The sequence below is a fragment of the Lactuca virosa genome, chromosome 3 (genome assembly GCF_052849685.1).
Source record: "Lactuca virosa cultivar CGN04683 chromosome 3, Lactuca_virosa_CGN04683_v6, whole genome shotgun sequence".
Lineage (NCBI taxonomy): Eukaryota > Viridiplantae > Streptophyta > Magnoliopsida > Asterales > Asteraceae > Lactuca > Lactuca virosa.
In genome coordinates, this window is record NC_136428.1 from 259,512,538 (window position 1) to 259,584,626 (window position 72,089).

General features: G+C 37.5%; 4 protein-coding genes and 1 long non-coding RNA gene across 5 annotated transcripts in view; 4 read left to right on the plus strand and 1 right to left on the minus strand.

Annotated features, from left to right (window-relative positions):
• Positions 1 to 1,652: 1,652 nt before the first annotated feature.
• On the minus strand, positions 1,653 to 6,811 carry LOC145167158 (putative LRR receptor-like serine/threonine-protein kinase At1g51880). Its single transcript, XM_079086257.1, has 8 exons — positions 6,190 to 6,811; positions 5,309 to 5,347; positions 4,735 to 4,842; positions 4,212 to 4,325; positions 3,604 to 3,822; positions 3,415 to 3,530; positions 2,679 to 2,939; positions 1,653 to 1,938 (listed from the first exon to the last, which is right to left on the minus strand). Exons 1-8 carry the CDS (start codon positions 6,809 to 6,811, stop codon positions 1,720 to 1,722), a joined length of 1,698 nt encoding a protein of 565 aa, XP_078942383.1. The 3' UTR covers positions 1,653 to 1,719.
• Positions 6,426 to 7,279, plus strand: LOC145167159 (uncharacterized). The gene is made up of 2 exons (XR_013740968.1): positions 6,426 to 6,509; positions 6,610 to 7,279. It is a non-coding gene; the product is annotated as an uncharacterized LOC145167159 (long non-coding RNA).
• A 55,596-nt stretch (positions 7,280 to 62,875) lies between these two features.
• Positions 62,876 to 66,010, plus strand: LOC145167160 (uncharacterized). Its single transcript, XM_079086258.1, has 3 exons — positions 62,876 to 63,004; positions 63,652 to 65,566; positions 65,664 to 66,010. The coding sequence occupies exons 1-3, from the start codon at positions 62,954 to 62,956 to the stop codon at positions 65,846 to 65,848; spliced, it is 2,151 nt and encodes a 716-aa protein (XP_078942384.1). The 5' UTR covers positions 62,876 to 62,953; the 3' UTR covers positions 65,849 to 66,010.
• Positions 66,011 to 67,534: 1,524 nt separating this feature from the next.
• CYP38 (cyclophilin 38) lies at positions 67,535 to 70,553 on the plus strand. The gene is made up of 7 exons (XM_079086259.1): positions 67,535 to 67,855; positions 67,980 to 68,270; positions 68,374 to 68,573; positions 68,861 to 69,096; positions 69,207 to 69,349; positions 69,996 to 70,067; positions 70,150 to 70,553. The coding sequence occupies exons 1-7, from the start codon at positions 67,664 to 67,666 to the stop codon at positions 70,375 to 70,377; spliced, it is 1,362 nt and encodes a 453-aa protein (XP_078942385.1). The 5' UTR covers positions 67,535 to 67,663; the 3' UTR covers positions 70,378 to 70,553.
• Positions 70,554 to 71,610: 1,057 nt separating this feature from the next.
• PDE329 (calcium homeostasis regulator) overlaps positions 71,611 to 72,089 on the plus strand; it is a 1,218-nt gene continuing 739 nt past the window's right edge. The window contains exon 1 of the mRNA XM_079086260.1: positions 71,611 to 72,064. Coding sequence (XP_078942386.1) covers positions 71,687 to 72,064 — 378 coding nt within the window. The 5' untranslated portion in view covers positions 71,611 to 71,686. The remainder of the gene's footprint in view (positions 72,065 to 72,089) is intronic.

A 72,089-nucleotide genomic window follows, 5' to 3' on the forward strand; every position in this document is an offset into this window, starting at 1 on the left:
TTTTACTTGATCCATTTACTATCCACAATCCCGAAATATGAAACTTCTCGAAACAGGATGTTACAAAAATATATTGTCAAAACCATGCAAATTTTCTCGGTTTGTCCTCAAATTATGGTGAATGGCTTTTCAGATTAGGAAATTGTTGATGCTTGTCACATGGATGGTTGGTAGGTGGGGAGGATTGTCAAGAGAATAAGTGAATATTTGGTGTATTTCCATCATCCAATGGAAGCGCCTTTGATCACTTTGGATGAGATAATGGTTCCTCAAGATTGGATTGAAAATGTTTAGGTATATGTCAAAAAATAAAGTGGGTTGTTTTCTTAGATCTAATTGTTTGGTTAAGGTAATACTTAGACCTCTATATTGGTTGGAGTACATAATGTGCATATCATATTGTTTTGTATATTGGTTTCAATCTATTGATATGTCTACATATGTGTACTAATTTTTTCGTATATCTATGTGTATTTACATGATTGTGTATGTTCATGTATGTCTGCTTATGTATTTGTATGATTATGTATGCATTTTTTTGTTTGTATATGTATGTGTTGTATATGTCTTTATGCACAATTTCAATAGAAAAAAATAATATAAATACAATGTCTTAATAGGGAAAAATTAGATGTTATTTCGGCTCCGCAAAAACTAATGAAAATTAAATTTCCAATATTAACTATAATGCTACAATTGATTGAAATTTTAAAATACAATGTATTATGAACTTTCTTCTGGATAAATCAAATCTTCAAACTCATGTTCACACATATGTATCTACCTACGTATATTAGCATCCAATAGAATAAATAAGATGTCATGCCTATTCCACTATACTTTGGAAAGTAAACCTCTCTTAGAAAATTTCTTCTTTTTAGTTAAAATCACAAGCACCATAGTGGGGAAGTGTGGCCTTTCTCTTTTTCAGTCTCGGATAATGAATAACCTCTTCATATAGGAAGATAAATCGCATGGTGACAACACCGACATTCAATCTGCACCACTGTTTCCAGTGAGGTGGGATGATGGTCATCTCTCCTGATTGGGTAAACAACGAGATGTTATGGTATATCATATATTTTCTATTTAACTAAATATGATTGTACATGTTGTTCTTCAATTTTGTGTTATGCAAGTTTGGAATGTGTAGTCCTCTCATCCCATGCATTTTTTTATAATGATTTAAGCACCACAAGATTCTTAGTTGATGGTATAGATATAGAGATGAAATACTAAACCATCTTAAACTCTAAAATTCTATATCCATTTTACAATAAATTCCTTCTTCCAAATAACTAGATCTTAGTGTGTATTAGCAATTGTTAGCTAATGGTAGAACATTTTTCTCTCTTCTACACTTATATTAGATTTGTAAATTCAAATAGCATCCATATGAGAATATAAATAAACTTTATAATCGCAAAATACATTTAGGTCATGGATAATTATTATTTTTTTACATTATCGTTGTTGCTATTACCTTGAAATTGGATGTGAAATTGTTGATTATAACTTATAAGAGCTAATCTATTTTGTTCTTTTAATTGTTGAAGGAACCGTTTGGTGTTGCCAAAATTAATTGTTGGCCATATGTAATAAGCCACAAGTACATTAAATTCACATTATGTTTTATGTATCTTGTATGTAAATACTAAATAGTAAATACCATTAAAACGTTGAATTGAATGTTAAGGGATTGATGATAAATTTCTAGTGTTACGTCTTATGAAGGTTTAAATCCACGACACTAATTGATATCTCATGTGTCTCCTCCAATCTCTCAACCACTTGTCCCATGGATGGTCGTTCTTTTTTGTGTCCTGTACATGACAAAGCTAGCTGAAACGTAAGTTCAAATGCCTCTGCAGAGTATTTCCCGTCAAGCTTTGGGTCAGCAAATCCTACTATGCTTCCACCTTTTGTAAGTGACTTTGCCTATACCATTGCTTTAACTTTAGATTTTATATGCTTCACTCATAAATAAGGTACAAATGATAAACGTTAGGCGTCACTTTTTTTGTAGACCTTATGGTTTACCTTCCCTATATTGGTTGTGGGATCGGTAAGTGGGGACATCAAATACTTATTTCCAATTCCACCCTAGGTGTCCCCACTAACGTTAGGCGTTAGGCGTCACTTTTTTTGTAGACCTTATGGTTTACCTTCATTATGTTGGTTGTGGGATCGGTAAGTGGGGACATCAAATACTTATTTCCATTTCCACCCCTAGGTGTCCCCACTAACCGGTCCCACGGAGAAGTTAAATCACAATGTCTAGATAATAAGAATTGGAGAAATTGTTAGAAAAGTCTCAATATTTTCGAAAAACTTACACTTTAGTCTCAAGATTTTTTTTTTTTTTTTTTTTTTTGAATATGAAAGTCCCGATTATTTCATTTTGGCTCAAATTTACAAAAAACTTCGTTTTTTCTTTTAACAGGAAATGACATATTATCGTGTTTTTACAAATAATCGGCACTTTTATGTTAAAAAAAATCTTGGGAATAAAATATAACTTTTCTGAAAATATTATGACTTTTATGACAATTTTCCTAAGAATGGTGAGTCACATGTTTACATCCCATACCATTTATGGATCCTTACCTCCTTATCCTAAGACAAGTATGTGGGGACTAAAAAAGCAACAAAAAAAATGTCAGTAGTAAGATGTTTACCATCTTCTCCAATGGCATTGGTTTACTTGCGTTCATGTTTATAACTCTTCTTCCTGAAAGAATTTGTAAAAGCACGATTCCAAAACTATAGACATCACCCGCTGAATTTACTTGAGAGTCAGTTTGGTACTCTGGATCAACATAACCGAATGTTCCTCTGACCTCTGAACTCGCATATGTTTTCCCAATGGCAATAACCTTGGACAACCCAAAATCAGAAAGCTTGGCCTCATAGTTTGGGCCTAGGAGTATATTTGTCGGCTGCAAGTTTATAGGAAGTGAAAATTATGAGCCCCTTATAAGCCTTAATTTGTCATGTTTTGAAAACCGGACCGGACCGCCGGTTTGACCGGTTCAACCGGGAACCGGTCCCGGATCCGGTTCTTAAATGCCAAAAAACCAGTATTCATGTGAATCGGTGAAAACCGGTAAAAACCGGTCCGGTTGAACCGGTAAAACCGGTTAAAACCGGAAATTTTAAAAAATATTTATTTTTCTCATTTTTTGTTTTTTTTATATAACTAAATATAATTATGATATCATCCGGTTTTTCCGGTTTTTGAGACCGGTCCGACCGGTTGGACCACTTGAACCATCGAACCGGTAAGACGACCGGTTCGGTTTTCAAAACCTTGTTAATTTGTGAGCTATGAACAAGATTTTAAGTTTGACTCTGATATTATTGGGCTAGACTATAACTTTGGGCATAGCGTGTTACATACTACATAGTACATACCTTAATGTCACGATGAACAATGCAACCTTCTGAATATGTGTGGAGAAACCAAAGTCCTCGAGCACAATCTATAGCAATTTCAAGTCTTTGAATCCATGAAAGTACTTTGTTTTTTCCTGGACATATTTTAAAATTAAGGTTTAACACAAAAAGGGAAAGAAGGTGTGTAATAAAAACTACACAATTTACCAAAAAGCCACTCGGAGAGATTCCCATTTGTACATAGTTCGTAAATAAGGAAGCATTCATCTTCGTTGTCACAATACCCTAGCAACGCCACAAGATTCGGATGTCTAACAAGTGCAAGATTTCTAACTTCTCTTAGAAAAGTTTCCATAAATCCATCATCGATGATATGCTTGACTGCAACATGTTGTTTATTTGACAGTATACCCCTATATACCTTGCCTGTAATATTACATCAAATAAATATGCTCCTAAAAATGATTAGAACGAGATTAGACAATCTTTATACGACTATCGTGTATGTATAATGATGAAAAGGACATTAACGGCATTTCACATATAAGATATTTAGAACGAGTCCTTCTACCGTATTTTTTCTCGTTAACTTTAGTCTCGATCTCAATATGCATACCAAACGCGGTTTGTTACAAAAGAATGGGATTGTAGAAGCTTTCGAAAGCTATTCTTGATGATAATAGATAAAACAAAATTTTGAAAATTTTCTTTTGACATTGGTCAGAATCCGATGGATGTGTGACATATTGTTTGTTTTTTCATACTGTTGCGTAATAAACGGGTCTAAGCAAGTTATACATTAGATTAAAGCCCACCTGCTGTTCCTTCACCAATATAATTTGATTGGTCCAAGTTGTTTGTAGCATAAAGAATCTCCTTAATCGGAACTTTAAGATATCGAGACTTTTTTGGTAAATCACGCTTCATGCCTATTAAATTAAACATATAAAATTACATATGAGTTTTACCGTATAACTAAATAACCAAAATTTAGACATAATTACAAATTTGGTCCTTGTATTCTCATTTATTTTGGTTTAGCCGTTTAGGTCCAAATTTTTTGTTTTCCAATAATGGTCCTATGGTTTTCATTTTTTGGTTTAGGTATAAAAAAAAAAAAAATTTCGTTTTGGTCTTCGTTTCAAGATTACATTTCCCCTGAATAACCCAAAATAAACTCATCTACATTTTTTTGTTAAAAAATTAGACCGAAGACCATGGACCAAGGACCAAGATTGCAAAAATATTCTTTTTTAGACGTAAACGAAAAAAATTCAAACCATAGGGAGCAAACTTGTAATTTATTCCAAGTTAAATTTGGAGAATAGACAAACAAACCATCGTCTTTTGCTCCTGCATGTATTGAATGCCATCTTCTTGCCATAATATATACACAAATAACCACTAAAGCTGAAATCCCCGACAACAATCCGATTATTGTAGAATCTGTTTGAACAAAAATTAACCTTTGGTTTAGGTCATTTTTGGTTACTTAACTTTTGATTTTGTACTCATTTGGTCATTTAACTCTTTTTAAGTTTTAAAAAGTCATCAAACTTTTGGTTTTGTGCTCATTTAGTCACTTAACTTTTAATTTGGTCACATTTAGTCACCTAACTTTTAAAATTGTGCTCATTTAATCATTAAACTTTTAAAAAAAATTTAAAAGTTTAGTGACTAAATGAGCACAATTTTAAAAGTTAGGTGACTAAATAAGCACAAATCTAAAAGTTAAATGACTAAATGTGACCAAACCAAAAGTTAAATGACTAAATGAGTACAAAGTCAAAAGTTTGATTACTTTTTAAAATTTAAAAATAGTTAATTGACACAAAACCAAAAGTTAAGCGACCAATTTTTTTAACATTATGATATAGTGGATATTAAAATGAAATGCAATCGTGGGTCCTACCTGTTGAGTTCTTCTTTCTTCCTTTGTTTTGGTTAATATCTACAAAGAAGGATGAAAAGGCTAAACATCTCCAAATAAACACATTGCAGCATTATATATTAATTTTTTTATAAGGCTTAATGCCAGAAATAGCATGTGTACTTTTAATTCTTGTTACTAGTTACAATATTGTAGTTTCGATTTTGTTGTACTTTGAAAATTCACACTAGCTATAACAAGAAAATTAATTTAAATTTAGATGACATTATTATAAACATATAATTTTTCAAAATTTAATGTTGTAATAAATAAAAAAATAAAAATGTGCTTTTTCTATATGCATTTGTTTTTTTTTTCTTCTATATGCATTTGTTTATTTCTCCAATTTTAACTCGACACAAGTAATACTATAATACACTTTCATTAATTTTTATATGATAATGTTTCATTTTCAATTTTTTATTACAATATTATACGTATAATTTTTTTCACCTCTTTTTCTTATCAATTGAGTTTAATTGTACTTCAAAAATCTACTTAGTTATGTTATTATGCTTAAAAAAAATTCTTATTATTAAAGCTGAATTTTTCTTAATAGTTACATGATATTGTTATAATCAAAAAGTAATAAATTAAACAAATCAATAAAAAATACATTTATTTTATAAGAATTAATTCTTCAACTTAAAATATTTATTCATTTATAAAAATATATGATATTTTTAAAACTATAATATAAATTTCTGAAAAATATATATTTAGTATATATATATATATATATATATATATATATATATATATATATATATATATATATATATATATATATATATATATATATATATATATATATTAATGAATCAAATTTTTAATTATTTATCTTCATTTTCTTTATATCTTACCATTACTAATAACTTGTCCCCCAAGGCATTTGTAGACGTTTTCCTTCCAAATCAAGTCATCAATCCGACTCCCGGTCAACGTAGTCAACACCGCAAACCTGCACAAATCATCGTCACTATCTCCCGAAATCACCCCTTTAATGTCTTCCCAACTCTTCACACACTCTCCACACGACTGATTCCAATAACCCCCAACACCAAAAATCGACCCACAACCTTTCGATAAACCCAAAACCTCATCACGAAGCCGATTAGACACATCGTCAACGGAAAACGCCGCACAGCCATTGATTCCGGCAGTAAGCTTATCGATTCCACAGGTAAACACATCTGTCGTTACGTTTTCCTTCATCTTCTTCAAGCAACTCGTCTGTTCAGTTGAATTTAGGTAGATTTTTCCTGTTTCATTTGCACGTATAGCGAGTGCATCGAGGTAGGAGTTAAATGGCGATTTGCAGCATTTATCTCGTAAAAAATCATCCCACGTTCCTTCTTCGCAAGTTTGTGAGGTTGTTAGGTTTTTGAATTCGAGAGGGCAGTGAGTTGAAGCGGATTGAGACGACACCGTTTTGATAATGGAACCAATTAACCAAATAAACACGATTAGCTTCCGAAAATCCATTAACGATGACAGATTTTCTAGAAATCGAAGTAGGAGTTTATCTGTTTATGAGTAAATGAACAACTTTCAATGGGGTTTTAGGTTTTGTTTATATTGAAAATGGTTGGGGAATCGGGTACAACGTCAATTTATGATGTGTTTTCTTTTTTTTTTTATTGTTATTGTTGTCTTGATGCTCTTGTTGCCATCGGAGTGAGAAATCTAGCTGTCGGCGGAATTGGTGGCAAAGGGATATCCGAAGTTTTAGTTTTGTGCTTGGTTTGTTGTACGTTTTGTTGCTATTGTTGTACTTATGTGTATTTTGTGTGGGTTGGATAGAAGATTCGGCATGGACGATTTGGGGTTTAAGGATACTATTTTGTAATATTCAAGGAAATGTGTTGTTTTATTTAGTTATTAACGTTTACTTTTGTAATTTAATGAAGGAAAACTCCTAGTGTTATCTAATTTTAACGTTTACTTTTGTAATTTAATGAAGGAAAACTCCTAGTGTTATCTAATTTTTTAAGTTACCAGAAAATGTTCTTATAAAGAAACAGAAATTGCTGAAAAGTCGTTAAGTTTCAGTTTTTGTTGTTATATTTAGGTCTGACAATCGTGTGTCATGTTTGGGTTGACAGGTTGACGGGTCAAAATACATCAACCTAAACATGAACCATTTAACTATACAGGTCATGAGTTGGCTAGTTTGGAACATAAACTCATATACGACTCGTCAACCGATTTATTTATACGGGTGTACAAGTTGGTGGGTTCGTAGGTCAGATTTGGGTCCGTGGGTTTGTGGGTCAGATTTCATAAATAAAATAGATAATTAAATATGAATAAATTCTAGATGCAAATGAAAATTAAAAACATTCATGGAAACATGTTCAAACTAAAACATTAATACAAATATAGATAAATTCAAGTGTTAATGTAATAGCCAGAATTTCCATTTTTTCTCTCAAAAAACGAAGTCAATTCTCCACCACCCTTTTCTTCTTTATGATGAACTTCAACCTTCAGGTAGAAAGAATATGCAAGGTTAAAACACACATAAGTAAAAATGTATAAATGCCAATAAAAATAACACATCAAACGTCAAGGTCACGGATCAAATGGTCAATAACCTTATGAAGACAATGGTATCTTATCCTAGTTTCCTACATTCCTACGAATAATACTTAATACATTTAAAAAATATATAATTTTTTTTATTAAAATTCTAAACGGGTTGGCGGGTTAGCGAGTTGAAAAACTCAACCCAAACTCATTTATCTTGTCTCGTGTCGAGAATTGTCAAGTCTATTACATTAATGCTCAAGATGTGACCTTAACTTGTTCACTGTACACTTTCGGATGACGTGGCAACTGACCGGACACTTTTAGTCGAAATTGCATGACATGTCTGCTTCTTAAAACCAAATGAAAATTAAACACAAGTGACGGGAATCAAGCATACTAAGTTAGGTGTTGTTGGGTAGAAATTGAACCATACAATGTTAATCATTAAAAGACTGATTTCTGGTAAGTTTGTTGAACCGAGATCTTTTAAATGAAAACAAAAAAAAATTTAAAAAAAAATTATTTTAACTTTCTAACATAAACATATTCAAAGAAGGGTGTGATGCAATGCGATCAAGGCTGAGCTCTACCCCTTTCATCCGGAAGTACCTGAAACATTAACTGAAAACCGTAAGCACGGAGCTTAGTGAATTCCCAAAAATACCGCATACCATACATATTTGCCCGCTCAAGGCTGTGTCGGGTCTATTTCACTCCCGAGTCTATCCCAAGCCGTACTGGGTCTATTTCACCCCCGAGGTCTATTTCACTCCCGAGTCTATTTCAACTCATATGTCAGCATAAGGCTGTACCGGGTCTATTTCACCCTTGGTCTATTTCACCTCACATACATATAGCAAACAGACACACAAGCATATAACACTGATGATAAATAAATTCTCTAAGATCGTTTAGATTCTTAACAGATTTAGACAAACACAATAAAAGCAAAGAACACACGATGAATCAAACAAGAGTTGAATGATTAATATGCTCCACTTCAGAAGAGCTCAATAAAGAACTTCGACTGTAGAGGTGTGCTAGGGTTACAGTACAATGAAGGAATAATGATTATCAAAAGCATGCAGAGAACGATGCATGCATGCATCTTATATACTAAACCCTAATGACATAAACACGGCTGGACAGGCCCAGTACCGTGATAACTATGGACCGAGGTAACAGGCCCAATGACGCAACTCTTAGACCCAACAATCTCCCCATTTGCATCAATTGAGGCGAGAGATCATTTCGGTTGAGTGAGAGTAGATTTCTTCATAGTCTTGAATAGCTTCGGTATGATGGCAAGAAGAGTTTGACGAAAGTCAATGTACCACCAAAGCATATCTGAAAAAATTGTCTTATCAGTATCACTGTTTTGCTTACACCTGTGAATGATATCAAGAATGTGCTCCAGACAAGAAGTGGAGAACAAGTGTTTATCATCAAGAGCGAACAAGCACTTTTGGCCTTCGGCTCTGGTGAACATGACTGTGTGATACTTCGGGTTAATCCTACCCATCTGCATCTTGTTAACATCGCTTGCCTTCCCAATTGGTCTGATTGTAGGCTTCTTCCTTAAAGCAGAGGCAATTTCTTGATCCATCTTAGCAACCTCATGAATGTAAGAAACTAACATTCGCTTGATGTGATCGATGGTAGGCTCGTACTGCTGTTGATCAGTTAGCAAAATGTTGTTCAGGAGGATCCAGTCATGTGGATTTAAGTTCGGCAGATCAGCAAGGGAGATCATATGAACCAGGTTATCAGAGCCTCGGGTCACTTTGAACTTCACATTAATAAAATTCCCCGCTGAAGTTGGTTTCAATACTTTGACTGTTGTGATCTTTTGTGCGCTCCAGGTCAAGTATTGTGGTTGAGAGAATGCGAGATAGTAGTCAATTAATTCTCGGCCAACCTTCGGGTCAGGAGAAGGAACAATGGCGATTGGTTCAAAGCAATGAAACACAAATGCCTTTCGGGTAATAGGCATGTCGAATTCAGAGTCTTTCGAATTTTCACGATCAAACGAGATGACCGGTTCAAGCCAGTGAGTGCTAGGAGACTCGATTGCTTCTTTTAAGAGTTTCTCCAATGTCCACAAAGGAAATAGAGTTTTTCTACTCTCCAATGTGTCATGAGCTTCTTTTCGTTTTCTTTCTCTCTCTTCTTCTTCTCTTGCGATGCGAAGATTTTCGTCAAGCTCTCGATCACGTTGCTTTCTTTTGAGAGCATCTTCTTCAGTTTCTTCCTCATCACTATCACCAACTATATTTTTATTTTTGTCCTTCACACTAGAACCCGAAGCTTCATTATCCTTCGGTTCAGTGGTGACTTTCGGTTGTGCAGAGATTTGAACAGATTTGCTTGTTGAAGGTTGTGGGGGTTGATTCTTGCTTCTCCCCCTTGTTTCTGAGGGACAACAGGCTCCGGAACACCTTCTATACAGCTTAACATGTCAAGAGCAGGTCTTAGCTTCTCAGCTAAGTGTCGTCGGACGGTGAGAGTAAGAACCGAATCATGTGCCTCTAGGAGATTGGACAAAAGAGAATGCACATCACTAACACAGCTTTTGATGACTGCTCTCTCAGACTTGAGATCATCAATTTCCTTTGTTTCCTGATTGAGCTTCAAGGACTGAGTTTTGAGTTGAGTAGTGCGACGAGCCAGTTCATCAATGATCTTGTTTTCAACAGCTAACTCAGTTTGGAGTTGATCAAGACGAGCCTTGACTGAAGATACGAACGCTGCATTATCAGTTTGAATCCTCGTTCTAATGATTTCAAAATGCTTATGCTCCTCCTGAAGCGTAGTGGTGAGATCCTTAATCGTAGCATTCACCATATTGGCATTCTTTTGAGTAGCTGCCTAGAGAGAGTCCAAAAACACTTGAGCATCTGAAATTATTTGTGTGACATTTTCGGTTGCTTTCTGACAAGAAGAGGTAGAAGCATCCACAGCTTTAGTAGCTTTATCAATTGAGTCCTGATGCTCTTTGACCAGAGTAGAGAACTGGGCCTTGACCACTGCTTTTGAGTATTCAGTAGTAGAAGAGGAAGATGCAGAGGCAATCAGCCTGTCAAGTTTCTCGTTAAGATCCTCTAAATGTTGTTTCGTTATAGGAGCATCATCAGAATCATTACTCTGAACTCTGTAGGGGCTAAAATAGAAGGAATCAAAGTCTACATTCTCCCCACCAAGAACGGTGTCAGATTCATTTGAGTGAGGTGGAGATAGAGGTTTAGAGGTAATCGGGATTTCGGTCCCTGAAGGTGATACGTTGACACGAACTTGAGGTTCAGTTGTAGTAGTGGTAGTGGTGGTGATTTCGGTGAATAGTGGGGTTGGTATTAGTATAGAAGTTGCAGCTTGAGAAGAGATTGGAGGAGGGAATGGAGCAATTGTGATAGGAACAGAGTGAGTAAGAGAGGAAGGAGGTGTGTTTCGGTTACCATGATGAGCCGGTGAAGGTGGAGGCGAATCTCCTCGGAGTGAACTCTCCTCTTGAGAATGTTCACTTTCGTTTGACTCTCATTCGGGTTGTTGGTCAGAAGGAACATACTCTGAATCACTTGAAGACTGATCCTTTGGCTTGGGTGCCATCTTCTTGATCTTTCGATTCTTATGAACAGAAGTAGCTGCTTGTTCTGTCTTTCGCTTTTTAGGCGTAGCAGCTTTAGATGATGGCCCTTCCTTCTCACTTTTTTGTTGATCAGGCTTTTTCCTTCGTTTCGCTGGTTTATCAGCTGCATCCAGCGAGCTTTGCATCTCAGGGGTTAGCTGCCTCGGTCCCGTAGGAGGAAGCTTCTTGTATTCACGAATGAGCTTGCTTTCCCCAAAAACACACTTGTACATAGATTCAGGAACTGAACCGATGAACAGAAATTTTGTTGGATCAGAGACAATGATCTTCGTCATATGAAAAGTGGCGATTGATGATTTCAAAGAGTCTGCCATTATTGGAATGTGAAATTTCTCCATTTCCCATTGAGTAACTAAGGTCCAAAACCTGCCACATGAGATTTCAGAATAACGAGAAGTCGAGTTTAGGCTTTGTACCAGTTGAGTCCAGAGAATAGACCCATAGTCCATGTTGATCCCATGGTAAAGACCGTACAGAAGAGTCATGAATGCTTTGCTTGCCTCGTCAGACCCTGCAACCCTCTCCGATAAGCCCTTGAAAAGAAGAGTAAATAGACCATTCCATTGTGGAGGAAGGCATGACTTCTTGAATTTCGTCATTGTTGTAAGAACTTCTGTATACCCCATATCGTAAAACATGGTGAAAAGCTGAGTCATGCTGATCGATTTCTGGTTGATCATGGAGTCGTTGATGAGTAGCCCTAGCAATGAGCAAAACCTAACTTTTGAAATCGAAGTCTTCTGATCAAAAATCTCAAAGAAAATCCTTTCCTTAGCTTTGTCGTGGGAAGCCGATGAATAAATTTGAGACAAAAGAGACATCGGAACAGATTCAACCTTAGTGAGGGCAATCACGAGTGGTGAATATTTGAGACATTCAACCACTTGAAGCATGTAAGGATCATACTGATAATGAGAGAGTTCGATGATCAGGTTTTGATTTGGCTTGATGGTGAGAAGCGTGGACTATGCGCTTTGTTCTTGAACGGAGGATGAGTCAGCCATTGTTGAAGCTTGAAGTGAAGAAGATGAACAGTAGAGAATAATCGCCGTTTAATGTTTCGAGAGGATTTGTAAGTGGTAAAGAAGTAGAAGTGAGGTGAGAAAACCCTTTATACGATTACCATGAGAGAGAAAAATCTGGAGTGATGATTGCACGATTTTCTGAAGCGACGCCTGAAAAAGCGTGATTTGACAACTGTTTTCCCGAAAAGTGTGGCAATTGCGTCAGGCGGCGTAAGAAAAGGAAACGGTTCAAATTCACGTGCCTTTTTAAAGTCTTATCCATTCACCGCCTCTTGAATTTTAAAACTGTTCAAATTCCCTTTGAAATATGAACTCACCCTTTTGCTTTCATTGATATTGACCATCCTTCGCTCCCAAACATAGTCTAACATCATAACGCATTGAACCGAAACTATAGATCTGAGAAATAGCCATTAGAACCATGATTAAGACTTGTGGAAAATCATAAAGATCTTTGTGCAAGAGTGTGCCAAAGAAAAAAGAAATAAAACAAAGTATTTGTGGGATATAAGTGATGTCAATTAAGACACAAAACTGTGGATCCTGGGCACAAATCTCTTCCTTCAAAGTCAAGAGAGACTTAGAAGTGTCCGTGTGGTTTCCCGTTAAAATACGATCATATGCTTATTAAGAAGCATTGAAAGGCATCTTTTCAGTATAAGGTTATTAGGGTGGCTTTCGCTTCAATCGAACTATGGAACTTGATATAAGACCGAAAGTTGGATGAAGTACTTGTGAGACCGATGTAGCCTATAAAACAAGTAGGTTTGATCAATTTTCAGTGACTTGGTGAAATTATAGAAATCTCAAAAACAAAAATAAATTGGATCTTTTGGGCAGAAAAGTCTTGGTGTAAGACAATTTCATAAAGATCGCTCAAAAATAAAAGGAGGTTTCTTGGTACCTCCCACTAAAGTGGCGTCGTTAATACTTGGGTGAAAGTTAGAACTTGTGATTGTTCACCGTCAATTCCTTGTAGGTGTTGGATTTTGGGTTTCACTTAGATCGTGGTTGACGAAACTAAGATCACAAACACAGATGTTGTGTAACCATAAACCTCAGTGGTAAATTCTGAGAGTCTCAAGGGTTACGATTATGAACCGAAATGTAATGGAGAAAAGTGCGAAGGTGGTTAAAAAACCGAAAGTACCTCTGCTTAATAGTAAGGACTGAGCAGAAAACTCTTAACTCAATATGAGAAGAGTAAGGTAGCTCACGACTTGAGTGATTTTAGCAGCCTTATAGGGAAGAAACAATTGGTATATATTGAATCAGTAAGGCTTCACTTAGAGACGTCGAGGCTTTGGACAACATTCAGCAGCATGCTTCTAGGGACACGTAGCTAGTACTAAGATAAATAGTGTTATATCTGCCCCAGCTCCATCAGTAGAATTCTTCCAAGAGTCCTTTCAGTGTGATATTTTTGGTATTTTGATTTTATTTTGGAAAAGAAAAGAAATAAAACTAAACACAAAGTAAAATATTTTTGATCATTTTGATTTTTCTGAAAAAGAAATAAAAACAGAAAACAAAATATTTTTGGATTTTATGATTTTTCTTAAAAGAAATAAAAACAGAAAAGAAAATATTTTTTTTTGGATTTTATGAAAAGAAATGAAAAACATAAAATAAATTGAGAAAAGGTATACATAGTGTACAAAGTATACAACCGAAACTTCACCAAATGAAGCGAAATGGACCGAGCGTTTGGTTCATTTCGGTTCCCGAAAAATCTGGAACCGAAATAGACCGAGTGTTCGCTCTATTTCGCTTATCCAATTTTAATGAGGCGAAAGTGGTTTCGGTACTGATTCAGCTTCCATCATTCCCAAGCCTTGGAGTATTTTATTAAAGCTTGCTTCTGGTAAGGCCTTCGTGAAGATGTCAGCTAACTGATCAGCAGATCGAACAAAGTGGATTTCAACGTTACCATCTTCTACGTGATCCTTAATGAAGTGGTATCTCAGTGCTATATGTTTCGTTTTTGAGTGTTGCACGGGGTTGTGACATATTCGAATAGCGCTTTCTAAGTCACAATAGAGGGGAATTTTCTTCATGTTTAGGCCATAGTCTCTGAGTTGACTTTGTATCCATATGACTTATGAAGTGCAAAAGGCTGCAGCGATGTATTCAGCTTCGGCTGTAGAAAGAGACACGCATGTTTGTTTCTTGGATTGCCAGCTAACAAGTTTTCCATCAAGGAATTGACACCTGCCAGTTGTGATCTTTCGGTCTAGACCACATCCTCCAAGATCGGCATCGGAGAATGCTTGAACGAAGAAACCTGATTTCCCAGGGTACCAAAAACCGAGAGATGAGGTTCGCTTCAAATATCTGAAGATATTTTTCACAATCACCATATGAGGTTCGCGTGGATTAGCTTGGAACCTGGCACAATAACAGACAGAAAACATAATATCTGGTCTACTAGTTGTTATATACATTAGAGACCCTATCATTTGACGATAGAGGGTCATATCAGCAGCTGGTTTATCCAGAGATGGTGTTAGCTTCGTTCTGAATGCCATTGGAACCTTTACTTTAGAATCTACCATCATACCGAACTTCGCCAGTAGAGTCTTCGTGTAAGCCTCCTAATTAATGAATATGCCTTCTGGTCCCTGTCTTATGTTCAGTCCAAGGAAAAAGTTAATCGGACCCATTGAAATCATCCCAAATTTAGTCTCCATCAACTTCCGCAATTCAGCCGTTAAGCTAGGATTCATAGAACCGAAGATGATGTCATCAACATAGATTTGGATGATCATTAAATGGTTACCCTCTTTCTTGCGAAAGAAGGTTGGTTCAACCGAACCTTGTTTGAATTTTGACAATTTAAGAAAGCGAGTTAATGTTTCATACCAGGCTCTAGGAGCTTGCTTTAGACCATAAACCGCTTTGTCCAGAATATAGCAATGATCAGGATACTTCACGTTCACAAAACCCGGTGGTTGTTCCACATATACAGTCTCTTCTAGTTCTCCATTCATGAATGCACACTTGACGTCCATTTGAAAAACTTTGAAATTCTTGTGAGCAGCATATGCCAGAAAGATCCGAACTGATTCCAACCTTGCTACAGGAGCGAAGGTTTCTTCATAATCTATACCTTCTTCCTGACAATGTCCCTTAACCACTATCCTTGCCCTATTGCGTATCACATTCCCTTCTTTGTCCAATTTGTTCCGAAATACCCATTTTAATCCAACCACAAATGTATCCTTTGGTGTAGGAATCAGTCTCCAGACTCGGTTTCGCTCAAACTCATTGAGTTCGTCTTGCATAGCTTGTACCCAATCAGAGTGATCAAGTGCATTGTTAACTGTTTTCGGCTAAATCTTGGAGACAAACGAATTAAACATGCAGAATTTTACATGAGAGAGTAGAGCTGTTTGCTTCGCTTTCAGTTGAGAACGTGTAAGAACTCCCTCAGATGATTCACCAATTACTTGAGTTTTCGGATGATCTTTTGTCCATTTTATGAGAGGAGGGTAATTAGGATCATAATTAGGATCCAATTCGGCATTGACTTCTTTGTAAGTCCCCAAATGTGCTTGTGTATCAATCAGATCCGTTTGATGGTGTGGAATCCCAATCAAATGGATGATGTCAGATCAAATAGAAGAGAAGGAGAAGAAGAATAATATGAATCTTGTATGTATTGATATGAATGAAGATCCGGATACAAGATTCACACACACTAACACACACTCTCTTTTTTCTCTCTCTAGAGCACCTTCAAATTCACACACTTAAGCTCCTCTATTCTATGTGTTCATCACTCTACTCCTCACCCCTTACACCTATATTTATACATAAGAAACATGGGCTTGGTGAACATGGGCCGTAAATGGGTTTACGGCCGTAAACCTGTTTACGGCCGTAAACACAACCGTAAACACGTATACGACCGTAAACACCAAGCTGTTTACGGTCCAAGACACAAAAATACATTTTCCTAGAAAAGCAAAGTATAAACCATATTTTTGACCCAACATTCTTCTTCAAGTTCTGACTGAGTGTCGTCGTCATTCATATTACTATTCTCCCCCTCGAATGATGAAACAATTTCAACATCAGGATCAGAATTCTCCCCCTCGATTGGACTTTCATGGTTCATTGTTGGAGATAGGTTCTCCCTCTGGAAAGGCAAATCAGGTTTCTTTAATGTGGACGAACCCTCCCCCTGGAAAGTGGTGCGGTCATTTGTGGGTTCGCTTGGACCTTTGGGTTCTCTAGGAGCTTGAGGTTTGCTTGGATCTTTGGGTTCGGTAGGAGCTTAAGGTTTGCTTGCCATGGCTTTTGCAGCTTCGTTGATTATCTCCTTCAGGTTATCAACCTTTTTATCAGCCGCTTTCGCTTCAGAAAGAATTGCATTCTCCGGTTCATCAAAGAGCAACATGTACTCTTCAAACAGATTTGATATAGGAGCCGTGACTAGACCTGTTTGTGGAAAGATCTCCTCCATTGGACTTTCGCTTGGTTGAAGTTTCTTCACGTAATTGTCAACAAATGTGACATAATAGGTTTCTTCTATCTTCTTTGATCTTTTATTCAGAACCCTATATGCCTTGGAGGTAAGAGAGTAGCCAAGAAAAATCCCTTCGTCTGCCTTCACATCAAACTTGTTTCGATTTTCTTTAGAGTTAAAAATGAAGCACCTAGAACCGAAGACATGGAAGAATTTAACATTAGGCTTGTGATTATTCAGAATTTCATACGGTGTGACAGAAAATCGCTTATTGAGGAAGGTTCGGTTCTGGGTATAGCAGGCAGCAGAAATCGCATCAGCCCAGAAGTACAGAGGTAGAGAAGCGAAGCTGAGCATAGTTCGGGAGGCTTCGCACAACGAACGATTTCGACTTTCAACGACACCATTTTGTTGTGGAGTGTAGGGAGCGGAGAAGTTGTGAGTTACTCCCTTTTCGGCCATAAATTCTTCAAAGTCGTTGTTTTTGAACTCTAACCCATTGTCACTTCGGACATTTCTCACTATCTTTCTCAGCTTTACTTCTTCCTGTTTTATGACGTTTTTGAGTTGTGGAGTTGCTTCTGATTTCTGTTTAAGAAAGAAAACCCAAGTGAAACGTGAAAAATCATCGACAATAAAAAGAATGTACTTATTACCACCAATACTTTCGCTGGCCGATGGACCACACAGATCGATGTGTAGAAGCTCAAGAGGTTCGATGATCTTTACACGTGTAGGATGACTCTTCCGGCTTTTCTTTCCCATTTCGCATGCAGCACACAAATGTTCCTTGTCAAACTTTAGAAGATGCAGTCCTCTCACATGATCACCAAGAACCAGCTTGTTGATGTCTTTGAAATTAAGGTGCGAGAGTCTTCGATGCCATAGCCAGCTTTCATCGGAATGTGCTTTCGTTAGAATACATACAATGGGCTTCCCTCGTATCAGGTTTAGATTTAACGGATACATCTCACCTTTGCGCTGGGACTTCAACGGAACTGTCTTAGTTTTCTTTTCAATGATCTCGGATCCTTCATCATCAAATGAGACCTTCAGGCCAGTACCTACTACCAATTGCAAGACACTTATGAGATTGTGTTGCAATCCTTCCACGTAGGCCACCTTTCAAATGGAAAAATCTCCGTTCGTTATCATTCCATAGCCTTTTATTGTGCCATATGAGTTGTTTCCACACTTGACACAACCACCATCTTTTAGAGCCCGAAACTCCCTCAGCTCTTCCCTTCTCCCTCACATGTTACACGAGCAGCCACTATCAATATACCATTCGTCGTCGAACTACTCGTCACTGATAACCTGCAAAAATTAAGCAGATTTAGGAACCCAAATTTGCTTGGGTCCACGTGAGCTTTTTACAGAACAGGGAATAGCAATAGAAAGATCAACCATATATGTTCGTTTTATTAAAGTGGTTTCGTCTTTCCTTTTGATGGTGAAAACTTTAATTTTGTTAGCTTTTGATTTGTTTGAATCAGATTGTGGAATTTTATTTTGATTCTTAACAAACTTGTTCTCTTGTTTCCTATTGTTAGCTCTCGTCTTCTTCGTTTGCGTTTAGTATTCTGAAACGAGCTTTCCTTTTCCCTTGATATCCTTGTTAGGATTTTTCTTTGGTTGAGAATGAGGAGGTTGGGATTTAGGACCAAAACAGCTCTTTCGGTTCTTGTCACTGCTAGATTTGGGACCGAAACTGCTTCTTCGGTTCGTTTGACTGCAGGATTGACACTGAGTGCATGGATCAGAGTTAGCCTTAGAACTTTCTTTCGCCTTGTGATTGGACGCCTTTTCTATGTAAACATAATTGGGGTTTTGGGAGTGCCAAAATTGCTTCCTTTCATTGAGATTCTTTTGATATCTCCTGTTTTGCTGGCGTTTTTGCTCAGCAAGCTGCTTCTGAGACTTGTGAATGTTTACATTCGGATTTGGTCGTTCTGCACGAGTTTCGCTTGCTTCCTTTTCAGGTTCGCTTTGAATTCCTTTAGTACCACTTGTGCTTGGTACATCAAAGCTTGTTGGCTTGTTGAGTGGTTCTGCCACGTATCTGCCTTTGACCCTCCATGAGGTTCTTTCTGATAAACCGACAGTTTCGTCTGCATTGTCAATTGGAGCGGACCAAAAATAATCATCACAGCCGCCTGCATTGTCTTCGTTTACTATGGTTGTAAGTTCGGCGGTGTGTTTCTGAGTAACTCCTATTGTAGTGTATACCTGGTTTGGTACTGTTTGTACCTTTTGATATACCACAACCTTCTCTTTTAGAATTTTGACTTTGTCCTGGGATATCCGAGCGAACTCAACTGAATTTTCAGATATAATACATTTGGTGGGTTCGCTTTTGACAAATTCTGAACAGTCAACCACATCCTCTACAGATATTTCACTCATATCACTGTCCTCGTCAAATTCAGAAGTGTTTTCCACATTTATCTTGTTTTTTGAACTCAACTTGGTACTTAATGAGTCAAATTTCTGCATGGTTTCGGTCTTGATTTTTAATTTATCATTTTCGTCCAATAGGTTTTTAAGCATGTCCTTATGGTCTTTGGACTTGATAAAGGACTCGATTTTGTCCAGACCGAATCTGTAGGCGTCAGAAGTTTCTTCTGATGAGACAATTGATTCACACTTATAGCAATCTGCGTCTATTTCGTCTTCCTTTAATTCAAGGAAAGGCAAAATCTTTTTGTGAATCTTATCTCCAATCTCACAATTCAAATACAACTGAGTAATATTGAAATAAAGACGTTTAGCTATTAAGCAAAAAATGTTCCTTTGTTTCAAAATCTTCAAATTATTACGTTGTAAATAAATTATTTCGTCTTTCGCCCTAACTAACTCCACTTCCTTCTGATCTATCCATATCCTCCTTTCCTCACTCTTTGAAGACACCCTGCTGATTTGATCAGTTAGGTTAGAATTTGCCAGGCGATTTTGTTTTAGACTACCACTTAAACTAGAAAACTTGAATTTTAATTCATTTAGATCCTTTTCATAGTTAGTAACTGGTATTTTCAGTGATTTGAGTATAGATTGTACCTTCTTGATCAACTGATCACATTCGTTGATCTGCTCACCCGTTGGTTTGGCAGCGAAGCATCTGTCTTCTCTTTCCTTCGCCTCATCAGATCCGCCATCCATTGTGTAGCCTCTCATTTGTGATACTCCAGCAGTCACCATTAAGCACCTTCCAGCAAACTCAACACTATCTCCCTTCGCCACAAAAGCTCTGCCATGCGAGGGCTTGCGGACTTCTTCATCTTCGGAGTCGGTAGACTAGACCTCTACTCCTCCGAACTTATCATCAACTAAGTTCTCCTGCACAATCAAAGCATTCATAGAATTGTTAGAGGTTTTCTTCTTCTTTATTTCTTCCAGTTTGCGTAGGTGATAGGCTTCATCATCTTCTCCATCCTTCTTCTCGGACAGCTTTCTCAACATAAAATCTTTGGCAATGTGATTTTTGCCATGACAGAAATTGCAGTCATATCCGGAGTCACCTACAAGCTTGTTCTCCTGCTTTGCTTCTTCTTGCTGAGGAACGTTTTTAACCTCCTCTTTCGCCTTTTCGGAACTGTAGCTCCCTTGCCAGTTTCGGTTCTTGGAGGTGGGAAACTTTTTGCGAGCAAACTTCTTGGGATTGGAGATCATTAATGCATATTCATCATTTGTCAGATCACATTCAGAGAGATCCAACTCTTCTTCTTCTTCAGCCATGTTCTTGCCCTTTGAGAGAAGGGTCAAAGATCCCATACTAGACACCACCTTCGTTTCCTTAGTCACTACACTTTCATGTGACTTGAGTATCCCCACAAGCTTTGCCAACGAATAGGTTTTGAACTGCTCATGATCTTTCACAGTCGAAACCACAGCCATCCATTCGGGTCTTAGGCCGTTCATAAAAGTGACCTTCTGTTCGATCACTTCTCTTCCAATTCCGTGCTTGATCATCTTACTGAGAAGATGATTGAAACAATCGAATGCCTGAATGAGTTTTTCTTCTTGCTTTTGCTTGAAGTCACCAAGTTAAAAAGCAGAAGAGTTTGAATTGAATGCTCCAGATCCTCATCGGTGGAATATAGCTCCTTAAGCCTATCCCAGATTTGTTTTGTCGTCGTGCATGAACTGACCAGACGAAAAGTATCCGATTGCAAGGCAAATCTGATCATCCTCATAGCTTTAATGTTGCTCATCAGTTTGTCCTTCTCATCTTGAGGAACTTTCTCTATGTCGATCATCAGCTGATTGTACTCCTTTTGAGTTGTGATGACTTTATTAGTTCCAGAGTGAGCAAACGGACCCAAGGTGATAGCTTCCCAGATTAGATACCCATTATCCACTGAACCAAGAACATAGTCTTCAAAGTGATGCGTCCAGACTTCATAATCTTGAGTGTATAAAATCGGGATTCTCGTAGTAGATCCGATGCTGTTGGATATGTTGATGGGGTTTGTTTGTGAATCTTCGTGAGACATGATGACCTGTTTTGAATATCTGTCAAGAACCAGACTTGTAAAGGTTGAATTAGGGTTTTATCAAAAATGTGGAACAACGTCAATAAATGAGATGACGGCTCTTGCTCGGAAACCCTAAAGAGATTCTTCCAACAGAAGAGATGTGTATGAATTACACAGCCTCCTGCTCTGATACCAATTGATGAGAAATAAATTCTCTAAGATCGTTTAGATTCTTAACAGATTTAGACAAACACAATAAAAGCAAAGAACACACGATAAATCAAACAAGAGCTGAATGATTAATATGCTCCACCTCAGAAGAGCTCGATAAAGAACTTCGATTGTAGATGTGTGCTAGGGTTACAGTACAATGAAGGAATAATGATTATCAAAAGCGTGCAGAGAACGATGCATGCATGCATCTTATATACTAAACCCTAATGACATAAACACGGCTGGACAGGCCCAGTACCATGATAATTATGGACCGAGGTAACAGGCCCAATGACACAACTCTTAGACCCAACAAACACATACAACACGAGTCACAAAGACTACAAGCACATAACATATCCTAGTGTCCTACAGTATAGTAAGCAAACTTACCTCAGTCTACTGTCAGTCAAACAAATGATCGGGCTGCTGAACCGGAAAATCCCCGCGCTAAACAATCAAATAAAACCCCAATTAATAAGTGGGCCATAAACCATAACTTAGAATCTAGTTCATTTGTCCAACACCCAGGGTAAAAGACCATTTTACAATTTCCTCACTTAGCCTAATAACTGATGCCCAACCCAATGGCACTAAAATCCCAATATGGCCCAAATTCCTAAATGATACTCAAAGCCCATTATGGGCCCAAATCCAAGAAGGCCTAAAGCCTAACAATGACCCAAACTCAAAAGGACTAGTGGCTCAACAAGGCCCAAAACCCTAATAGTCCAAAATGGCCCAAATCGCAAATCCCAAGACCAGGCCTTGGTATGATGCGCGTACCAGACGTACGTCCGGCGTACTAGGTTGCGTGCCAGATCGAGGACTCGGACGCGTACACTTGCATACGCGCCCATTAAGCACTTTTTCCTTAAGTGCTTAATGCTTGCATTCCAAACGTCCATATTATAGATCCAAGCCTTGTGGAACATCTTAATTTATAAAGTCCTTAACTTAGAGCCTTTACATGGCTCAAATGATCCCAAACCCTAGATTAAGCATTCTACTTTCACTATATGGACAGAAACACATGCATGGTTGATCAACAACCATCAAGATGCTAACTTTATGGACTAGGGAGCTCAGAAACATCAAGAGAAGCAACTCCTAACTTCTGGAGTGGAAGAATTCCCACTAGATCTCATTCATGGGACCAAAATGACCAAAACTCCATAAAGACTAGATCTAATCATACAATGAGCAAGTTCCAAGATTTATACCTCAATGAAGTTGGAAATGATGAGCGGAATCTGGATCTACAAGCTCTCCTTTGATCAAAGCTCCTTCCTCTAAGCTCTTCCTCCTCAAATTTCACCAATACACACTAAAACACACACAAAGAGGGTCAAATCTTCTTAAGATGTGCTAGGGGTTTCGAAATGGGGCTCAAAGGGAAATGGATGCTGAAAAATGAGAGGATCATGGGTCATAATGTTACTTAAATAGGGTCCAAACCCTAAATATTAGGGTTTATCCCCTGGGAGCGTACGCCCAACGTACCCCCATTTTTTCGAAAATGGGAAAAATGCACCCTAAGGACCAAACTTAAAAACTATTTACACCTCAAAAATGAAAAGTACCTTGAATCGGGTGTTACACTAGGCCTAAACTGGGTTGGTTCAAGACCTGACCATCTCCTCATATACAAAGACCGGACAACCCAATTTTATGTGACATCAATGGGTCTTATGACTACTTGCACTTAACATAAATAAACCAATATTACCAAAACAGGTAAGGAACTTTGGTTTTTATCCATATTTAGGTAACCATGTTTTTTTCATACATATTTGACCAGTAAACTTGTTTGACATGCTCATAATAGGGTAGTGTTACCACTAATTACCAGTTATATTACCTTATTTTGAACACGTCAAATGAGTTCAATGGTCAAATGTGTATGAAAAAAACATTGTTACCTTAATGTGAACAGAGACCAAAGTTCGTTACCTTTCTAATTCATTAACCCTTCAAAGAATCAATCTTGTCTAACAGTTACAAAAATTGATAACAACTGTTGGTTTTCATAATTCCTTTAGGAATGAATAAAGCAGAAATTGACATTTTCATCTAAGAACTCCAAAACTATTTTACAATTCCATCAAAGATATTTGGTTCTATAACCAACATAATTTAGTATCAAATTTTATTTTAAGAAGTAAATCAATTCACTTTTTTAAATCGAAACTCGACTGTAAATTGAGATGTATGTATTAATAACCTCAAACAAAACCACAAAAATCAAAATAGTAGATAATGAAGGATTTTTGAAGAATGTTATTTTGTAGAGTAAATTACACGAATGGTCCCTATGGTTTGGGGTAATTTGCACATTTGGTCCCTAACTTATTTTTTTAACTCGGAAGGTCCCTACTGTTTGCTTTTGTTGCGCGCTTAGTCCCTGTCTTACCTAAAAAGACTATTTTGCCCTTGATTTTTTAATTTATTTAAATAAACATACCCTCAACCCCACTTCCACATCACCTTACATTGCCTTACATATCCCACCTTATTTAAATAAATTAAAAAATCAAGGGGAAAATAGTCTTTTTAGGTAAGACAGGGACCAAGTGCACAACAAAAACAAACTGTAGGGACCTTTCAAGTTAAAAAACAAGTTAGGGACCAAACGTGCAAATTACCCCAAACCATAGGGACCATTCATGTAATTTACTCTATTTTGTAATATCCAATGAAAGGTGTGATTTTATTAATTTATAAACGTTACTTTTGTAATCTGCTAGATATGAACGGGGATGGTAGCAAGGGGAGTAGGAGACATGGTTTACAAAAGGAGTTCGAAGCACTACGATTCAAATCACAATTCATTGATGGCATCAACTAAACATGCATGTCATGTCGTCTCATAGGACCAATTATCAAATGATATGATGGGTCAAGGGATGGGACCAGACAACCATGCATCTAATTTACATGTGAAATCCAAATCATACACATGGATTCGAAGTTATGGTGCATCTTATTCTAAAGAAATTTATTACTCTAAAACTTAAATTCATTCAATCAATTGGGGTGATTAAATATAAAACTAAAGATAATATATGGAAAAGATAAAAACTAATATGGAAAGGATAACAACTAACTAAAGATTAAAAATAAGAGATAATAAACGAAATCATTTACTCCCCCTCAATTTGGAGCATGTAAATTGCATATGCCCAACTTGACCAGTAAATCCTTTAGTCTGACAGTACTCAAGGCCTTTGTAAAAACACCAGCCAATTGTTCTTTTATGTTTATATAAACCGGTTGTATCTCCTGAGACTCAACTCGTTCCTTGACAAAGAAACAATCCATTTCTGCATGCTTAGTTCGTTCATGGAAAACTGGATTGTTAGCAATGTGTCTAGCTGTCTGATTGTCACAAAAGAGTGAAGTAGCTTTAGTGGGTGTCACCTTCAAGATTTTAAGTAACCAACGAAGCCACAGAACTTCACTAACTACATGTGTCATTGCTCTATACTCTGCTTCAGCAGAAGAACGGGAAACTATCGTTTGCTTCTTTATTTTCCAAGAAATTGGCGCTCCTCCCAAAAGGATCAAGTATCTAGTGCGTGACCTTCTTGTGAAAGCACACCCTAACCAATCAAAATCACAATAGGCTACAAGTTTAGTACCTCCATCTTTGGGCAAAAGAATACCCTGACCAGGTCTTGCCTTAAGATAGCGCAAGAGACACATGGCCACATCCATGTGTTTTTGTATTCGATCAGAAACAATCTAACTTAACAGATTTACAGTATATGCAATATCTGGTCTTGTAGCATGCAAATACAATAAGCGACCAACTAGCCTTTGAAACTGACGTGCTTCAATCTTTGGACTATCTACACACTAATCCAATTAAAGATTTTGGTCAATTGGAAAAGAACTTGGCTTACATCCCATCATTCCACTATCTTTTAATATGTCAAGAGTATACTTTCTCTGACTAATAACCGTCCCACTCAATGTATTAGTCACTTCAATTCCCAAAAAAAATATTTTAATGTGTAACATCCCGATTGCCAGGTATAAGATTTATGGCTTAAAAGGTAATTTTCCCTTTTGAACTCGTCGAGTTGAAGGCCTCAACTCGATGCGTTGGTAGCTTCCCAACTCGATGAGTTGGTGGCTGATTATAAAACCCTAATTTTTAGGGTGTTGCACCATATTTAAAGGTAGTATGGCCTTTGGATGGCCTCCTTATCCATCCCCTCTGTCCAGGAAACCCTAGTTCGTGCATTTTCTCTCATTTTCGTGTGTGTGTGAGCTTGAGGAGTGTTTCTTGGTGTTATTTTGGAAGGAGTTTGGAGTTTGAAGAAGCTTGATTGAGAGGAAGGCTGTAGATCCGGGATTTTCTCTATTGTTGCAACCATTTTGGGGTATAAAATTGAAACCTTGACCATTTATTGCTTAGATCTCCTCCTTGGAAGTTTATTGTCATTTTGGAGTCATTCTTAGGTTTGGTCATTTCTGGAAGTTGCCACTTCAGATCTGGGAATTTTGTGGCATCTTTGGGCTTAAAGTTTCAAGCTTTATATAGATCTAGGCTTCCTTCATGTTCTAAGTCCTTTGTTAAGTCATTTTTTAGCAGTTTAGCCTCTTGGTGTCATGCATGGATGTAAAGTTAGCAACTTTACGTGGTTTTTCAGCTCTTGGGTACCAGATCTGCATTATTGAGCGTTAGAAGGGATGAATGAGTTAAGATGGGAAAACTCGACGAGTTGTTCTGACAACTCGGTGAGTTGAATCGGGGTTTTCCCGTTTTTCTGGACAACTGTAGGAACTCGACGAGTCGTCCGGAGGACTCGGCGAGTTGGCTCGGACTTTCCCCGTTTCTCTGAGTACTGAAGAAACTCGACGATTTGACATGTGCACTTAACGAGTTGGGTCAACATGGACTGTTGACTTGACTTTGGCCATGGTTGACCAAGTTTGACTTTGAGGGCATTTTGGGTATTTGGAGGTTTTGATAGAATGGTCATATGGTGGTTGTAGGCTGTTGAGTCCGAAGCTGAATTTTGGAGTTGGATTTTTCCCGTTCAGCTCTACTTGAGAGGTGAGTTTTCCTCACTGTACTTATGGGTCGAAGGCACCAATGCCGACCCTGTTGGATTGTTATCCTGGTTTCTCGTATGCATGTTGCGATAGTAGTCTGTTAGATCGATATGATGGTAGATAGGATGATGCTATGCTTATTGATTTGTATGATCTGCGCTTGCCTGTTAGTTGATTATGTGTTTATGAATTATGTATATGTCGACATGTGTTGTGTGGTTGGGTTGAGGCGGTCCTGCTTTGTGCTGAAGGCCAACATACCCAGGGCGGTCCGGATAGACTGAAGGTCCTGCGAGGCGGTCCACTCAGGCCGAATGCCCGACGAGCGATCCGGATAGGCTGTAGGCCCTACGAGGTGGTCCAGTCATGTCGAAGGCTCGAGAGCGGTCCAGATAGGTTGTAGGCCCTGCGAGGTGGACCAGTCAGGCTGAAGGCTCATTTATGCATGTTGCATTTGTTGTATTTTGTAGTGGTATTTTGGGGGAACTCACTAAGCTTTGGGCTTACAGTTGTTGGATTATGTTTCAGGTACTTCCGAGGATCGTGGGAAGGCGAAGGCGTGATCGTGCACATCCTCATGTTTTTGTTTCACGATTTTGGGATTTCTCTGATATGAATCTTATTTTGGAAATAGCTTGTAAACAATGATGATTTTGGAATGTTTTAAAAGTTTAAATTTTTCACGAATTTTATGAGTGTTACGTAATGAACCTAAATCTTTGATACTAAATTTCTTATCAAGATAGGTATTCGTTTCTTGTATTTTTGTTGTGTCGTTTCCCGTGGTTATCTCATCATCCACGTAGATTAGGGCAACAAAAAACATACTACCCTTTTCATAAACGAATAAAGATGCATCTTCATGTGTTTATTTGAAGCCTAACCTTGATAATGACAGAGTCATTTTTTGATACCATTCGTGTGAAGCCTGGCAAAGACCATATATAGACTTCTTTAATTTACATACCCTTGTATCTACTTCGTTACCAAAACCCTCTGGAATTTTCATATAAACTTCTTCTTCAAGCTCTCCGTGTAAAAATGCATTGTTGACATCAAGTTGTTGAACAACCTAACCTTTCTTCGTGGCTATCGCTAGCAAAGTTCTGATCGTGACAAGCTTGGCCACTAGCACGAAGGTATCATGAAAATCTACCCTTTCCTGTTATGTGTATCCTTTCGCCACAAGTCGAGCCTTATACCTTTCAACTTTTCCATCGGGCTTGTATTTTATTTTATACACCCATTTGGAATCAATTGCGTGTTTCCCTTCTAGTAGATCTTCAAGTACCAATGTCTTATTTTCTTCTAAGGCCTTTATTTCATTCTTCATTGCTTCTTTCCACTGCTCACATTGTGCAGCCTGTTTAAAACACTTAAGCTCATCGCTTGTGCTGATGGCTGCTAGAAAGGCTTTGTGTTTATTAGAAAAAATTTCATATAAAACATGATTAGCAATAGAATTTACCGTGGAGTAGATTTGATTGTATATGGGCTTTGTAGGGCCTATCCACGGAGGCATGTCAACCACAAAGTCTTCAAACCTCTTTGGTTGTGTTCTAGTTCTTCTTTCCCTTGAAATATTTTTCATTTTCTGGCCTTCAAAATCTGTTTCACTTGAAAAACTTGGTTCTTCCATGGTCCGATCAGGAATTGGTTCACTATCATCAATGGTGACAGTTTCGACATTAACATTTCTAAGACTTTCTTTGTTATTGTAATTTACATCCGCGTCTTCATCAAAGAACTCGTTAAGCATGCTTTCATCTTCATAATCGTCTTTAACCTTTTATGTTTGAGCTGCCGAAAATGGATAAATTTTTTCAACAAACCTTACGTCTCTAGACATAGTTACTTTTCTATTGTTGATGTCAAACACTTTGTACCCCTTTTGCCCTTGTGGATTGCCAAAGAAAACACCATGTCTCCCCCTCGCTTCAAACTTATCTCCTTTCGTTTCTGTGTTCCTTACATAAGGAAGGCATCTAAATACTCTCATGTGTGCATATTCTGGTTTCTTGCTAAAAAATACATCAAAGGCGTCTTAAATCCTATTACCTTAGAAGGCAATCTCTTAATTATATAAGCATTTTTCATCACACATTCTCCTCATAGTTTAGTAGGAAAATCGGCTTCAAATTTCAATGGTCTAGCAGTTTCAAGTAAGTGAAGATGCTTTCTCTCGACCACACCGTTCTGTTATGGTGTGTGAGGGCAAGAACTTTCAAGCATTATCCCTAGTTGAGCAAAAAATTCAATCATAGCACCTAAAGTTAATTCACCACCATTATCACTCCTTATTCTCTTTACGTTCTTTCCAAACTGAGTTTTGACCATGTTGCAAAAATTCATCAAGCATTTACTTGCTTCATGCTTATGTTTAATGAGAAATATCCAAACAGTCATAATGAAATCATCTACAATGGTGAGAAAATAACAAGCTCCACATAATGAAGGTGTTCGATAAATTCCTCAAATATCACAATGCAACAGATCAAAGCAATCACTTGTTTTAATAGAGCTATGATAAAAGGGTAAGCGAGTATGTTTTGCCTTTACACATGATTCACACACTTTATTTTTCAACTCAAAAGAAAAACTAGCTAAAAGTTCTACTTGATGTAATTTTGCTTCAGAAGCATGTCCTAGCCTTTTGTGCCAAATAGATGAATCTAGTGTCATCTTCATCGCCTTTCTCGTTAACATTCTCATCCGATATAGACCATTATCACATTTCCCTGCTCCAATCAAGATCCTCGTCTGCAAATCATGTGCAATAAAGAAATCCGGAAAAAATGTTATATAACCATTTAGATCCTTTTTCATTCGACTAACGGATAATAAATTGCAGTTAAACTTTGGAATGTATAAAACTTTGGCAATCTTGACTCCATTAGGTAAAACCAAATTTCCTTTTCCTTTCACTGAAATATAATCACCATTGGGTATGATGACCGGTGGCTCCGCATCATATATATATGATTATATATATATATATATATATATATATATATATATATATATATATATATATATATATATATCCCTCTAGAAGATCATAATGTCACGTTATGTGCTCCATTGCACATGTGTCAACAATCCAAGTACTAGTTTTATCGATTTTACCTACCATGTTAGCCACATTATTTTTGTCTTCCTTGTTAAAGTGTTTAATAAGTTTCTGGTACTGTTCACTCATGAGTCCGGGTATAGGGCTTGATTCTGTATCTGCCAAGGTTGCCTTGTATTTTCCCTTCCCCTTCTTGCCTTTACCTGGCCACCACTCCAGGTAGCCAATATTCTTGAAACACCCATGCTTATTATAGCTATTTTTACCACTGAAACTGCAATGCTCGTACTTTGTTACAGTTTTCATTCGTTGAACATTAGGCTCAATCGTCGTTTCTTTCCTACTTTGTGCAAAGATTTGGAATGTTGCAACCTCTTGGATTGGTTTCTTCGTTGTTGGGATTGTTCTTTGTTGTTTATCTTTAGAAACAAGATTATATGCAGTACTAAGAGTAGGAGTGGGTTTGGATGAAAGAATTTGAGTTTTTATGGTAGAAACAATAGTGTTAAGCCCCATAAGAAACTCGTATAATCTTTCTCTTTCTTTTGCCTCACTCAGTCTTTTCCCTAGATCACACGTGCACTTGCCACATGTACATCTTGGGGTAGGAGATACAGACTGAATATCATCCCAGATACCATGCATCTTGGTATAGTAGGAAGAAACTGAGCTTCCATCTTGTTGTGTGGTAGAGAGAGTATGCTTTAACTCGTATGCACGAGGTGCACTCTCTTTCCCAAATCTTTCTTCCAAGTTAGTCCATATTTCTACAAAAGTATTTGTGTATTTGACACTCGATCTGATCATTTTCTCCATGGCGGTGGTGAGCCATCCTTTAATCATAGCATCACAACACATCTAATTCATGAAATCTTGTGAGCCTTCTTCTGGTGTCTTGATTGTTCCGTCCACAAAACCAATTTTGTTCTTTTCATACTGGAAATTCTTCATCTCCTGCAATCAATCCCCATAGTTTCCATCAGTGAGGATGTCGTTTACATGCATTTGCCTCGGGTATTCAGATGCATGTAAATAGTATGGAGAGTTGGTGTCTTCACGAGGATCATCATCCTTGTCGTTTTTACTAGCTTCTCCTACCATGGTTCCGGCGGCAGCCTAGGGAATTTGCGGGATATATATGACCCGCTCTGATACCATAAAGAAATTGATTGCTCCAAAACTTAAATTCATTCAATCAATTGGGGTACTTAAATACAAAGCTAAAGAAAAGATAACAACTAATATGTAAAGGATAACAACTAAATTAAGATTAAAAAATAGGAGATAATAAAGGAAAACCTTTATATTCATCGGAGCTCTTGACGGTTGGACCCGATACTGGTAAAAAAAAGCTTTCCGCCTCAAAGTTTCAATAGTTATAAAAAGTTATGTGAGAAGTTGCCAACTAGCTTTATCCAAAAAAGATGATTCTAACATATAAGCACAATTGATTTTTGCATGTTATCAATTGGAAGATGAGTCAAATATTGGGTTCTTCGAATGATTTGGAAAAGTTGTGGGGAGATTCCTACTTGGGATGATGTAATGGTCATAATTACATTCACTTACGGCTTACAGATTGGCATGATATTTTTTAAAACAAAAAAAATCCAAGGTCGAATTCCAAGAAAGCATAATAGTTACCCGAAAAGGTTAATCAGTGCATTAGACTAGAAAATGTAGCGACAAAAAAGATAAGAGGTGAACAACAGAAAAGTCAGGTGTTGGCTAACCGACAAAGGCACACCTTCTCACCACTATATTGGCAGGGGAGGTTCACAATGGGTTCCCTATTTCCCACTACAAACTCCCCAATATTCTGAGATTTGGGGGAAAAGATGCATCTTTCGCGACAATACTAAGCATCCATTTATATAACTGTGTTGCACACTTTTCTCATGATCAATCCTTGATTAAAACCCCTACAATTGGAACTTAAGACCTCTGCTACGGGGAACCCAAGATTTATGATGTAAGCCAAGGCGATAGTTATACAACTAATAAAGGAAAACTACGCTAAAGGGATGGACTCAGGGGAAAATGGTTTCCTTGGGACCCATCGCAGTTTTCTAAATAGAACAAGTGTCAAGGACACTCCACAAAATATTGTGAAAGACTACAAAAAGAAAAAATAAAAAACAAAAACCATATTCACCGGTTCCTATAACCATATGTGTCTTATCAAAATATTCTTCTATGGCTTAAAACAAGTTTCACGTTCTTGTACCAATGCTTTGCCGAATATATATTTACCATTGGTTTCTTTCATAGTTAATCAAACCGCTCTATTTTTATATATCGACGTAATAATTTCCCTTGCTGTAACACTCGAAATATGGTAAGTTTCCTTTTATCCCTTTATGCAAAATTATTAACATTTTGGTCCCCTAGCTACTATGCGGGGCGTACTCTATGAGTACGCTTAGCATACTAGCCATTAGATGATCATGGGTTTCACCCGCATACGCAAGGCGTATGTGGAGTGCGCATGTCACACGTGGTGCATTGGTAAACCCTAATTTTTAGGGTTTGCACCCTATTTAAACAACTTAAACCACCTCTTGGACTTTTATTGACTAGCCTCCATCTCCCTATACCCTGAAAACGAAACCCTAAGAGCATTTGGTGAGATTTGAGCTTGAAAGTGAGTTTGTTGGTGTTTTGTAGTGAAGAAAAAGAAGAGGAACAATTGGAGGAATAACTTGAGCTTCTAGATCCACAGTTACCTTCACATTTGCAAGCCTTTTGAGGTAAAAAGCTCTCACATTGATGGTCATTTGTGCTAGATCTATTTTATGGAGTTATTTATGCATTTTTGAGTCTTTTAAGTTAAAGTTGAGCTTTTGATCTACTCAAGAAGCAATGGATGTTATATCTTAGCTCCATGGTGGTCCCTTGTTCATAAAAATGCAAACTTTATGAAAGATATTGGTCCATACAAGTGTTAAGATCTTTATTAAGCTTTTTTTAGTGTTGGGTCCCATTAAGCTATGCATGGGTGTAAAGTTGTCAACTTTACGTGATAAGTTACCTTATAGATTCAGATATGAGAGTCTGGCACTTTGTCTTAGCCGATTAAGTGCTTAATGAAGTGGTTTGGTAGTCTTAGGAGTATGTTGGGCATACCCAGTTAGTACGATGCGACCCCGGATGGAGTACGCTTAGTGTATGAGCTGAGTACGTGTGACAACCGGCAAACTTCTGGTCAAATAAAAGTTCAAGTCAAGGCCAACGGGTCAACTGGTCAACTCCATTAGTGCTAATATGTTAGAGATTACTTTATGTTTACTAATGTATGACTCTAAATCTTAATGCAAAGTAACACTTGAAAGTCTCAAATGTCGAAATTCTAAACCCTAGTCAGATTAAGGGAAGTGTCAACTCTATAAAACACTATTACATGCCCTTCGGGGTGTATAGCACTCAAAATGGGATGTAACTAAGCCTACGGTCTTTGAACTATGAGGAAAAACATTAATAAAGGCTCCCGACAAAGTCTTTCTCAATCTCTCCCACTATATCTCTCTCTCCCAAATTTCTCCAAGTATGTGAAATCTCCCCCAAATCTCTCAAGGTATGTGAAATCTCTCCCAAATCTCTCCAAGTATGTGAAATATCTCCCAAATCTCTCCAAGTATGTGGAATCTCTCCCAAATCTCTCTATGTACCTTCCTCAGTCAAAAACAGCCCAAAACCGAAGGAGAAACCCCAAAAGCACCCTCTTGGTTCGGAACCCTCTTGGTCCGGAACCCCTCCCTATTTCGGATGCTTCTGATGGATCCGGAATGCCCATGTTGATTCGGACAATCTCGCAAGCCCGGAAGGGTGACTCCGGAATAAGCCTCTCATCCGGAAGGCTAGCCCCGCTTCGGAAATCCAAGTCAGCTTCGCGCCTCCGGTCCGGACCTCCGGATCTTGCACGCGCCTTCGGAATCCGAGATTACACTCCGGAACTTTCCTGTTGACTCTGGATCTTTGTGAATGACTCCGGAATTTTGGATCTGACTTCGGACCCTCGCAGGCTCCGGACTCCACTCCGGATTTTTGTCATTTTCGGACCTTTTTATCATTTTAAGACATTTTGACGCCGGGAATTCCTCCAAACTCATAATTTTCATGTCTTATACCCCTTAAACCCCTATTTTATGCCAAAATTAATTATTTTGAACATATTTATATAAAATAAAATCCAAGATATTTTTAAGGGGTCCTAAGAAGATAAGGGGGTTTGACTTTGTGATGTGATGTAAAACCCCCATTTCCCATACAAATCCCAGTTAAACAGACATTATCCTTAGATAATAAGCTTTACCCACCAGCCCTCCAAGCAAAGGTCAAGTTACCTTTTTATCCTCTCTATCTGGAATACGTGAATCTCCTTCTCCCATGTTCCACTTCTCACTTCCATTTCCAGTAAACTCCTAAGAATCCTCTCAACTCCTTCAAGCTCCAAGACTCACCCCTTCAAGGAAAATTCCCAAAATTTTTGTAAGTGTTCATCCTCTTTTACTAGTGATTCTTCACATTATTCCTAAGACTTCCTTATATTTACACATAGAATTATTCTTAGGATATTCTAAAGTTCAAAGAACCTTTCAAGTGTTGGAACTTGGAAGCTCCTTATCATCTCTTCAAATCCCAGCAAGCTAACCAAGGTGAGCTTCATACCCCACCTTTTCCTAAATTTTTAATGTTTTGGGGAGAGAGTACAATTCAAATCTTGCCTAAATACTTGAATAGTTGCATGTATACGTATGTTTGTATGTGTGTGCGAAATATTATTAAATTATTATTTTAGTAATATTCTCATGAACGTAAGATTTCACAACTTCATAAAGAACAGAGGATATTTTGTGTACAAAAGAGCCTCCCAACTATTGGGTGTGTCCAACTTAACCCCTTTATCTATGCCTTCATGTCTAGAGGTAAAAGTTACAATAAGGGACCTTGATAAGTTGACACTATTTCTAGTAATTTTCGAAAATGGGAACTTTGTGACTATTTGCAAACTATTAGGGATTATTTATAAATATTTGATAAAGAATTTCACCAAGGAAATACACATATGGAGTCTTTATGACAGAAAAATTTGCATGTCATAAAGTTGTTGTCATACACTCACACAAGTCAAGTTATATATAAACAATAGCTTGGCACTTTCCGACAAGTTGAGTCACACATAGTATTTTATAAAGAAAAAGGGGTTGTTTGCCGACTTTGATAATATTGGGTCATTTTGATAAATATTTCAAAGTGGATTGATTCCAACAAACGAAACTAACGAAACAAAATATCTAGTTACGACTAAAACTACTATTATTTATTTATTTAGTAAACAATGATTTTCACGATTTGCTCAAAGATCGGTTAGTATTCTAGTCAGACAAATCTTCACAGTACATATATTAATACAATAGTGTACACTTTAAGTCCTGTAAGAGTTATAACTAGAGTCTCCTGGAGGGAGAGCGGGAATTTGTGTATAGATCTATACGTGGTTGACACCCCGCACCTTCGTTGTTCGCTACAGCTAGACTAGCCAGTCTAGGGTGACAAATGTCTTAAACGAAACCGACGCCTGAAGAACATCATATAGGGCACTCCGTCATATTAGTATGGTTATAACGACTCACGAGAATATATCAGAAATGTATTTATACAGATTTCACTTTTGGTTTACAAACAACTATGTTTTGGTTTGTACAAATGAAACTTTTCTACACAAGTGTTATGGTTTTCAAAGCTACTATTTTAAACATCAGAAAATATAGGATTTTCTGGAGTAAACAATTATATACGATTTCGAAAACAACTAACTAAGACACACATGTAACTACACTCGAGTTTAAAACAAGTCATACAACTGTTTTGGATAAGAAAATATTGGATTTTCTGGATTTCTAAACTATCATCAAAGTTTTATACAAAAATGCTTATGAACTCACCAACATATTTTATGTTGACGCTTTTCAAACGACTTGTATTCTCAGGAAACCAATAAGCAGGTTGTGGATCGCGGACTCAAGATTATTTTGCTATATCTTGGATTTGCTTACTGATGTCTCTTTTGTGTAAACTTTGGGAACATGAACATGATGTAAAACAATGTAAGCGTGTTATATTAAAGTATGATGTTTGGATTTTGCTATGTTTCATTTATATGCAACTGTTATGATACTGTACAATGAAGTCACCCGCCTCCGGACGTTTCCGCCGTCCTGGTCCGGGGGTGTGACAGTACGCCCCGCATACTCAGCAAATGGACATTTAGGCTTAACATTCTCAATTTGGGCCATATTTTGGGCTTTTAAGATTTGGGCCTTGTTGGGTCATTAGACTTCTGATTTGAGCTTTTTTATTAGTATTTTGGGCTTCCTTGGATTTAGGCACATGATGGGTTTTGGGCCCAATTTGGAAGTTTGGGCCATATTGGGCTTTGGGTTGCCATTTAGGATTTTTGTATGTTGGGCAGTTGGGGTGGGCCTTGGTTTTGGGTCAAGTAAGAAAAAGGGTAAAATGGTCTTTTACCCTGGTTATGGGCTAATTGGATATTAATTCGATAACGATAGCGCGTGGATTTTTCCGGACCAGCAGATAGAGATTCATTTGAGTGTTTCAGCAGCTAGAGGTGAGTTTCCTTACTATGTTTAGTAGGTCAAAGGCACCAATGCTGGCCCATGGTTTGTTATGTTTAGGATGCTAAATGTTTGTGTGGCTCTTGCATATGTATTGTGTTTGAATGTGTACTGGGCGGGCCTGATGTTGGGCGGGGCTCGGTGACCGACATATTTGTATACCGAGCGGGGCTCGATGCCGGGCGGGGCCTGATGTCGGGAGGGGCCCAATATATGTTATTTGTGATTTATTAATGTATTATAAGTAATATCAAATTGAGAAATCATATTATTTAATTAGTATTGATCAATAATTAATTTGGAATTAATTTAGTGATCAAAAGAGACTAATTAAATTAACGGAGACTGATTATGTAAATCAGTGATACATATGGTTTGGGCTATTGATCCATGATGGACTATGTTTATGTAAGTTTCCATGAAGAGTTAGTCCATATGAGTTATTAGATCATAAGCCTAAGTGTAAAAATTAGGGTTTTCATATGACTCTTGGAATTCTACACTATATATGTATTTCCCTAAGCCTAAAATTGGACCTATGAGTTAAAAGGAAGACCTAGTCGATTTTGTGTCTCCAAACCTCTCGCTCATATTCATCTAATTGTTCATGGTGTGTTGTGAACCGTTTGAGGCATCACACTTGGGGTGCTAAGCTCTTGAAACGCCAAATTCAACAAGCTACAACAAGAGGTAATATTCTAAAAAGTTTTTATGATTCAAATATCAATTGTATGCTAGTTATAAACTTCATACTTTGGATATTTTTTATTGTATGTATAACTAGAAAAAACTTAGATCCAAAGCATTAGGGTTGTATGTGCACCATAAGAGTGTTATAGTACCTAAAACAACAATTATCTCGGACAGAGATAGTAGATTCACTTCGAGGTTCTGGCAGTCGCTACAAAGTTCCCTAGGAACTAGGCTGGACATGAGTACAGCCTACCATCCACAGACCGATGGACAAAGTTAGAGGACTATACAAACCTTGGAAGATATGTTGCGAGCCTGCGTGATCGACTTTGGGAAGACATGGGATACTCATTTACCCCTTGTCGAATTTTCCTACAACAACAGTTATCACACGAGCATAAAAGCTGCTCCATTCGAGGCCCTCTATGGCCGAAAATGCAGATCCCCTCTGTGCTGGTCTGAGGTGGGTGACACCCAGTTAGCTAAAGGACGAGTTTCTGATAGCACTCTCACAGGTCCGGAGATCATACGGGAAACGACAGAGAAAATCGTTCAGATTCGCAAACGATTGAAAGCCTCTAGAGACCGACAGAAAAGCTACGCAGATAAACGAAGGAAACCGTTGGAATTCCAGGTGGGCGACCGTGTTCTATTGAGGGTCTCACCCTGGAAGGGCTTAATACGCTTTGGAAAGCATGGAAAGCTAAATCCAAGATACATAGGGCCTTTCGAGATTATCGCTAGAATCGGCCCTGTAGCTTACAAACTTAACGTACCCTGCGAACTCAGTAACATACATTCTACTTTCCACGTCTCGAACTTGAAAAAGTGTCTGTCCGACGAGACTCTTATAATCCCACTCGACGAGATCGAGATCAACGAGAGCCTCAACTTCGTGGAAGAACCTGTGGAGATCATGGACTGGGAGGTCAAGCAAACGCAACAAAGCCGTATCCCGATAGTGAAGGTTCGCTGGAACACTTGGGAGCGAGAGGATCAGATGAAACTGAAATATCCTCGTATTTTTACTTAGTTATTTGTAACTACTTATTTGCTTAAACTCTAATTTCGGGACGAAATTCCTTCTAACGGGGGGATGATGTGACAACACGAAATTTCTATTCTGTACAACCATTCACTTCAATAGAAGTCAGAACTGTTCCTGCTAACTTTTAAGCTTTTTGGAGTCAGTTTGAGTGTTTTAAAGCTTAGTACTTCAAGAGATAACTGGAGAGAGGATACTCTAGGGTTTATTGTGCATCAATAAAGTCTCAAAACTACAAGAGTTTGGATTTTACGGCCCAAACATGGTGTTTACGGCCGTAAACTCTAAGGAGTATAAATATGACACTTAGTCATTTTATACACTTTTTTACCATTTTCAAGTCTAGAAACTCATTTCTCTCTCAAGTAGCATCCAATTTTCCTTCTTGATCTTCTACTTTGTAAGTGTTTCTTGCCTTAATTAGTTGATATCCTTCATCACCTAGTGATCTTACATGATTTCATCCATGAAATCATTCCATTTGTTTAGATCTTCAAGCATTCTTCATTTCACCAAGAACACACACTAGTGTTCTTGGGCCGTGAACACCCTTTCAAGCTCCTTTATTGTAAGTATTCTTACCCTAGAGTGTTATAAGGCTTGTTTCACTTCTTATTCAACTATAAAACACAAAGAAACACAAGATCAAAGGTGTTTACGGTCAAGACATGTTCTTGAACCGTAAACCCTAATGAAAGGGCCATTGTGAGCCCTAGTCCCTTACTAAGCCTTGTATACTAGTCTAGATCACTACCTGGAAGTGTTTAGGACCTTAAACATCAAAAATACCAAGAAGTCATAGAGTTTACGGCCGTAAACTCATAGAGAAATGGTCCATGGGCCGTAAACTCTATAAGTTGATGCCATGGTGCCACAATCACTTCCTAAGGCTTAGACTTGAAGTTAGGATACTTCTTTATGACTTATAAGACCTCAAAACACCAAATGGTAGAAGTTACCATGGGTTTACGGCCGTAAACCCATTGGGACCGTAAACCCAAAACCGTAAACTCAAAAACAAAGCCCTACAACCCTTAGATGCAATCCATGGTACTTATAGCACTTGAATCAAAGTGTTTTTCATGTCCTAGGGTGTCTTAACTTGGTTAATTAGTTGTTTAATGAGTAATTGGATACATATATGTGTTATTATATGCTAACTAGGATCCTTGTGTGTGCTCAAGTCTTCACTTGACACTTAGCATCCTATAACATCTGTTCATCCAAACCACTCACTACAGGTGAGTTCATACCCCTTAATCTATATTTTAAATGATAATAAATGCTTTGATGGGGGGGGGGGATACAAGTTGAAACATTATAGTTATTATATCAATCACATGTGATTAATAACTATCAAACAAAGGATTTGCTATTCAATTAGCTGTTTTAACAAACAAAACTACTTCAAATGGTCATCAATTACTTTTACATGTTAAATACTTTTATTCAAACTCTTTTAAACTTATACTTGTTCAAATGCATATCTATATAGATATAGTTAAATAAGTAGGACTGATAGTTTCCCTTACTTCCTGTTCCTTGTTTGGTTGTGGACTTAGGGTATCGGTTATTTGTCCGAAGGTCATTTGAATCTTAGTTATATAACATGTATATGTGTATAGATATAAAGGTTCCTTCATTCAGTTCAATACCTTTGGGTAGCAAAGGTATACAAACATGTTCATTTATACAAACAACATTGCTAGTAAACTATAATAAGTATAGTTAGGAAGTTACTAATACTATTACTAGAACAGTGAAACATACAATGAGTCAGTTCATACATGAGTAAATACATACTATGATGAGAAACAAACATAACATACAGATAGAGAATACTATGATGAGAAACAAACATAACATATAGATAGAGAACACTATGACGAGAAACAAACATAACGCACTATGATGAGAAACAAACAATAACACACAGAGAGAACATACATACATACTAGACAGAGAGAGAGAACATACAATACAGCTAGTACACACAATACATATACAAGAACACTACTACAGTTATGTGAGCCACGTAACGGGGCATGGCATCACCTGTCATGGCTCGTTTTGTATCCATAATCTCCTTAAGTGGAGAGCGTTGAGTTTGTGTATAGATCTATACTGGATTGACTATCCTACACCTTGATGCTAGCTACAGTGGGACTTGCAAGTCTACGGGTGCCAAACGTCATTTCTTCCCACGTCTTACATCGTCGTGTTTCTAGTCGGTAGTATGGTACAGGCCGATCACATAGTACTTTAAATAACAATTGGTTTAAGGTAGTTAGTACAGCAGTGGTTACTTAATATAACACTACAGTACTATTTTATTTCTCCATTGCATTCACTTTGTGATCTTCACACAATGAACAGTAATGTAAACACTATATTTATGGATAATGATAGTCAGATTTTGGGAAAATACATACTCTTACAAGAGACTTACATACAAACATTTGATGCCTTGGTAGAAGGCTACTTTTAGTAGAAAACATAGGGTTTTCTAGGAGATTCAAACATTTACAAACTTATACATCAAGTACTTACAAACACTTTCATACAAACACCGACACTAAAATACTTATGATCTCACCAGCTTTAAAGCTGATAAACTCTTTCAAAATAACTTGTATTCTCAGGTCATCAGTAGACAGGTACCGATGCCAGGCTTTTGAGAAGATGGAGCATTCAAGACTCATCTCATATTTTGATTTACTTTTTGGTGTCTATTAAACTTTATAGAACACACTTGTATTAAATTATATTATTAATGCAATGGATGATGTTGTTGCTTGTTTACTACTATTCATTGTTGTGATACTGAACATGACGTCCTCCACCCCTGAACGTTTCCGCCATTCCGGTTTTGGGGTGTGACAGATTGGTATCAGAGCATTGTTTATAGTGAATCAAGTATATCAACCCATAAAAGATATACGAACTATAAACACAACGGGATTAAAATACTCTGACCAAGAGTTTGTACTTTTAAATAATAAAATATTTAACCAAGTATACATACCTGCATTCATACTAAAATCAGTGTCACTAGGACAGAACAAAAGTATTACGATTGTTGGGCAACACAATTAGACTTAGAGACATATAGTCAACCCTGGGAAGATATAGCCTGATCAACTATATTATCCGAGGAGTGACTAGCATGTGCCTAAGGATGATTGTGAGGTTGCAACAAGTCTAAAAACTTACCAACACTACTACAATGAAAACAATAGAACAGAACATAAACTTAAAATACTATAGGAGTATTTTGTGTTACTATAATTACTTATCTGAGAATTAAAGTTCTTTATCAGTAGGTCAATAATTGCTAAGTGGATACGCTAAGGATATATGTAACTAGGATGTCATAGACTTAGAATCTGTGATATTTGCTTTACTTCCTGTTCCTTGTTTGGTTGTGGACTTAGAGTTAGGGTCACTTATTCGAAGGTCTATCCTGTTTTAAGTACATATAACTGGTATGCACTAACCAAGTATTGAAGTAACTAATGAAGATCATATTATAATTATCTAATTAGTGCGTCTATTTAGTTATATCTTATACCCCTTTTCTCGCGTAGATATCATGGCTGGATTCCATCTTCCCGGAGATCCATACTATCCCAACAACGGCAATGCTGGATGGCTTGAAGAAGAGCCAGAAGATGATCATCCAATCCCTTTGGATGATCACTATGCTGAAGGCTTTTCTGATGGTTCTGACTCAGAACCTGAAGTCAACAACCTACCCCCAGTAGCTCCAAACCCAAACCCTCGTCCAGCATTTCAAGGACTCACACCTTTGTGGGCCACAAACTTGACCAGATGGAGTCAGGAACATGGTCAACCCATTCCCTACAATAGGGACCAAAGCTTTTACAACCTAAACGAGGGAGGTTCAGCTGACCAAGTCCTGCCCATCATGGTCCGTAGGATCGCTCAGAACACCGAGCAAGGTCGAGCAACTATCGACCGAGTAGTGGAGATTGACGCCAACTCTGGCGTTAACACGGTCTGCATTCGCCAACTCGAGGTAGCTATGGAAAGGGTTAGGATAACCAATGGGACTCTGCAGCAACAGCTAGCTGCATCCCAAGCTGAAGTCAGGAAACTTCGAGCTCAACAAGTAAGATCCGAAAGGCGCATGAGGGACATAGAACGCCTTCTGTCGGAGTCAAGAACTCACTCTAGTAGTTCTCATCGCAGATAGAGTCTCCTCGACTTCTCTTTTGGATATAACCTAGTTTATGTAAAAACTCTAGTCTAATTTCCTATCTTTGTTAAAACTTGGACCTGCTAGGTCTTGAGTAGGTCGTAGATCTGTCAAAATTTTCCCTTCTTAGTTGATGTAAGACCTACTTCTAGGTCACTTTTCCTGAACTTGTTACATCTGTAATTCCAATATTATTGACAGATACCTAATCTCATGGAAATTATTATCCAAATGCTTTCATCTGTTAGTACTAAACCTACATTCAATCGTACTGTTCAATTGTGCTATTGGGCTATGGAGAGTTAGTCCATGAGTCATTCTCATCAAATTCTCCCTATTAAATTCTTATCAATATCTTCATCGTTGTAAACTTATAGTTAAAACATGGCTCCACGCCGATCAACGAGACGCGATCCTCCGGTAACTGCAACACCACCTGCTCCTCAAATTGATACGGTAGCACTAAATGCTGCAGTAGTTGCGGCTGTGGCAACAGCCATGGCTCAATATCATTCTTCCGGTTCCACTGGAGGAGGAACCCCTGTTCAATCTACTCATGGTGAAATCCCTGTGCGCTTGAGAGAGTGCTCCTACAAGGACTTCACCAACTGCAAGCCACTGTCCTTTAAAGGGACTGGCGGAGTCATTGCCCTCTCGCAATGGTTCGAAAAGACGGAGTCGATCTTCGAGATCTGCTCATGCCCGGAAGGAAGCAAAGTCAAATTTGCTGCGTGCACCTTCGAGGCAAAAGCCCTGACATGGTGGAATAGCCATGTCAAGTCACTATCTCTTGTAGTGGCAAATGTCATGGGCTGGGAAGCTCTGAGAGAGCTAATGATCGAGGAATACTGCCCAAGAGGCGAAATTCAGAAACTGGAGCAAGAACTGTGGAGCCTAACCATGAAGGGCTCCGACATAGTCTCCTACACCGCCAGATTCTGCGAGCTGGTGGCCCTCTGTCCCAACATGGTTCATACAGAGGGAAAGAAAATAGAGAGGTACATCTGGGGGCTGGTGCCTCCATTTCAGGGGAATGTGTTAGCTTCAAACCCCACTACCTTCGACAGTGCCAAGCGGTTGGCACAACGGCTTATTGACCATGGGGTCCGTACCCCATCAGCAACAACCACCCTAGCCATCTCAGAACCCTCCAAAGTCGCTGACAACAAGCGGAAATTCTGGGATGACAAGAAGAAGAAGAAGGCTGCCAAAAAGCAGCAGGTCGTGGCAATTCATGCTGCGATAGCACCTGCCGCTGCTGCTCCGATAAAGCAGTATGCTGGAAGTTTGCCAAAGTGCAACAGATGCAACTTCCACCACACAGGAGCCTGCCGGGAAATGCAGTGCTCTAACTGCAACAGGAAGGGGCACACTGCCCGTTTCTGCAAAGCTCCGGCAAGGCCAGTCAACCAAGTCCCCGGCGCTGTAGTGGGCCAAGCTTGCTACAATTGTGGTGAAGTGGGCCACTACAAAAGGAACTGCCCAAAGGCAGGGATCGCCGGCGGAGTAGGAAGAGTTCTGGATATAGGCCATGAGGAAGCGGTTGCCGACCCCACAGTGGTCACTGGTACGTTTCTCCTCGATAACTCTTATGCATGCATACTGTTTGATAGTGGAGCGGAGAGGAGTTTCGTGAACCAAAAATTTGCTCATTTACTTAAGCAAAAATCACGAGCACTTAAAGAACCGCTCACTGTAGAAATGGCTAATGGGAAGACAGAGAACACTAGCAGTATATACATAGGATGTACCTTAACTCTAGATAGCCATTCATTTTCGATCGACCTCATGCCGGTTTCAATTAAAAGTTTCGACGTCATTATCGGCATGGATTGGTTGAGCCTTCATCGTGCCGACATCATGTGTTATGAAAAGGTTGTTCGCCTTAATCTGCCGTCTGAAGAAACTCTAGTAATCTACAGCGACAAACCCGACACGAACCTTCGTATCATCTCGTGTATTCAAGCCCAAAAATTCTTGCGAAAGGAATGTCGCGCATTCCTTGCTCATGTGGTAGATGTGATCCAAGAAACGAAAGACATTAAGAACATCCCAGTAGTACGCGACTTTCCCGATATCTTTCCAGAAGAACTCCCAGGATTACCTCCGCAACGTCAAGTCGCGTTCAGGATCGACTTAGTTCCAGGGGCTACCCCCGTAGCCAAATCGCCCTATCGTCTAGCACCTGCAGAGATGCAAGAACTGTCCGGTCAACTTAACGAACTGCTCAGCAAGGGCTTTATAAAACCAAGCTTCTCATCCTGGGGAGCTCCAGTCTTGTTCGTCAAGAAGAAAGACGGATCGTTTCGTATGTGCATCGACTACAGGGAGCTCAACAAACTAACCGTCAAGAATCGTTATCCTCTGCCTCGCATAGACGATTTATTTGATCAACTTCAAGGGGCGAACTTCTTTTCAAAAATCAATCTAAGATCCGGGTATCACCAACTATGAGTGCTAGGGGAGGATGTCCTGAAGACAGCCTTCCGAACTCGTTATGGGCACTACGAATTCGTAGTGATGCCGTTCGGATTAACCAATGCGCCCGCAGTATTCATGGATTTAATGAATAGGGTGTGTCGTCCTTACTTGGATCAGTTCGTCATCATCTTCATCGATGACATACTTATATACTCTCGTAGTAAGGAAGAGCGTAGTTAACATCTGCGACTAGTCTTAGAAACGCTGCGTTCGGAGAAGCTCTATGCGAAGTTCTCGAAATGCGAATTTTGGATCCGACGAGTCGAATTCTTAGGGCACGTGGTTAGTGAAGAGGGAATACACGTGGACCCTTCCAAAATCAAAGCCATTGAGAGCTGGTCAGCACGGAAGACGCCTACCGAAATTCGTCAATTTTTAGGCCTCGCTGGCTACTATCGCAGGTTCATTCAGAACTTCTCCCGGATTGCGAAGCCCCTTACAACACTGACCCAGAAGGGCGTGGCCTTTGACTGGGAAGAAAAGCAGGAGAGAGCGTTCCAAACGCTCAAGCGAGCCTTATGCACCGCACCAATACTATCCCTCCCCGAAGGGATAGAAGACTTCGTTGTCTATTGCGATGCGTCAAATCAAGGGCTCGGTTGCGTTCTGATGCAATGAGGTAAGGTCATCGCCTATGCCTCGAGACAGCTGAAGACACACGAGGTCAACTACACCACTCACGATCTTGAACTAGGAGCAGTTGTGTTTGCTCTGAAGATCTGGAGACACTACCTGTATGGTACAAAAAGCACTATCTTTACAGACCACAAAAGCCTACAGCATATATTCGACCAGAAGGAGCTCAACATGAGACAACGACGATGGGTCGAGCTACTCAGTGATTACGAATGTGAAATTCGTTATCATCCGGGTAAAGCCAACGTAGTAGCTGACGCCCTAAGTCGGAAAGAATACTCTGGTCGTAGAGTCAAATCATTGACTATGACTATCCATTCACACTTGTCCACACAAATTAAGGAGGCTCAGCTCGACGCTTTGAAACCTGAAAATGTGGCGGGTGAATCCCTAAGAGGGATGGATAAAAACTTGGAAGTCAAGGGTGGCGGAGCCTTATATCTCATGGATCGGATCTGGACACCGAAACACGGTGGTTTCAGAGATTTGGTCATGACCGAGGCGCACAACACTCGTTATTCCGTCCACCCGGGTTCAGATAAGATGTATCTGGATCTTAAAAAGCTATACTGGTGGCCTAACATGAAAGCAGAGATTGCTACCTTCGTGAGTAAATGCCTTACTTGCGCCAAGGTCAAGGTCGAATACCAGAAACCCTCAGGTCTACTACAACAGCCTGAGATACCAGAATCGAAGTGGGAGCGGATCACTATGGACTTCATAACCAAGTTGCCCAAGACAACGGGTGGACTTGATACCATATGGTTCATCGTCGACATATTGACCAAGTCCGCACACTTCCTGCCTATCAAAGAGACAGACAAGATGGAGAAGCTTACAAGAACCTACATTCAGGAGATTGTACGACTGCATGGTGTTCCCATATCCATTATCTCGGACAGAGATAGTAGATTCACTTCGACGTTCTGGCAGTCGCTACAAAGTTCCCTAGGAACTAGGCTGGACATGAGTACAGCCTACCATCCACAGATCGACGGACAAAGTGAGAGGACTATACAAACCTTGGAAGATATGTTGCGAGCCTGCGTGATCGACTTTGGGAAGACATGGGATACTCATTTACCCCTTGTCGAATTTTCCTACAACAACAGTTATCACACGAGCATAAAATATGCTCCATTCGAGGCCCTCTATGGCCGAAAGTGCAGATCCCCTCTGTGCTGGTCTGAGGTGGGTGACACCCAGTTAGCTAAAGGACGAGTTCCTGACAGCACTCTCACAGGTCCGGAGATCATACGGGAAACGACAGAGAAAATCGTTCAGATTCGCGAACGATTGAAAGCCTCTAGAGACCGACAGAAAAGCTACGTAGATAAACGAAGGAAACCGTTGGAATTCCAGGTGGGCGACCGTGTTCTATTGAGGGTCTCACCCTGGAAGGGCTTAATACGCTTTGGAAAGCATGGAAAGCTAAATCCAAGATACATAGGGCCTTTCGAGATTCTCGCTAGAATCGGCCCTGTAGCTTACAAACTTAACGTACCCCACGAACTCAGTAACATACATTCTACTTTCCACGTCTCGAACTTGAAAAAGTGTCTGTCCGACGAGACTCTTGTAATCCCACTCGACGAGATCGAGATCAACGAGAGCCTCAACTTCGTGGAAGAACCTGTGGAGATCATGGACCGGGAGGTCAAGCAAACGAAACAAAGTCGTATCCCGATAGTGAAGGTTCGCTGGAACGCCAAGCGAGGACCTGAATTCACTTGGGAGCGAGAGGATCAGATGAAACTGAAATATCCTCGTCTTTTTACTTAGTTATTTGTAACTACTTATTTGCTTAAACTCTAATTTCGGGACGAAATTCCTTCTAACGGGGGGATGATGTGACAACCCGAAATTTCTATTCTGTACAACCATTCACTTCAATAGAAGTCAGAACTGTTCCTGCTAACTTTTAAGCTTTTTGGAGTCAGTTTGAGTGTTTTAAAGCTTAGTACTTCAAGAGATAACTGGAGAGAGGATACTCTAGGGTTTATTGTGCATCAATAAAGTCTCAAAACTCCAAGAGTTTGGAGTTTACGGCCCAAACATGGTGTTTACGGCCGTAAACTCTAAGGAGTATAAATATGACACTTAGTCATTTTATACACTTTTTTACCATTTTCAAGTCTAGAAACTCATTTCTCTCTCAAGTAGCATCCGATTTTCCTTCTTGATCTTCAACTTTGTAAGTGTTTCTTGCCTTAATTAGTTGATATCCTTCATCACCTAGTGATCTTACATGATTTCATCCATGAAATCATTCCATTTGTTTAGATCTTCAAGCATTCTTCATTTCACCAAGAACACACACTAGTGTTCTTGGGCCGTGAACACCCTTTCAAGCTCCTTTATTGTAAGTATTCTTACCCTAGAGTGTTATAAGGCTTGTTTCACTTCTTATTCAACTATAAAACACAAAGAAACACAAGATCAAAGGTGTTTACGGTCAAGACATGTTCTTGAACCGTAAACCCTAATGAAAGGGCCATTGTGAGCCCTAGTCCCTTACTAAGCCTTGTATACTAGTCTAGATCACTACCTGGAAGTGTTTAGGACCTTAAACATCAAAAAGACCAAGAAGTCATAGAGTTTACGGCCGTAAACTCATAGAGAAATGGTCCATGGGCCGTAAACTCTATAAGTTGATGCCATGGTGCCACAATCACTTCCTAAGGCTTAGACTTGAAGTTAGGATACTTCTTTATGACTTATAAGACCTCAAAACACCAAATGGTAGAAGTTACCATGGGTTTACGGCCGTAAACCCATTGGGACCGTAAACCCAAAACCGTAAACTCATGAAGAGTTTACCCTTGGACCGTAAACTCAAAAACAAAGCCCTACAACCCTTAGATGCAATCCATGGTACTTATAGCACTTGAATCAAAGTGTTTTTCATGTCCTAGGGTGTCTTAAATGACTAATTGGATACATATATGTGTTATTATATGCTAACTAGGATCCTTGTGTGTGCTCAAGTCTTCACTTGACACTTAGCATCCTATAACATCTGTTCATCCAAACCACTCACTACAGGTGAGTTCATACCCCTTAATCTATATTTTAAATGATAATAAATGCTTTTATGGGGGGGATACAAGTTGAAACATTATATTTATTATATCAATCACATGTGATTAATAACTATCAAACAAAGGATTTGCTATTCAATTAGCTGTTTTAACAAACAAAACTACTTCAAATGGTCATCAATTACTTTTACATGTTAAATACTTTTATTCAAACTCTTTTAAACTTATACTTGTTTAAATTCATATCTATATAGATATAGTTATATAAGTAGGATTGAAAGGACTTAGGACTGATAGTTTGCCTTACTTCATGTTCCTTGTTTGGTTGTGGACTTAGGGTATCGGTTATTTGTCCGAAGGTCGTTTGAATCTTAGTTATATAACATGTATATGTGTATAGATATAAAGGTTCCTTCATTCAGTTCAATACCTTTGGGTAGCAAAGGTATACAAACATGTTCATTTATACAAACAACATTGCTAGTAAACTATAATAGGTATAGTTAGGAAGTTACTAATACTATTACTAGAACAGTGAAACATACAATGAGTCAGTTCATACATGAGTAAATACATACTATGATGAGAAACAAACATAACATACAGATAGAGAATACTATGATGAGAAACAAACATAACATATAGATAGAGAACACTATGACGAGAAACAAACATAACGCACTATGATGAGAAACAAACAATAACACACAGAGAGAACATACATACATACTAGACAGAGAGAGAACATACAATACAGCTAGTACACACAATACATATACAAGAACACTACTACAGTTATGTGAGCCACGTAACGGGGCATGGCATCACCTGTCATGGCTCGTTTTGTATCCATAATCTCCTTAAGTGGAGAGCGTTGAGTTTGTGTATAGATCTATACTGGATTGACTATCCTACACCTTGATGCTAGCTACAGTGGGACTTGCAAGTCTACGGGTGCCAAACGTCATTTCTTCCCACGTCTTACATCGTCGTGTTTCTAGTCGGTAGTATGGTACAGGCCGATCACATAGTACTTTAAATAACAATTGGTTTAAGGTAGTTAGTACATCAGTAGTTACTTAATACAACACTACAGTACTATTTTATTTCTCCATTGCATTCACTTTGTGATCTTCACACAATGAACAGTAATGTAAACACTATATTTATGGATAATGATAGTCAGATATTGGGAAAATACATACTCTTACAAGAGACTTACATACAAACATTTGATGCCTTGGTAGAAGGCTACTTTTAGTAGAAAACATAGGGTTTTCTAGGAGATTCAAACATTTACAAACTTATACATCAAGTACTTACAAACACTTTCATACAAACACCGACACTAAAATACTTATGATCTCACCAGCTTTAAACCTGATAAACTCTTTCAAAATAACTTGTATTCTCAGGTCATCAGTAGACAGGTACCGATGCCAGGCTTTTGAGAAGATGGAGCATTCAAGACTCATCTCATATTTTGATTTACTTTTTGGTGTCTATTAAACTTTACAGAACACACTTGTATTAAATTATATTATTAATGCAATGGATGATGTTGTTGCTTGTTTACTACTATGCATTGTTGTGATACTGAACATGACGTCCTCCACCCCTGCACATTTCCGCCATTCCGGTTTTGGGGTGTGACAGATGATATTTGAGTGTGTTTTCGGCCAGAGATGAAGAAGAACGGTCCAATCTGGGTGTTCACGACCCAATCTTCTTGATGGAAGAAGAACACTTGAAGATCCTAAGCAAGTTCCCTTGAAGATTAAGGGAAGAAGGATGATATTTGAGAGGTAAATGGGAGTTTTCGGTTGGAGATCTAGAGAGAAAAAGAGTGTGTTTTCGGCCAGAGATGAAGAAATAAGGATAAAATCAGCCAAACTCATATATATAGGGAGGAGTGTACGGTCCGAAGGAGGTTCACGGTCTAAGGTATGTTCACGGCCGCAAACCGAAGCGAGTTCACGGCCGCAAACTGAAGGGTGTTTACGGCTGCGAGGGTGTGTTCGGTTCTGCGAGGTTTGCGGTCCATACGAGGTTTGCGGTTCGGACAAAGGGCTTCTCGGTTCCTAAGTGATTTTCCTCCTTAACACACTACACTTTGAATACAAAGTCCATACATCTATAAATTATTACTCTAAGTATTTTAAGGTAATTAAAGAAATAAATTTAACCTTTAATTGATATGTTGGACTTTCGTTGACCCAAGTTGACTTTTACAAGGTTAAAAATTTCGGGTTGTCACACGGTTCCTCTGACTCGGTTGACGAAGAAGACCGTCACTTTTCGCTGGGGGTCTGAGCAGCAGGTAGCTTTCAAGATTTGGAGGCATAGACTGTGTGAGGCGCCAATTTTGACCCTACCGAAGGGTGTTGAGGAATCCGTTGTTTATTGTGATGCTTCGATCACAGTTTTGGGTGCAGTTCTGATGCAGATGGGTCACGTGATCGCTTACGCTTCGAGGCAGCTGAAGCCTCATGAGGCAAATTATCTGACGCATGATTTAGAGCTGTGGGATGTGGTTTTTGCTATCAAGATTTGGCGACATTACCTCTATGGGGTCCGATGTACTATCTAAACGGATCACAAGAGCCTGAGGTATCTGATGGATCAATCAACGCCGGCGGTTGGATGTGGTGAAGGATTATTATTGTGAGATCCTTTGCCATCCGAAGAAGGCCAATGTAGTGGCCGATGCTCTTAGCCGCAAGATGGTCGTGACTCTGATCAGGGATATTTGTTTGAGGATGACCGTGATCACTCAACTTTTGGAGCGGATTGGAGAGGCTCAGATCGAGGCCATTAAGGAAGACCACCGGAAGAGTGAGCGCATAGTGGGTCAGGTGGCTTCCTTTTATTATGATATCCGAGAGTTATTGACTCTCCATCAGAGAGTATGGGTTCCGTATTGGGGTGGTGTGCATCAGAATCTAATGGAGGAGGCATACAAATCGAGATTATCCATTCATCCCAGGCCGACGAAGATGTATAGAGATCTTCATCCTGATTAGTGATGACCCTACATGAAGCAGGATGTAGCTTAGTATGTGGAGATGTGATTGACTTACAGGAAAGTCAAGGTCAAACATCAGCAACTTCACGGAAAGATGCAGTCGTTGGATATTCCCATTTGGAAATGGGAGGAGATTACCATGGACTTTATTACAAAGTTGTCGCAGACTGTGTACAGAGTGGATTCGATTTGGGTCATTGTGGATCGATTGACCAAGAGCATGCATTTTATCCCGATTTAGGAGAGTATCTCTACGGAGAATCTGGCTGAGGTATACATCAGGGAGGTCGTGGCACGGTATGGGGTGCCAGTTTCTGTGGTTTCAGAAAGGGGCGTCCGGTTCACTTCCGGATTTTGGAAGATGTTCCACGACGAGCTGGGTACTCGTCTGCATTTTAGCACGGCTTTCCATCCGCAGACTGATGGTCAGAGCGAGCAGACTATTCAGACCTTGGAGGATATGCTTTGAGTGTGTGTTTTTGATTTCGGTGGGAGTTGGGATACATATCTTCTGTTAGCGGAATTTTCGTATAACAACAGCTATCACGCCAGCATTGTTCGACCTCCTTTTGAGATGATCTATAGGAGGAAATACAGGACCCGAATTTGTTGGGGTGAGGTCGGTCAGGGGGTCATGGGGATTACCAAGGTGGTACTCAAGACTACTGGGTTGATTCAGCAGGTTCGGAGTAGACTCCAGACAACCCATAGTTGGCAGAAGAGCTATGTTGATAAGCGCCCATCAGATGTAGAGTTCCAGGTTGAGGATATGGTCCTCATGGAGGTGTCACCTTGGAAAGGTGTCATCCAATTCAGGAAGTTGGGCAAGTTGGGCCCCAGGTACACTGGTCGTTTTAAGGTTTTGGCCCAGGTGGGCCGGGTTGCTTATTGCTTGGATATTTCTGGGGAGCTTAGTCAGATCTATAGGACATTCCACGTCTCTCAGTTGCGGAAATGTTTAGTGGATGATTCCGTGGTGGTTCCATTGGAGGATATTCAGGTGGATGATCACCTGAGTTATATCGATAGACCGATGGCGATTCTTGATTGGAGGACGAAAACCTTGAGGAACAAGGTTGATGAGTTGGTGAAAGTTCAGTGGCAACACTACAAGGGTTCAGAATGGACGTGGGAACCGGAGGACGAGATAAGCGAGCACTATCCAGAGTTGTTTGGGGCAGCGGACTTCGAGGACGAAGTCTGATTCAAGTGAGGGAGAATTGTAACACTAGGAATATGGTAAGTTTCCTTTTAGCCCTTTATACAAAATAACATTTTGGTCCCCTAGCTAGTATGTTGGGCGTACTCTATGAGTACACTTAGCATACTCGCCATTAGATGATCGTGGGTTTCACCCACGTACGCAGGGCGTATGTGGAGTACACATGGCGTACGTGGTGCAAGGGCAAACCCTATTTTTTTAGGGTTTTCACCCCATTTAAACAACTTAAACCACCTCTTGGACTTTTATTGACCAAACTCTATCTCCCTATATCCTGAAAACGAAACCCTAAGTGCATTTGGGGAGATTTGAGCTTAAAAGTGAGTTTGTTGGTGTTTTGAGGTGAAGAAAAAGAAGAGGAACACTTGGAGGAATAGCTTGAGCTTGTAGATCCAAAGTTGCCTTCACATTTGCAAGCCTTTTGAGGTAAAAAGCTCTCACCTTGATGGTCATTTGTGCTAGATCTATTTTATGGAGTTATTTATTCATTTTTTAGTCTTTTAAGTTAAAGTTGAGCTTTTGATCTACTCTAGAAGCAATGGATGTTAGATCTTAGATCCATGGAGGTCCCCTGTTCATAAAAATGCAAACTTTGTGAAATATATTGGTCCATGCAAGTGTTAAGAGCTTTATTAAGCTTCTTTTTTAGTGTTGGGAGCCATTAAGCCATGCATGGGTGTAAAGTTCCTAACTTTACGTGATAAGTTACCTTATAGATTTAGATCAGAGAGTTTGGCACTATGTCTTAGCCGATTAAGTGCTTAATGAAGTGGTTTGGTAGTCTGGGGAGTACGTTGGGCGTACCCAGCTGGTATGATGCGCGTACTGACCCCGTACGGAGTACATAGCGTACGAGCTGATTACATCCGCATACTCATTAGATGGACATTTGGGCTTGACATTCTTGGTTTAGGCTATAGTTTGGGTTTTTAAGATTTTGGCCTTGTTAGATCATTAGACTTCTGATTTGGGCTTTTTTACTAGTATTTTGGGCTTCCTTGGATTTAGGCCCATGATGGGGGTTGGGCCCAATTTGGAAGATTGGACCATTAGGCTTTGGGTTGCCATTTAGGATTTGGGCCTGTTGAGCAATTTGGTTGGGCCTTGGTTTTGGGCCAAGTAGGAAAAAGGGTCAAATGGTCTTTTACCCTGGTTATAGGCTAAGTGGCTTAGATTCTTGGTTATGGTCAAGATCCAATTATTAATTGGATATTATTTTGATAATGATATCGCAAGGATTTTTATGGACCAGCATATAGAGATTCATTTGAGTGTTTCAACAGCTAGAGGTGAGTTTCCTCACTATGTTTAGCGGGTCGAAGGCACCAATGTTGGCCCATGGTTTGTTATGTTTAGGATTTTATATGTATGTGTGACTCTTACATATGTATTGTGTTTGAATGTGTACTGGGCGGGGCCTGATGACCATTCTGTGTATTATTTATCTTTGTGACTATTGCATGTCTTATATGTTTATATGTATGTTGGGCGGGGACAGATGACCGACAGATCTGTATACCGAGCGAGGCTCGATGTCAGGTGGGGTCGGATGGCGGGCGAGGCCCATTATATGTTTATTATGTATGGTACATGGTATTTTGGGGAACTCACTAAGCTTTGTGCTTACGGTTTTCAGTTTATGTTTTCATGTTTGATTCGAATGTGAAGAACCTGAGATGATTACAGTGCACACATCACTTTGCTCCGCATTTTATGTTACTCTGATATTTTGTGATGTATTTGATACACTTTGTTTCACCATGGTTTTTATGATGATGTTTTGGATAATAGTTTTATTAATTTAAAAACGAAAATTTTTGGTCTTAATTTTTGGGGACATTACACCTGCTTATCTCTTTATATAGTAGACACCATAATCATTTACGTTGCCAAATCATGCAATTTTCAAGGGAACTCATTATGAAAGACTTCAGACCCATTAGTTATTCCCTGCCATTCAAGTCCTTCCTAACGTTCAAGGTTTATTTCTCTTACAAAAAAAGGTATGTATTCGGACTTCTTGACTATGTTTGGATGATCACACCTATTAACACCTGTAAAAAATCTATCATTACATTATGCAACTTATACGATGATCCTACTATTTATCATATTCTTGTCGAGGCCTTCCAATATCTTAGCTTCGCACAACCAGACATTACATGCATCGTTCAACAGAGTTGGCTTCATATGCATACCCAAGCGATATTTATTTGACAGGTCTCAAATTCAACACTCCATTTTCAATGCTTTATTTACTATGGTTGTCAAACATTTATACAACTTCAAGTCATATTTTACAAAAATTTAGGCCAACAAAAACGTTTTGTTTCAAAAGTAATAGTCCAAGTTTGGGTGTTACAACTTAATGACATAACATAACAAAGTAAATTTAACATAATTACATAAGTTATGTTCACACTATGAAGTCCATACATAAGGCTTCACTCCATATATGCTTCAAAAGTACTTTTATACATGAAAAAAAAATATCCTTTCATAAGGATCATAATCTTCTAAACATTTGAACCTAAACTTGGAATACATAGCATTCAAACAAAGTACGTAAGATGAAGACGTCTCGTAAGATACATGACTTTTAGACACAATAACACTTTAAACCTTTTAACAAAATCATTTACTTTAACGTAAGTTATGCAAGATGATATGTATGTAATGCATGATCATATTCCAATTCAAGCTTGGATAATTATACCCATGTATCGAGTCCCTCTCAACATCATTAGTCCATTTATTATGTGTCTTAATTTGAGCATATAAGTGACTCCACACAATTAGGGTACATGAATTCCTCTACAGCTTCTAAATTGAAAACATAGAAAAGAAATGTATTTACTTCTTATCTCCAATTCTCGGTTTGGATAACAAAAAAACCTTTTGAATTGCTTTTGATTTTTCTTTGGAACCCTCTGCCTAAATTATAAAATGGTCCTTGTGTAATAGCAAAAATACAGACAATGCTCACGTGTAATAACGATGTTAAAGAAATGGCATTTGTGCAAGACAAAACTACAATAATGATCTTGGTGTAATAGTGAAATTACAAATAATAGAAATTAAAAGTATAGTCTAAGTTCATTTTTCGTTACACCATTGGTACATGTGGTTTTAAAATCTTGCATGATCATCATTTATACCAACTCTAATAAACATTCCGTTGACTTATTGTTCAGGAAATATGATAAGGCTACCTTTATATATATATATATATATATATATATATATATATATATATATATATATATATAAAGTTGTGTCAAAAACCACAAGGATAGTGTGGCTAAGTGGAAAAACGTTTTAACAAATGTTGGTATCAGGTGTTAGCAGGGCCGGTCCATAGGTTTTTAATGCCCTGGGCGAAAAAATTTAACGTTGCCCACATACTTGTATAAAATCTATATCATAGTTAACAAAACATTTTCAACAAGTTCATTAGAGTTACCTATAATTTAATGATTTGTAAGTGTTTTGTAATTGATTTAACAAAAAAAAATACTATCGAGTCAAACAAAACCGTGAAGAAAAGAAAACGAAAATCTCACCTCTTAATAAAAGAGTCCTTATCTGTCACGTGTCACTTACATCTTCAATTTTCGTTGAATTTTAAATTCCATTTTTGCTCATACTCTTTTGCCTTCTTTTCCTGCTCAAGTTAACTTATGAAATTACCCTCCTATTTCTCTAAAATCCAAATTATTCTCTTCTTAAATCTCGCTAAACAATCATCAATAATATTATCTTCAATGCTTCATCAACCTAATTGCAATAAATCAGGTGCGAAATCAGGAAGCAAATTTCTACCCTGCCTCTCTTCAAAACCCTAGCCTCTACTTCTTCTCTTATAGTTGAGCATCAACGTAGCCGTTGAAGATGCATTTCTTGGGATACAAAGCCAACACTTTGCTAACTTTCGCTATTGAATACTCGTCGTAATGTGCGCATCTCTTTTGTCTCCGTCAATTTCAATTCGCCCTCTCCCACCTCACAGGTCCAGGTCTTTCTATCTTTATATGTGTATGCTATGAAAGTAACGATATGTTATTTGTAGGTAATATGTTTTGGACCTTTTGGTTTTTGAGGATATTGATTGCTTTCATTTGCTGGGTTTTAGGTTTTGAACTTCAATTGGTTTGGGAATAATCCAGATGTCGATGATGAAGTATATATATGACATATTGGCGAGTGTAACTTCTTTGTATTTATTGTTGCTAATTTGCTGGCTTTCTATATGTACTTGATTTCCTAGATCATTGTTTTTGTATGATAGGGTTTTACTTTTTGCCCCTATGGATTTAATTGCAGAACCCACTAAATCTATCTTATTCTTCTGAGGAGTTGTGTGGTCAACCATCATTGTAAGTAATCAATTTTATTGTGTGTTTTAAAAGAATATTAAATAGGTTTAGTTTTAACCATATTTACCAAAAGTGGGTGATTTGCAATTTATCAAAAATCTTTTACGTGCATAACTCCTGTGCGACTTTTGCGACTTCATCTACTGACAAGACTTCTGACCACACTTCCATCTTTTCAAACCTTGATCTATAGTGATTATTCATTGTCAATTGCAATTATATAAATTATGGAGCTGTACAGATCGTGGGTGAAATTCATTTTTTGAGGAGGGCTAAGAATGTTGTTCATGGAAATAATGAAAACCTCTACTCATTTATAAGTAATTCTTGTGTTTTTATTCAATTTATCTGTCTCTATGAAGTTCCAACTCCATTAAGTTTATCTACACATGATTTATGTTTTCAACATTTTGGTAAATTTACACTGATGCACATGAAGTGTTTCATGAAATGCCTCAGTGAAATCTTTTTTTAACTTCAAAAATGAAATTTATATGATTGAAAGGAGCTCTCTTGTCATCAAATCTTCACACTATTGTAGCATTGCTTGCTTCAACCATTATCACCTGAACTTGTTGATGCTATCATAACTTCCATTCTTCTTCATCAATTCTTATTCTATATACTGTGATTTATTGGAAAATGACTAATCATTTGTTTTGATTGTTCCTTTAATTTCCACTTAAATCTCTTGCCATTCTTTAATCTGTCATGCTTGACAACGATTCTAAAGAGAATTTTGGATAGGAAAATGTCATGCTTGAAAATGGTTTTAAATTTTTTGTTGTGGAAGGTGTTGTAAACATATTACGGTTGAAAGTAGAAAGACAAGCAAATTTTTTTAAGGAGAATTGATGAATAGAAGAATCATCTTCAACAATTTTTGTTGGTGATTTGGAGCCTCCCTGTGGAATCAATGTGATTCATTTTAGCATATGAATGTGTAATTGTAAGCATACCTAAGGAACCTGTAGGATGGGTGAAATATATAGTGGTGTGTATTACATATAATACTTGTGATGTGAAAAATATATTAAAAAAGGTCATTATACAAGTTATATTAATAGTGAAAAGTATAAAAAAAAGGTTTAGAAAATATATATTAAAAATAGAATAAAAGATGAAAGTTTTAGAAAAATGTAAAATATTGAAACTACACATGTTTGGTAAATATTTTTGAAACTATACTTATTTGGTAAATAAATTTTTAAAAAACACTTATTTGGTCAAAAACTCAGGTAAATAGTTAACAACAAGTATTTAATTTGCATGTAAAATCTTTTGGTTACGACTTTATGTGGTTTATTCTTCCCGAAATGGGGTTATACTTAGAATTTATGGATTCTTTTTTTTTTACTTTGAACTTAGGTTATTAGTGCTTTTTTTTCCTAATCATTGTTAATTATAGGTAATGCATCGCAAATTGGATAGATAGATGTGATGTCTAAAGTGTGAAATAACTTAAGGTTATATTAATGCTTAAGGTTTGTTGGAAAATTTTGAATATGTGATGCCTAAATGAAAGGTTATTGCTATTACTTGCATTCTCGATGCAGTTACATGTTTTCTATACAACTTTTAAATAAAATATATATTACTTTCAATAATCAATATAAAAGTCTAAACAAAACTTATATCAATTTAATAAAATTTTATAAATCTTTTACTTATGGTTTCCACGGGTTGTAACCTAGTTAGATACATTAAAAGTTTAAAATGTGACAAACAAATTACCATGTCACTATCTTAAATGTTAATATTATATCAAAATTATAAAACAATTACTCTTTAAATCCATTATCATCAATTTGTAATATAATTTCAAAAATGAAACAAATGCTCGTTAAATCTACTATCAACGATTTGTAATACAATCTCAAAAATAAAACAATTACTCTATAAATCCTCTATCGAGTTTGGGAACAAGGAACAATTTTTTTTTTTTGAATTGCAGCAGCACCCAATTAACGTAATCAGTCTCATAGGGGCATCAATTCCAAGGGTATAATTGTCCAGCCGAGCTATATTTTTTGTATGATTTTAAATCAAACTCTAGATCACTTCAAATTGACAACATAAACTAAATACACCTCTATGAGCAGGGGCTAGACCATCAAGGGCAGAATCGTCCACAATGAAAAAAAAACCCTTTAAAAGCCAAAGCAACCAAAATGCGGTGAGGATTACGCCGTAATTGGGTAGAATTCCAAAGCCAAAAACGAAAAACTAGACGAGAAAAAAATGGCATCTAGAAAAGCTAAGCTGCAAATTGATAACCAAGCAATTCCATAGCAAGTGGGGCATAATCATCTATAATAAGAACCAAACAGGAGAATACTTCCATTCCAACTCTAATGAGTTCTAGATCACATAGATGAAAAATATCCGTAAAGTTATAAAAATCGGAAGAGTAAAGTTGTGTTCTTGACAGAAATCAAGAGACAGGAGCAGAGAGTTTATAGAAATTGAGAGATAAGAGAGGAGAGTTTATAGAAATTTAGGTTTTGACAAAAATTGATTAGTAACTGAATAAGAGCCAATCGACGATTGGGAAAACCAATCGAGCCCTCGTCTTCTACATCCTGACGTTTCATCTTTCTAGGCGACGATTGGGAAGATAGAATCGTACTCCTAAGAAGCGGCACAAGTGATAGGAGATGCTGAAATATTTGGGCCAAAAACCTATAATATTAAGGCTATGGACTAAAATAATGCCCCTTTCCTTTTTGATGCCCTGGGCTTCCGCCCAACTCGCCCATGAATTGGGCCGGCTTTGGGTCTTAGTTTCGATTAACATCTGTCTTTGTTTGTTTGTTTTTCTAAATTTGTTTTATATCCATCTTTTGTATTATTATAATCATTCGAACACATAAAATTAAGAAATTTGTCGCTATGCACAAGACATTCCCACTAGTTACTCACATAAAATGTCTTAAACTTACCTTCGAAACTCTTAACATCTTACTTTTATGCATTCTAAGTCCAAAATAAAGGTAACAATGTTAAGAGCGGGTTCAATGAGGGTTGAATAGAATATAATTGAATATAATATTGAAGAGAAAAAAGGAGTTACATGCTCATTGAACGCATCATAAGATTTATAGTGTAAAATTATAGGGGTTTTAAGAAATTATAAGTTCTTTCTCCTAGTTGGCACTCCATTAAACTCTTGAAAAGTTGAATGGATAGTGGATACCCTAAGTAAATGTTGCACATAAATGTCTTAAACTTACCAACTCTAACATCTTACTTTTATGCATTCTGTCCAAAATAATGGTAACAAACTAACAATGTTAAGTAAGTGTTACGTACCTTGTTTACTTCCTATAAGATCACCATCGTTTAAATATTTAAAAAACACATACCGAAAGACTACTGATTTAATTCATAATCAATTACTTAACTAAATCTCAAAAGTTATTTAAGGCCGGTATTTTAATAGGCTCGAACTTGTATAGGCCCAACTCTTTTACATATCATGCAAGCCCATCATCTTATCTAAGTCCAAAATATCTTAATAAAGCCGATGACAATGTCTTAATTCCATCGACATCTAAATGTTAAGTTGTAACAACCTTTTTTATTTTCCACAATCACCTTATATTAAAGCTTCCAAAATTAATTCAAAATTATATAATTGATTTAATTATGGAAAACCCAAATTGCAGAGTTTAGAGTATGTGTGTATGTATGTATGTATGTATATATATAGGTGTGTTTATTTCTTTTTTGTTAAAACTGGCCCCTCAAACATATAAATATATAATAAACCATCATGTTTTGAAAATTGACCCATTCTATACATAGTTAGAATTAATAAACATTTCAAACACAAGTAATTGCTTTTTATGGATTATTGATTTAGTTAAACTTATAAAACAGCAACATTTTTCTATGTTAATAATGGTAAGATGCTTTAACTTTTTTATATATTACATATAAATATTTAGTTATGATATGTGAAATAGAATCATATTCTACGTTTATCATTAACATGTTAATGTTATAAAATATAGTAATATACTGCCTAAAATAGACAAAACGAATACATTGCCTAATCAAAATCATATACAGATCAGGTATTTATATTATGCTATATATTTAAGCCTTAAAGGTTTCATGTTATTCATGTTATTCTATTTCTTGTGGCATTAATTAAGAAATGGCCTAACATTATAGTTTATTACACGTCTTATTTCCATATTTGTGACATTAAATTCAATAAAGCAGGGTCTAGCATTGTAATTTTTTTTACATGTCATGTAAAAATAAAAGGAAAGAAATAAAGACTTTTGTGACCATACCCATACGACAATAGGAGGAACATATAAGGCAGTATGTATGCCACATGCATATGGTGCATGTGATGTGCATATGCATGTGACTTGTCTCTCGTTAATTTGGGGTAAATTTTCACAGTAAGTGTGAGTTGAAATCCATCAAAATATGGCACTCGATTATTTATTCATGTATTGTTGTTAATTCTCTGAAAATATTATTTATTCAAATCAGCTAATATATTTACTTATTTGCTAAGTTATATTTGAAAATACAAAAATATATAATCTGAAATGAAAAATGTAAGATTCAGACCCAATAAATGAAACAAAAAAATATTATTTAAAATTAAGGAAACTTTAATATACTCTGATTACATTTTATATTGGTAAATATGATAGAAGTTAACTTTTCTTAATATCTTAAACCAAATAGTCAAAGACCTTATGGATTTTACCATGGAACTATTGAATTTGCCTAAATAAGAAAATAATCACATTAATTTTTTTTAAGTCAAGTGAATATAACCATTTCTATTTAGTTCACATCAAAACTATAAATGCAAGGGTTAAATATAAAAATGAGTAATATTTTCTTTTTTGCTTGATATATATATTATAGATTTGTATTTTTTTATTATTATTTCCTATTATAACATTTTTTAAAAAAATTTATAATGTTATTCCAAGACAGTCTACTCTTTTTGGTACATTTAGCTAGCTTTTTCAAAATATAACATATTAATAAAAACAGTTACCACTAGGTAAATTTTAAAATACAACACCTTAATAAAATAAAATAAAATATAGTTTTATTATGTAAATTGAAAAATACAACACCTTAATAAAATAAAATAAAGTATAGTTTTATTATAGAAATAAATAATAAAATGGTTTAATATACAGATAAAGAAAATATATCTTTATTTTCCTCCATTTAATCCTACACACAATACTTGAAATCGTTTGTCTAACTACATCTAAATACATTTTAACCTCATGATTGGTTTTTATCAAAATCGTTTTGATAGTTGTAAGCTAATTTTATGCCAATTTTAAATGTTTACTACGTCAATTTTATGCCAATTTTTATCCTCTAAATTTATAACAATGTGTTTAAACTATCATTACTAAAACGTAAATGATGCATACATCATACCTATATATATTCTTTATTTTTCAATTTAATAATACTATAAAAATCTATCATCAAGCTCTGATAATATTGTTTTCTGTCGAATAAACAAAATTTATATCTTAGACCATAATTTTTTATCGTACATTTCTTTGGTAATAACTATAGGGTATGGGAGTCTAAAAGAAAGAAAGAAAAAAAATGAAATTTCAAACTTTTAGAAGTTTTAACCATTTATAACCATAGTAAATGCATTTCATTCACTTTTTTCTTGTATATATACCATCACGAAATCTCCTTCATTCGAATCATCACCATCTTCACTCACTCAAACTTTACTTTCAAAGCCATGGAGTCTCATTGTTTTCTTTTGGTCTTCTTTCTCTTGGTTGCAACTTCTGTAAGTTTGTTTTTCCCTCTTTAATCTTGTAGATTTTGCACATTTCATCAAATGCTTAAGGTTAATAGTTTCATAATGTACAAGTTTCAATTGCATAACATACAAGGTTCAAGGTTAACTGTCAAGTTTTGTTGCATAATGTATAAGTTGATTTAATTTACCGCATATAATAAACGCTATTTTGCATAATGTACAAAAGTTTAAGTTGCTAAATTAAATGTTCGTATGGATATGAGAATGTTAAGTCACGTTTGGATATTTCATTCAATAACACTATTATAATGGACAATTTTCATGCACGATGTACAATATTAAATGCACAATATCAAGTCACTTAAAAATGATGAATTGTCATAATTTGGGCACAATAGACAAAATGATTAATAAATTTTTACTATAATTTGTAGTTTCATACATTTGGCAAAACACATTGCATACTAGCATTATTATACTTAATATTAATTACATCATGTTTGCATAACTCCATATCCGATGCTTTTAGTGGTTGTAACACAGATATGCATGGATGTTTGTACATTGTCTACATTTATATCATGTTTGCATAATAACTTCATATATGATACATTAATTATTTTATATTTAAATATGAAAACATGTCTATTTAAAGGGACTTTTTTTTCTTACAGGTTACACATGTGGGTTTTGCTGCACCACTTTTCATACCACTCCCTTTGACGCCACCAACGCCACCTGTCGGTTACCCACCACCGATCACCCCTTCACCCATCGTCGTTCCAGGTGTACCATGTTCCACCACACCTCTGCCATCACCCACAGTTTCTCCGCCAGTTTATACACCTCCACCGATTCCAAGCCCACTTGTACCTGTTCCAGCACCATCTATTTCACCCACCTCACCCCCATCGGTGACAGTCTGCCCACCTACAGCAACACCACCTGCTAATCCACCGACACCCGTTCCAACTCCATCGATAATCTATCCGCCACACCCTCAGCCACCCATTGTCACTCCTACTCCGAGCAACCCGCCTAGTATTGCTCCAGGTATATGCAACAGCACAACTCCACCAATGCCAGCTCCAATGCTTCCATATCCACCAACCAATCCACCTTCTAACCCACCTATTGTAACTCCACCACCTCCAATGACACCGGTAGTTCCACCTTCTCCAAATTCACCGACCACCCCACCTCCTAACCCAACTCCTGGTGCAACACCACCATCTCCAGTGACACCGGTAGTTCCACCATCTCCTTATTCACCACTAACCCCACCTCCAAACCCAGTTAGTGGTGCACCACCACCACCTCCAGTGACATCCATAGTTCCACCATCTCCTTATTCACCCAATACCCCACCTCCTAACCCAGGTGCATCACCGCCACCTCCAATGACACCGATAGTTCCACCATCTCCGTATTCACCAATAACCCCACCTCCTAACCCAGCTCGTGGTGCACCACCACCACCTCCAGTGACATCGCTAGTTCCACCATCTCCTTATTCACCCATTACACCACCTCCTAGCCCAACTCCCGGTGCAGCACCACCGCCTCCAATGACACCGATCGTTCCACCATCTCCTTATTCACCCATCACTCCACCTCCCAACCCATCTCCCGGTGTAGCACCACCACCTCCAATGACACCGATAGTTCCACCGTCTCCTTATTCACCCATCACCCCACCTCCCAGCCCAACTCCCGGTGCAACACCACCTCCTCCAATGACACCGATCGTTCCACCATCTCCTTATTCACCCATCACCCCACCTCCCAACCCAGCTCCTAGTGCACCACCACCTCCAATAACACCTATAGTTCCACCATCTCCTTTTTCACCCATCATCCCACCTCCTAACCCATCTCCTTATGTAGCACCACCACCTCCAGCGACACCGGTAGTTCCACCATCTCCTTATTCACCAATCACCCCACCTCCTAACCCAGCTCCTCGTACAACACCACCACCTCCAGTGACACCAATAGTTCCACCATCTCCTTATTCACCCATCACCCCACCTCCTAACCCAGCTCCTAGTGCAACACCACCACCTCCACTGACACCAACAGTTCCACCATCTCCATATACACCTAACCCTCCACCTTCTCCCACACCATCTCCTGGGACACCCAGAGTTCCACCACCTCCATATACACCCAGCCCTCCATCTTCACCTACACCAACTCCTCCTCCTGGTGTACCACCAAGTCCAATGACACCAACACCTGCACCGCTTCCATATCCACCCAACACTCCACCTCCAACTATTCCACTGACACCACCTTGCATCACCACACCTCCACCACCTACTAATTCAACTCCATTATCTCCCAATTCACCCAAGACACCACCACCCTTTATCCCACCGCCAATCACTCCACCATCTCCAAATTCACCCAAGACGCCACCACCAAATTTCCCACCCGCAATCATTCCACCATCTCCCAGTCCATCCATCTTTCCTCCGTATATTCCCTCACCAAGTATTCCTCCCTATTACCCTATTGTGGCTAGCCCCCCACCACCTTGCACCAATGCTCCACCGTTGATCGGCAAGCCACCATTAAACTCGGAAGGTACGTACTAATATAATTAACGACTAAACATTTTCATTCAATCCTGAGCCATAAAATACCTGTTTAATAATTTGTAATGATGGATCATATCTCGTAGAATGTTTTTCATCATGTGAGTTAAGGTGCGAGTTAGACTTGAAGCAAGACAGATGCCATCGAAGTTGCATGGCGTGTTGCCATCGTTGTAATTGTGTTCCACCGGGACAATATGGAAACAGGGAGATGTGTGGTTCGTGCTACACTGATATGAAAACTCTTGCTGGAAGACCCATGTGTCCTTGAAGTTGAAGGCCTCCTACTTTATATAATTAGTTCCCCATTCACATGCATGAGGGAATCAATAAAGTTATGTTTGCTAATTATGGAAATTAAAAATAATTTGGTTTTGGATTTGTGATATCTGCTGCGGATCAATCAAAAGCATGGGCACTTATTTTTAATGAATGCATGCGTTATTATAACAATCTTTTATTTGGTTTGAACTCAAAAGCGTACAAAATCATAATATTAGAATCAGCAGTGGATTTATATATCCATCTGATTATTAACACGTCAAGTAACATTAATCAAGTTTGAAGTAAATGTATAACACGTATACATTAGTTGTAACTCAAAAATTATGAGCTCATAATAAGCGTCAACTTGTGAACTACACAAAAGTAAAATAGTGTATGATGTGAAACATTTGCGTTCATGGGTTCGCAAACCAAAGTTGTTTACTGATATATATAAAAACTTATACAAATAAAAAATAAAGAATAAATGAACTTTCACTCAAAATTTTCGGCATGAAATAGAAGGTCGTCTTTGTAATTTACACACGAAGGGCAATGTTGTACTTTAGTTAAAAGTAATTAGTTAGTAGTTTGTTAGAATCGTTTAGTCAGTTAGTTTCATTTTAATATAAAATGTAAGTTTCTTTGTCATTGATTCAGTAATGAGAAACAGACACTTAAATCTTTCTCTTCATTTGTTATTGATTCAGTAATGAGAAACAGATACTTAAATCTTTCTCTTCATTTTTACTCTAAAAGATCACATATTTAGATAAGAAAATTTTGCTCAGATCCCAACTCGATCAAATGAAACAAAATTCCAAGAGTAAAACGAAGAATCTAAACTTATCAAAGATAATACATAATCCTTGAATAAGAAACAAACTAAGTAATTATGAGAGTTTATCTTCATAAATGAGACTTTAAGTTGAGATGATCCACTTTGCACCTTTCAAGTATTCCACTTTATTCATTTACTCCAACTATGCACAAACACACCTATCTTTTATTCCTATATTTAGTTAATATATTTGTTAAAAGTGTCAAGGGTTTTATGCGGAAAAATCCTATTATTTTGTGAAAATTTTTGATAAAGTCGTAAAAGTTTTTTTTTTTTTAACAGAAAAATCCTATTATTTTGAGAAAATCACATAATCTGTCATTTCTTATTCAAATATAAAAAATAATTTTTTTGTTAATTTGAGCAAAATGTTAAATAATCGAGATTTTTCTGTTAATTTTTTTAAGACTTTATTAAAAAAATTTCCAAAAATAATAGGATTTTTCTGCATAAAATCAAAAATGTGAATGTGTTAGAAAAACCTTTGTATTTAGTACATTTTAATAGAAAAACTATTTTAGAAGTGAATATGAGAATTCTAACTTTTTCATGAAATCCATGAGTTACAACTTTATTTAAATTTTAAATGCTAAAAACCTTTTACGTAACATTTAGATGATATTGTTGTTTTTGTAGGATTTGGAATCTATCAAAAAAAAATTGCATTTTTTTGATGTGTTTGATTGGTAGGATTAGACATTTAAAAAAGTATTCATTTTTTGTTACGAATAAAATGGTTATATGTATGTTTGAAAACTTGGAAATTATTGGTCAAAGTAAATTCGGTAAATGCGACTTTTGTTGATAAACCAAGTACCCACCTACCTACCTTCATAGAATCCAAATGGACAGTGAAGATGATGTTCTGATCTTATCTAGATAGCCTGAGGCTGAGCCTTCATCCATGTCTTCTCCTTCAAAACCTTATCCCTCCGATTTCTAAACAAAACCCTAGTCACACTTTCCTCTTTTGCTTCAAAAATGGCAGCGATTTTCTCTTGCCACTCCTGTTCTTCTCTCTTCACCAATTCCAAATCGTCTCTCTTCAACAACCATAAACATTCCATTAACTACATTCGTCTATCACATTCTCCCACCAATGCTTCCGTTCGGCGATTCCGACCTATTTGTTCTTCGCAAAACCCTAATCGACTTCAATCTAGCGACAAACAGGTGCGTATCGGTTTTTACTATCTAATCTCTACACCTTGATTCTCAATTACTCCATAGAGAACACGAATAAATTGCATTTGGATTTTGAATGTTAATGGAGCTTTCGTCTTTTCTCTTATGGCAGATAGATAGGTTTTCTGGGATAAAAGAATGTGTGTTATCTGTAGCTTTGACAATTGGACTGATAACTGGGGTGCCATCGTTGAGCTACCCGAGTAACGCCGGTGCTGTTACTCCGGCGTTGCCGGATGTAGCGGTGTTGATATCCGGACCTCCGATCAAGGATCCCGGAGCTTTACTGAGATACGCTTTGCCGATTGATAATAAAGCTATCAGAGAGGTTCAGAAGCCTCTCGAAGACATTACTGATAGTCTTAAGGTTTCTGGAGTGAAGGCCCTTGATTCAGTCGAAAGAGTGAGAATCTAATTTGTTTATATTGTTTACCACATCCAAATAATTTTTTTTTTGGAATGATTATCAAAAGATTTATGAGATTTTGTTTTGTTGTGAATTGTAGAATTTGAAGCAAGCTTCGAGGGCTCTAAAGCAGGGGAAGAGCATGATTATAGAAGGATTAGCTGAATCAAAGAAAGACCATGGAATTGAATTGATTGGAAAGCTAGAAGTTGGAATGGAAGAGCTTCAAAAAATCGCAGAAGATAGAAAACGTGATGCTGTAATACCGAAACAGAAAGAGCTTTTGCAGTATGTTGGAGAGTGAGTATCACTTTTATTATTATTATTTTTTGTAATACTAATGCATCACATGACACATGCATCAAACGTAATCATGCATAAAATGTAGTCTAGATAAATAATGTCAAAGTAGCTTATCAAAAGGTAGTTTATAAGCTTAGGCGTGACAAAAAAGTACAATTTTTGTCTATTGACATTAGTCTCAGTTCAATGCACATGAAAAGAATGCGGTATGAAAATAGTTTTTTTTTTTTTTCTCATTTATACCCTTGTCCATTGACTGCAGGGGCATTATTGGGTTTCTGCAGTGTTGAAGAGGACATGGTGAAGGCGTTCCCGTATGAGATCCCAGAAGAGTATCAAAACATGCCACTTTTGAAAGGGAGAGCAACCGTTGACATGAAAGTCAAAGTCAAAGACAACCCTAACCTTGAAGAATGTGTATTCAGAATTGTTCTTGATGGCTATAATGCGCCTGTGACAGCTGGCAATTTTGTAGATTTGGTGGAAAGACACTTCTATGATGGCATGGAAATCCAACGAGGCATATGATTTTTTTTTTTTTTTTTATCATCTCTCACTCAATCTAAATATCTAATAAAACATTTTCTTTTTGTACCTTTTTTTAATTATTTTAAAATTTTATTATTGTAGCGGATGGATTTGTTGTCCAAACTGGAGATCCGGAAGGTCCTGCTGAGGGTTTTATTGATCCGAGTACTGAGAAAACACGGACAATTCCTTTGGAAATTATGGTGGAAGGTGAAAAAGCTCCTGTTTATGGAGTAACATTGGAAGTACGTGTTATTTATTTATTTATTCTTGCATTTAAGATTCAAACCTTAAGGTTAGCTATTAGCTGAAAATCTAGCTGTTATTTAAAAGGTAGCTGATAGCTAAAGAGTTAGCCGATAAAATTTGATGTTTGGTAAAACTAGCTGAAAAGTTAGCTGATAAAATTTGGCGTTTTGGTAAAACTAGCTGAAAAGCTAACTATTAGCTGAAAATCTAGCTGTTATTTAAAAAGCTAGCTGATAGCTGAAAAGTTAGCCGATAAAATTTGATGTTTGGTAAAACTAGCTGAAAAGCTAGCTGATAAAATTTGGCGTTTTGGTAAAACTAGCTGAAAAGCTAGCTGCTAGCCTAGCTGATAAAATTTGACGTTTGGTAAAACTAGTTGAAAAGCTAGCTGAAAGATATTAAATGATAAAAGGGCATTTAGAAGTATATGTTTTCTATAATTAATTAAGGGGTTTATTTGAAAAATTATAAAAAAGCTTCTGAAAAGCTAGTCTAAGTAGCTTTTTAAAAAGCTAGGTTGTAAGCTATTTTTGGGCATATGCCAAACGTGACAACTTAAAAAAGCTTGAAAAATAAGCTAGCTGTATCACGCCAAACACAACCTAAGTTAAGTTTAACTGATATCATTTGCATATTATGAAGGACATTGGTCTCTACAAAGCTCAAACAAAGCTACCCTTCAATGCATTTGGAACCATGGCGATGGCTAGAGAGGTAAATTATTATCATTACAATTATTATTCTAATAATAATAAATAAATAAATAATAAGTTTGGTTTGGTTTTTTTTGTTACAGGAATTTGAAAACAACTCGGGGTCAAGCCAAGTGTTTTGGCTATTGAAAGAGAGTGAATTGACACCGAGTAATGCGAATATATTGGATGGAAGATATGCAGTGTTTGGATATGTGACAGAAAATGAGGATTTTTTGGCCGATTTAAAAGTGGGAGATGTGATAGAATCAGTTCAAGTGGTTGCAGGATTGGATAATCTTGTTAATCCGAGTTACAAGATTGTTGGCTAATTTATTGATTTTTCTTTATTTTACGAGGATTGGTTTGGGAAGTATGAGTGTAATGGATTAACATTACGAGGGAATTGTTGTAAGGTGTAATAATACTTACATTTATTTATGTTGTTTTTATAAGTTATGTAATGAATTCTTGTACAAGTTTTTGGAATAAAATTCGGTTGTAATAATGGTTGAGATGATTTAAGTGTTTTTTTTGTGGATGCTCATGAAAGGGACCCCTTTCTTAAAATATAGCCATAACAAATTGACTACCATTTTAAGTAAATGCAAAAATTACTATTGTCTTTGAAACTAGCCAAATTACGATCATGTTTTTGTAGTGTTGCTAATAAGACACCTTATTGACATTTTTATAAAAAGTCAACCTATAATTAACTATTTATAATCAGTTTTTTCGGAAAACAATGCAATTCCAACCAATAAAAATATTTCAAAAAGTAATTAGGGTGTCTGTATGGTAAAATGGGGTGTCTTTTTAACCAATCCTTTTTGTTTTTAACCAATCGTTTTTGCCAGAGAAAAACAAAAACATGTTCACTATGTTTTTGTTGACAAAAAGGTACTACAAAGCTCTTAAAGTTTTGAACAATTTTCGAATATGTTGATGAGTTTCAAGCTTGTTCATTTGTATGTCTAGTTTTTGTTTCCACCTTGTTCTTTCTGTTAGATCTCCACTGAAAGGATAAAAAAGAAAGAATTCTAAAGAGAAAAAAGAATGGAGGAGAGAATGATAATGGATGATGGAAGATGAGATAATGATAATGAATACCGGTCATATGTGTATAAAGACAAAACATAAGTGATTAAACGTGTACAAAAAAAAAACATAAATGACTAAATATATACAAAAATAAACATAAGTGATTAAATGTGCACACAACCTAAAGTATATTACCTTTTTAGTGATTATCAAGAATAACATGTAAAAATTGTTGCAAGAAAACTTACTAGAGTACCATAAAACTAAATAACTATTGATAACTTATATTAGTTAGTATTTTGATTCAGATTATCACTTTACATACATCTAAACTCACCCCAAAAATCAAATGTTCCAGTTTCAAACTCAAAAAGTGTAAAAAGCTAAAAACTTAGGATGTTTCGAGCGTCACAGGGTATGAAATACAAAATACAATAAAGTGGAGGGAGCAAAATGTTTGAATGAAAAGTAGAGGGGGTTAAATGTAGAAAACTTAAAAGACAAATGCAGAGGATAAAACCGCCCAACCACTGATATCCAACGGATGAGGCAAAATATCAAAAGGAAATATTCAAACTCCGACACACTCCACCGTCAGACATGGTGGTTATCACCTCCATCACCACCACAACCAACACCAGTCTCACACATATCTACACCCTAACCTGCAACCCTTCAACAACCTCTCTTCGTTACTTCCGCCACCTCCCCAAAACAACGAACTCCACCATTTCCAGATCATCCAATGGAGTCGTGGTTATTAAGTCTTACATGGAAGACTCCAACACCATCTCCGGCTTCGCCAACAAAGTCATCGGCGCCTTGCCTGTAATCGGCCTCGTCGCCAGAATTCTAACTGACACCGGTGGCGTCGGCGGCGATTTCATTGATTTCGCCGAGTTTCGGAGAAGAGTCGGAAGGAATGCTTCCGTGAATGATTCTAGAGCTTTCATCGATTTCCAGGATCGAAGAGGAAAGGTACCTACTCCTCCATCACTCCATT

Coding starts and splice junctions, on each gene's coding strand:
- LOC145167158 (XM_079086257.1), bottom strand. CDS start 6,811: ATGGATTTTCGGAAGCTAATCGTGTTTATTTGGTTAATTGGTTCCATT. Junction 4,843..5,308: donor AAGAAAGAAGAACTCAACAG/GTAGGACCCACG, acceptor TTGTTCAAACAG/ATTCTACAATAATCGGATTG. Junction 3,531..3,603: donor TCTCTCCGAGTGGCTTTTTG/GTAAATTGTGTA, acceptor AAATATGTCCAG/GAAAAAACAAAGTACTTTCA.
- LOC145167160 (XM_079086258.1), top strand. CDS start 62,954: ATGGAGTCTCATTGTTTTCTTTTGGTCTTCTTTCTCTTGGTTGCAACT. Junction 63,005..63,651: donor TTCTCTTGGTTGCAACTTCT/GTAAGTTTGTTT, acceptor TTTTTCTTACAG/GTTACACATGTGGGTTTTGC. Junction 65,567..65,663: donor GCCACCATTAAACTCGGAAG/GTACGTACTAAT, acceptor CATATCTCGTAG/AATGTTTTTCATCATGTGAG.
- CYP38 (XM_079086259.1), top strand. CDS start 67,664: ATGGCAGCGATTTTCTCTTGCCACTCCTGTTCTTCTCTCTTCACCAAT. Junction 69,097..69,206: donor TGGCATGGAAATCCAACGAG/GCATATGATTTT, acceptor TTATTATTGTAG/CGGATGGATTTGTTGTCCAA. Junction 70,068..70,149: donor CCATGGCGATGGCTAGAGAG/GTAAATTATTAT, acceptor TTTTTGTTACAG/GAATTTGAAAACAACTCGGG.